The 51,439-nt window shown below is 37.1% G+C and overlaps 2 protein-coding genes across 2 annotated transcripts; one reads left to right on the top strand and one right to left on the bottom strand.

The window, feature by feature from the left end:
- The first annotated feature begins 12,143 nt into the window (after nucleotides 1-12,143).
- On the top strand, nucleotides 12,144-19,814 carry LOC121376028 (lysozyme-like). The gene is made up of 5 exons (XM_041503791.1): nucleotides 12,144-12,167; nucleotides 16,113-16,194; nucleotides 16,946-16,983; nucleotides 18,592-18,706; nucleotides 19,331-19,814. The coding sequence occupies exons 2-5, from the start codon at nucleotides 16,137-16,139 to the stop codon at nucleotides 19,537-19,539; spliced, it is 420 nt and encodes a 139-aa protein (XP_041359725.1). The 5' UTR covers nucleotides 12,144-12,167; nucleotides 16,113-16,136; the 3' UTR covers nucleotides 19,540-19,814.
- A 7,282-nt stretch (nucleotides 19,815-27,096) lies between these two features.
- On the bottom strand, nucleotides 27,097-33,127 carry LOC121375562 (ER membrane protein complex subunit 7-like). Its single transcript, XM_041503070.1, has 4 exons — nucleotides 32,943-33,127; nucleotides 29,538-29,796; nucleotides 28,827-28,907; nucleotides 27,097-28,042 (listed from the first exon to the last, which is right to left on the bottom strand). Exons 1-4 carry the CDS (start codon nucleotides 33,119-33,121, stop codon nucleotides 27,902-27,904), a joined length of 660 nt encoding a protein of 219 aa, XP_041359004.1. The 5' UTR covers nucleotides 33,122-33,127; the 3' UTR covers nucleotides 27,097-27,901.
- Between the last annotated feature and the right edge of the window lie 18,312 nt (nucleotides 33,128-51,439).

The following is a 51,439-nucleotide window of genomic DNA, read 5'->3' as shown; positions in this document are numbered from 1 at the left end:
TAGTTTTTAAACTCTGCGATATAGAGAATAATACATGAGTGGCCGTTAGATACCATTTATCTCACAACGAGTTGTTTTAAATGTATCTACCGAACGAAAGCGAGTTAGATACGTTTTTAAACAACGAGTTGTAAGAGAAATGGTATCTAACAGACACGAATGTATTATTCTATTTCTTACATATCCTCGAAAACCAGGTTTTAAGCAAATTTTAACATCTTTTTCGACTAAATGTTATTTACAGCTCTTTCACTTGTAGCTAACTTACGCGTCACAGACACATGATTGTCCGGATAACTTATACGTTACAGTGTTATCGATTTCGATCGTGCTGGGTGTTTTTTTTATTGGATGTATGGCATTGGGTGACCTGGTCATCACCTAGAAGCAGCCAGTCGTATGTCTTGAAATTGTTAAAACACATACATGTGTAAACAAGTATGTGTTATCTAAAATAACGAATGATTTTCTCACCAACGGGTGTGTAAGAAATATTTTTTTACTATTAGAGCCGTTTTTTGACAACTGAAATCAGTCATTACTGAGACTTTATTGTTTAGATAATCCATTTGCGTACATACGAAGTGTTTCTGGTCATCCTAGAATTTTTAATATCACAAAATGCATGTTTCTGCTTCTTCTTCTTTTTAAACGCACATGCGTCTGAGAAGAAACGGTTATGGAATCAGTTTTTATAGTTTGGTTGTATAACTTCAAAATTAACATATTGTCGGAAAAAGTAAAAGAAAATTAATTCTAGATTTTTCTTTATCAGCACAGCCCATAGTATTCCAGAATTATTTTTTTTTACAGCAATTTATTTATGTTAATGAAAATTGGCAAGAAGTTACACAAATAATTACCCTTTACTGCTGTCTGTGGAAGGACTTGATGTGATGATATTATCATGATCAAACCCAAGATGGCTGCCATTTTGGCGGGAAAACCAAACATAGTGTTTGGTGGTCAGCTCAAATCATTATAACTCATCAAAAGCAACTGAAGCTAATTGTAATGAACTTTTAAACATGATAAAGATATACACACAATTTCTTCTCAATATATTTAGGCATTATACACTAAAAATTATGACTAAAATATGTTGTTAGTTTTGTTTGTTAAACAACAACTCTAGAGCACATTGATTTTTTAATCGTCAGCTATTGGATGCTAAACCTTTGATAATTCCGACATACTATATTAGAGAGGAAACCCGCTACATTTTTCCATTAGGAGCAAGGGATCTTTTATATAAATAAAGATAAAGATTTGGCTTGTTCCACCCCATTAGATAGTGTGTCTCCACTTAGATGTCGTTCCTACGAACCTGCAGACGTAGCACAGTGGTAAAGCGCTCGCTTGATGCACGGTCGGTTTGGGATCGATCCCCGTCGGTGGGCCCATTGGGCTATTTCTCGCTCCAGCCAGTGCACCACGACTGGTACATCAAAGGCCGTGGTATGTGTTAACCTGTCTATGGGATGGTGCATATAAAAGATCCTTTGCTGCTAATCGAAAAGAGTAACCCATGAAGTGGCGACAGCGGGTTTCCTCTCTCAATATCTGTGTGGTCCTTAACCATATGTCCGACGCCATATAACCGTAAATAAAATGTGTTGAGTGCGTCTTTAAATAAAACATTTCCTTACTTCTTCATTATTTTGGTGCAGATTTCCGATATTCAGTTAAACAAATAAATTTCGGAATCAAACATAGATTGCATGTCACTAAAATCAACAGAAGTTACAAACTTTTTGTAAAACGTGACCAGTCTTTGAAGCTTCTTAGTTAGTTATATATGAAATAAATTCAACATGGCTGCCAATATAACCAACAAACTCTAACGAAAATAAAGAAAAAACAGCTTCTGGCTGTCTAGATGATATTGTTATATATAAATCACATAAACCTCTGTTTCGTTGCATAGAGATATTTGTTTACTCTGGTTCGAAGAAACATTACATAGAAATTAAAGATGGCAACCATGAACCTATTGAAATAGGAAATACAATATCTCGGCTTCTAACTGGGAAACATTCGTGATATTAGTGGCTGTTTTTTATATGACAAGATTAATATAGGATTGGTCTGCAATGTTTTAAACAGTCAAATTTACATTAAAAGAATTACATTACTTAGAATTAACAGAAGCATTGTTTTATGGCATTTTAAAAATAATTATGCCTAACCCTATGCTTTGTGGGATGGGGATTGCTTTTATCTTTATTTCAAAGAATATTATATAAAAGTAACTGTCACAATTATGCTTTCTTTGATTCATTTGATACAAAATTGGAACCAACATGCCATGACAGTGTGAATAGAATTTATTTAGTAATGGAAATATTATCTTGATTTTTAAAGGATAAATAATGGAAGTATAACAGTCCACTCTAAAAAAAAAAACATTCAGCACACTTGAATTGATTAAGATCAACTGACTTCCCACTACATTCACAAAATACCTAGTGTTGCTATAGTATATGTTTTAAGACAGTTTAACCAGTCTAGTACATATACGAGAAATTTTAGGTTTTTTTTTTTTATCTATAAGGTCTTGTTAATAAGGTAAGAAAATTGGGTTTTTTCATTCAGAATCTGGTGAGAATGATTTATTAAACTAATAATTAATAGTAAATATAATAATTTAAACTTAGGTTGGAGGAGATTCATCAACGTCAGGCCCACATTAATTTATAATAATTTTTTTTAGAGAACTATTGATAATAACCAATTTTGTTACTTGGCAAAATGAAGTTTACTAAATAAAGTATAAGATGCAGAATAGCATTCCAATGCAATAAATATCAGTCATAAAAATTAATGACGTATTAAAGAAATTTAGATATTTCTTTGACACACTGTATGTATTAATTTGTTGCATTGCCAGAAAAACAGTGTGCATTTATATTATATTAAAGGCATATTTGTTCGTTTTATTAATTTTAACTTGATTTTCGTGCTTATATCCAATTAAGGTTCAAGCACGTGTCCTGGACACACGGCTTGGCTATTTGGGCTGTTTCTGAAGAACAGTGGGTTAATAATTATATGTTAGAGAAAGGTCGGTGTAGTGGCCTTACACTCCTTTTTAAGCGGTTAAAACCCTGGGCAGGCGCCATTATCAGGATGCGAACTCTGTACCCAGCCTTCAGATCGATGACTCAAACACTACATCACTAAAGCCTGTATGTCATATAGCATGTGAAATGACAGATACTGAGAATGAAATGGCAACCACAGCAGGTAGTAGGTAGAGTACACGACATATTTGTTTTACTAAAAAGCTAAAACATGTTTTTAATGTTATTTTGTGCTACAGTTGAAATTAAAACTTTTGCAATTTGTGATGGGTCTTTCACTATATATATATATATATATATATATATATATATATATATATATATATATATATATATATATAGGGACTACTACTGTTAAATGCATGTGGGAAGGTAGAAACGAGCCAAATCGTCTATGAGCACTAGTAGCAGAATGTATACACTGAACAAAATCCACAGTATAAATGTGTCTGACGTACCCGACTGAACCACGACGATGGACGTCACCAGGAGGGCAAGAACTCTCAACATAGCTGGTAGCTGAAGCAAAACAATCTGGAATAAAACAACACGTTCTGGAGTAAAACAACACGTTCTGGAATAAAACAATAGGTTATTGTATAAAACAAGATGTTCTGAAATAAAACAACACGTTCTAGAATAAAACAACAGGTTCTGGAGCAAAACAAGATGTTCTGGAATAAAACAACACACGTCCTGATATAAAACACACGTTCTTGAATAAAGCAACACGTTCTGGAATAAAACAACATGTTCTGGAATAAAACAACAGGTTCTGGAATAAAACAACATGTTCTGGAATAAAACAACAGGTTCTGGAGCAAAACAAGATGTTCTGGAATAAAACAACACACGTCCTGATATAAAACACACGTTCTTGAATAAAACAACACGTTCTGGAATAAAACAACACGTTCTGGAATAAAACAACACACGTCCTGATATAAAACACACGTTCTTGAATAAAGCCACACGTTCTGGAATAAAACAACATGTTCTGGAGTAAAACAACACGTTCTGGAATAAAACAATAGGTTATTGTATAAAACAAGATGTTCTGAAATAAAACAACACGTTCTAGAATAAAACAACAGGTTCTGGAGCAAAACAAGATGTTCTGGAATAAAACAACACACGTCCTGATATAAAACACACGTTCTTGAATAAAACAACACGTTCTGGAATAAAACAACATGTTCTGGAGTAAAACAACACGTTCTGGAATAAAACAACAGGTTCTGGATAAAACAAGATGTTCTGAAATAAAACAACACGTTCTAGAATAAAACAACAGGTTCTGGAGCAAAACAAGATGTTCTGGAATAAAACAACACACGTCCTGATATAAAACACACGTTCTTGAATAAAGCCACACGTTCTGGAATAAAACAACATGTTCTGGAGTAAAACAACACGTTCTGGAATAAAACAATAGGTTATTGTATAAAACAAGATGTTCTGAAATAAAACAACACGTTCTGGAATAAAACAACACACGTCCTGATATAAAACACACGTTCTTGAATAAAGCCACACGTTCTGGAATAAAACAACAGGTTCTGGAATAAAACAACACGTTCTGCAGCAAAACAACACAATCTGGAATAAAACAACACGTTCTGCAGCAAAACAACACGTTCTGGAATAAAACAACAGGTTTTGGAATAAAACAACAGGTTCTGGAATAAAAAAAAACATCCTCTTTACACTACCATAACTAGAGATTAATAAACTAGTTACCAGTTATTATCAAATTTATGTCCCTAGTGAAATAATTTTCAGTTGTCACAGGCTTTACATATATACATGTATAGAAACGATGTAAACCATTTTACGCACTGTTCTAACTATTGCTATAACTTTGTAATTTAACGTAAATTAAAATCGTCAATTAAAAATAAATTAATATTAAATAAAAGTTTATTATCATTGGTTAGAATTGCATTTCTGCGTTTGAAATAAAACGTCTGATATTATTATAGTTTAATAATCGTACATACTTACGTCTTACTTATGCAACTGTCACGGGGATCCTATAATACCCGTAACTGAATGAAACACGATTGTCCAAACATCTCTCCTAACTGTATATCTATTAGATCTCTCTGTAACAGGCAGTTATACCCGCTGTGGCTCGTCTCTAGGTATGATCAGAGATGCGATCTTATATAAAGTATATATTATTATAGCACGTTTAGTTCACTAGAAAACACAACAAAACACAATACACTTTGGAATCTGTATTAACCTACGCTGACAAATGTACTGCCGCAGTAGTTAATTAATAACAACAATAATAACAACCCAGAACTGATCACTTAATTAGTTAATCTCTAGGTGTCTAGTTTACACAATATGCTAATCACTTCACCGTGACACAACACCCACACGTGTGATAATTGAGAAACGCTTCCAGGGGAACTTAATTAATAAAGGAATTACCACTCTATTCCTAACTGGTTAATTTTTAATTAACCCTTAACTACTCATTCAATAACTTTGTAATACAGACTTAATACTGGTACCTATCACCATAAAGACAATAACCTACAGTTTACCTATGTCCTCTAGGATGACTGGTTAAGCTTTTTATAATTATTTAGGACAGTGAGCCTACAGATTACTGCGTCAGATGACCGGAGCACCGTCTAAATAATATTGGTATAATACAGTATTAAAATATTTAAGTCACATCAATCACATCAAGGTTATACAACAGAGCAGAAATGATATTTACCAAGTCCTAACGGACGAACGTTCCCTGGAAGCCTTCCTGTGTTTCTCCTCGATATATCTAAAATCCTAGCTATTTATTCAAAACTCTCAGAGACAGCGAATATCGCCTGGGGGCACAACGCGGTACCTCACCTATCATCTGATATTTCCACCTCTCCCAGAGTTGGTATATTTTTCTCTGATCGTCAGACTGGCTGTCGCCATTCCGCGAGCAATCCCCTGGTCATAAACAGCACTAGCGGAGTTATTACGTAACTATTGGCCACATGGCCTCCACACCTGCGCTAGGTGTGTAATAGAAAAGCTCGACGACCGTCGCGCAAAGGTATCACGTAACAAGTTGCCCACCTTGGCTAAGTGCACTGGAACTGCACACGGCCTCTAAAACAATTAATATCGCCACAGGCGAAAAGAAATTAAGAGCATGTACCGTCACAGCAACCAATTCCCGTCGAATGGGCAAAGAACAGCAACTATATAGCCCGAAGGCGTGACAATTCAATTAGTTCTCATCCGCTTTAGGTGCGACTAATTTTGAAAACGTCAGCTTTTCCCCAACTTCACGGGTCATGAAGCTGGTGCATTCGAAACTGTAAAAAATCATTTATTTGGATTATCCGTATATTACAGGATATGACAGTTCTGTTAAGCTGTATTAGCCAGTGCACCACAATTGGTATATCAAAGGCCGTGGTATGTACTACCCTGTCTGTGGGATGGTGCATATAAAACATTCCTTGCTGCTAATCGAAAAGAGTAGCCCATGAAGTGGCGACAGCGGATTTCCTCTCTCAATATCTGTGTGGTCCTTAACCATATGTTTGACGCCATATAACCGTAAATAAAATGTGTCGAGTGCGTCGTTAAATAAAACATTGTTTTCTTTTTTTTCCTAAAGCTGTATCCTAACAAGACGCGAGCGACGCGAGCGATTCGAGCGATGCGAGCGATTATTTTAGAAATAATTCTTTCAATCGTAGTATCCTAACCGCACGCGTACGGCAGGACGGATAAATGTGTTGAGTGCGTCGTTAAAACATTTCCTTCCTTCTAATAGCCGATGATTAATAAATCAATGTGTTCTAGTGGTGTCGTTAAACAAAACAAACTTATATGTTTAGGATACCAGTGTGTACGTATGTAATATGTTTGCAGCTGTATGTTCATCAGTCATTGCTGATTTTCCTCCTAATATGTATATTTTCGTAGGTATGAAATTATTGGAAAATAAAATCCGATTTGGACTATTACAAACATTAGGACGACACCAAACACCTTATTTATACGAATACTGATATTCTAAACAGGACGATATCTTTAATGTGCAATTTTAGTCATCAAAAAGGGGATTTTAGTCGTAACAAATTTTAAAGTGGCAGTCCGTTTAAGATATTGTGCAGTTGAAGTTTGTTTTTTGTTTTTGTTAACGACACCACTAGAGCACTTTGATTTATTAATCATCGGCTATTGGTTGTCAAACATTTGGTCATTTTGACATTTTGTCCATTAGTAGCAAGGGATCTTTTATATGCACCATCCCACAGACAGGATACGAAAAATAGACCAATGACCCCACCGATGGGGATCGATACAGGCCTAGTAACTTGTGCCTAATTCATTTGTTCTTTTTCTTAAAAAGCAATCGATCCCAAACCGACCGCGCATCAAGCGTGCGCGCACGTGTGTATGTGTGTGTGTGTGTGTGTGTGTGTGTGTGTATCGTTTCTGTACCATTAAGAAAGAAAGAAATGTTTTATTTAACGACGCACTCAACACATTTTATTTACGGTTATATGGCGTCAGACATATGGTTAAGGACCACACAGATTTTGAGAGGAAACCCGCTGTCGCCATTACATGGGCTACTCTTCCGATCAGCAGCAAGGGATCTTTTATTTGCGCTTCCCACAGGCAGGATAGCACAAACCATGGCCTTTGCTGAACCAGTTATGGATCACTGGTCGATGCAAGTGGTTTACACCTACCCAGTGAGTCTTGCGGAAACTCAGGGTTTGGAGTCGGTATCTCGATTAAAAATCCTATGCCTCGACTGGGATCCGAACCCAGTACCTACCAGCCTGTAGACCGATGGCCTGCCACGACGCCACCGAGGCCGGTGTACCATTAAGAAGCTACTACAAATCTACTGTACGTAAAGAAATCGATGGTCGATTAACCATGTACAGACGTCCTTTTCAAGGTTTTCTACGACCTTTTCGCAGGACAGCAAACTAAGAGAAACTTGCATACGTAATAGTCCATAAACTTGTAATGGGGGAACATAGAAAGGTAATGTCATCCTAAAATAAAGACTATGGGCTGCGTTAGAAGAATATGTGGACTGCTAGACCATTGTTTTCATAGGTTCTCAATGGAATAGACTTTCTCTACCATTTACTTTTGTATCATGCACCATTTTAAAAGTACTATACTGTCCTATCTGTGGAAAACTGCATATAAAAGATATCTTGCTGTAAAAACATGTCAGAATGAAAAATATTTAATATTCAGTAGTCAATTATTAACAAATCAATGTGCTCTAGTGGTATCGTTAAACAAATCAAACCTGTTTTTCATTTTAAATGTAAACCTTTTATCAAAGAAAAAATATAACTATCAAAAGTCGATACAATAAACTAGTTTCGACACATTTTCAATGTCCTTTTATGCATACGTTTTCCAATACATGTATTCAACGTGGAACATTTTTATAAATCACCCGATATAATATTGTAGCAACAAAAAATTATTTTCATAATATAAAATAATATTTAGCTTGTGAACGTAACTCGTGTGTAAGGTAGAACACATTGATCACACCTCGCACTTGTCACCTCTTACTTTGACGTCGATATGATAACGGAGAGGTGTAATGTAACGTATCTCGTTACATGCGTTTTTACTTTACACGTGGGTGGAAAAAAACATCTGCGAACAAACAAAATAATATTGCCTTTGGGTTTTATATATACCGTAATTCTGGATCAGGTAACAGGAAGCCACAATCATCATATCCGATCATTTTCATAAACGGTTAAATGAATGAATGAATGGATGAATGAATGGATGAATGGATGAATGAATGAATGAATGAATGAATGAATGAATGAGTGAGTGAATGAATGGATGGATGTTTAACGACATCCCAGCACGAACAATACATCGGCCACTGGATGTCAAACTATGGTAAATGCAAACATAATGTCATCTAAACGGTTAAAAGTAAAACAAGAATGTTAACCTTTCCATACGTACAAAATCCAGGCATTTCGGATGTCATGAAATATTTAGAGCCGAATTTACAAAACCTGGGGTGTTTTTCTCAAATACAGATGTGTAAGCATTGTTAAAATTAAATTCTGTTTTGTTTAACGAAACCACTATAGCACATTGATTATTAGTCATCGGCTATTGGATGTCAAACACTTTTGACATATAGTCTTAGAGAGTAAACCCGCTACATTGTTCCATTAGTAGCAAGGGATCTTTTATATGAACCATCCTACAGACAGGATAGCACATGCCACGGCCTTTGATATACCAGTCGTTGTGCACTGGCTGGAACGAGAAATAGCCCGATGGGCCCATCAAAGGGGATCGATCCTAGACCTACCGCGCATCAGGCGAGCGCTTTACCATTGGACAACGTCAACCCCCCCCCCCCCCCCCACCCCCCCCCCCCCCCCCCCCCCCCGTAATCCGTGTGCGTATACATATACGTAATCCGCCAAGAAAGGAAGAAATGTTTTATTTAAAGTCGCAGACCATGGTTTCTACCCGTGAAAATTTATACTAATGCTAGGTGAAGACTGTCAACTGTCACAACGACGTTGGCCAACTCGATGGTTGCCTTGTATTTTCCAAACTCCTGACTTACGATGGGTGCGCTCAGATTATAACAAACAATCGGTCGTAGAAGTTGTATACGATAAGAATGGAGTTGTAAGAGTGCTCAGACTAGCAACTGGACAGTCGTAGAAGTCGAGAAATCGGCGAGTTGGCCAGCTCCGTCGTGACAGTTGGTAGTCAAATCCCTCATAAGTTTGGTTAATCTACAAACCTGTAATACCTTTAGATAAAGTTACAATAGAGTGGAACAAGTATCTGTGACGCTGAAACGTGGAAATACCCTCAAAATAGACTAGAGTTCGTCTCCATAACCGTTACTTCGCAGAGGAATGTGTGGGTTTGTTTTAATGTGAAAAATGGATTTCATGGTATTAAAAGCACCAATATGATGAGAAACACTTCGGATGTAAGGAAATGGATAATCAAATCTAAGTAATATCCGATTTCAATCAGAAAAAGAAACAGCTCTAATAGTACAAACACGCCGTCGTGTTTAAAAACAAGGGATGGTGACTTTAACGACGCACTCTACACACTTGGACATATGGTTAAGGACCACACAGATAATGAGAGAGGAAACCCGCTGCCGCCACTCCATGTGCTACTCTTTCCAAGATATATTTTATATGCAGCATCCCACAGACAGGATAGTACATACTATAGCCTTTGTTACACCAGTTATGGAGCACTGGCTGGAACGATAAATAGCCCAATTGGCCCACCGACGGGAAGAGAAAGAAAGAAAGAAATGTTTTATTTAACGACGCACTCAACACATTTTATTTACGGTTATATGGCGTCAGACATATGGTTAAGGACCACACAGATTTTGAGAGGAAACCCGCTGTCGCCACTACGTGGGCTACTCTTTCCGATTAGCAGCAAGGGATCTTTTATTTGCGCTTCCCACAGGCAGGATAGCACAAACCATGGCCTTTGTTGAACCAGTTATGGATCACTGGTCGGTGCAAGTTGTTTACACCTACCCATTGAGCCTTGCGGAGCACTCACTCAGGGTTTTGAGTCGGTATCTGGATTAAAATTTCAATGCCTCGACTGGGATCCGAACCCAGTACCTACCAGCCTGTAGACCGATGACCTAACCACGATGCCACCGAGGCCGGTCCGACGGGAATAGATCGACCGCAAATCAGGCGAGAGTTTTACCGCTGGGCTATCAGCGTACGTCCCGCCCCTACGTAATCCGCAACAATCACTTTCTAAACATATAGCTAGGTTGATACCGGCCTCGGTGGCGTCGTGGCAGGCCATCGGTCTACAGGCTGGTAGGTACTGGGTTCGGATCCCAGTCGAGGCATGGGATTTTTAATCGAGATACCGACTCCAAACCCTGAGTGAGTGCTCCGCAAGGCTCAATGGGTAGGTGTAAACCACTTGCACCGACCAGTGATCCATAACTGGTTCAACAAAGGCCATGGTTTGTGCTATCCTGCCTGTGGGAAGCGCAAATAAAAGATCCCTTGCTGCCTGTCGTAAAAAGAGTAGCCTATGTGGCGACAGCGGGTTTCCTCTAAAAACAGTGTCAGAATGACCATATGTTTGACGTCCAATAGCCGATGATAAGATAAAAAATCAATGTGCTCTAGCGGCGTCGTTAAATAAAACAAACTTTACTTTTTATAGCTAGGTTGAGTAGATTCCATATATGCGTCCCCGTACTTTCATGCAATATGGTTTATACGTATATGCATTCTGTTTGCTGGTAAACGCTACAAAAACAGACTTTGTAAGTTCAAGCCTTAATGTTTAGAGGTTTGATAATACTAGTAACAAGAATCTCTTTTCAATAGCTCAATTTTAACAATCGAAAAAGAACATACGACAATGGGGGTACTTCGACAATAAATGAAAGAATGTCTCATTCCCACGGATAAAACATCACATACCAAGGCCTTTACAATACCAGTCACGGGCACTGGCTGGGGCGGGAACCCGTAAAGAGTCCACGTAAGAGGTTCGATCCCACAACTCAAACCACAACAAAAAAACAAAACATGACAAAAGTTAATAATTAATGAACAAAAAATAAAATAATAATAATAATAATAAAAAATAATAATAATTTTAAAAATTTAAATTAAAAACAGAAAAATGTAGCTGAGTTATACATCCCCAGTGATCTATTTGCTTACACTGGGTGGAGCTGGCACTAGGATTTGAACCCAGAACCTATCAGCCTGAAACAGATTAACCTAACACGAAGACCGATAGCAAAAAAAAAAAAAAAACCCCTTTTTCTATTTCACACATACACGCGAGGATGAAAAGTGTTCACACCTGTTTCACCGGCACTGATGGACACATCGCTTATGCAAGGTGTACTGTGATATCTAACACATATATGTATATGTTTTTTTCACACAGTGTGAAAACATATGTATATATGGATGATTTTGTTTTTTTTTAAACCCAAGAACAACTATATAACACCCAAAATCACTGCACTGGAACATTTGTTTGTCTAACAGCTGCTCTGCGGTAAGTTGATCTTCTATTTTTCTTGCTTTGTATTTTCATACATAAAAGCTTATAGCTGGGATATGTAATTATATATGACACGTGGGGCAGTGAAAGGAACTTATTAGAAACTTTATCACGAAACTGGTTGTAGTCAGAGAAATGCAAACGTCATAAACGTATCACGATGTATACATTTTTAATTAATTGGCACTCAGGTGTATTATTCGTTTCGCCAAAATGCCATGCCAGTTTATTAAATGAAATAACTTGATATGGCTTGAGGCAAAATGAATAAATACAACAGATTCTGCACATACTAATTTATACGAAAAGCGTCGAGCGTGGGTGCTTATGCTTCAGGACAATGCGCCCGACGGGAGATAAAAACGTTCGTGGCCTTATGCTATTACTACCAACTGTCACGACGGAGTCGGCTAACTCTTTGATCTCACGGCTTCTACGACTGTCCTATCTGAGCGCTATTACATATCGATTCTCATCGTACGACCGCTTAGTTGAGCGTAACCGTCGGAAGTCAGGAGTGTGTATGTGTGTGTGTGTGTGTGGGGGGGGGGGGGGGGGGGGGGGGTTACAACGCAACCATCGAGTTGGTCAAATGTGACGTGACAGCTGATAGTTTAACCCTATAATAATATATACTCTTCAAAAAAAGTAGGGGAACTCTAATAAGAATTTACAATTGCCAAAATTGTAAGGTATAATAGCTGTGGGGAATGGTTATATAATAATAGTGAATTAATTAGGCAAACATTACAACCGGTAGTTCAGTATTACAGTAGATTTTATGACCGTCAAAGATCTTGAAGGACGATTTGGGTCAGAAGTGAAATTTGAAAGTTGACGATTTTTTTTATCAGTAAATCGCAAATTCAAACGATAAAAATGACTAAAAACAAAACAATAACAACTGTATGATCAACAGAATGAAAAACATTGACAGAAATAGTGTTCCACAGTGATTACTGGACCTTCCTGGAAATGGTCAAAATCGAGAATGACACCCCACGCACGCGTACGGGGCAACTGCGTGATGCATGCGCAAACTATGGAACGTGTTTCGGTGTGTTGATAAACAGACCTGAACGTTCGTTACTAGGATGTCTGTGGTCAAAACGTATGTTCGGTCTAACAGTTGATATTAACATTAATATTTCAGGTTCCCCTACTTTTTTTTGAAGAGCATATATTGCTTTTTATGAACTCAGTTATAAGTTTGAACTCAGTTATAAACACTACCATCTCTTGGAACTAAGAATATTACTTTACAGAGTAGTAACTGTACGTTTCCGAGAAATCTACTTTAAAATTCGATAGGGTTAGAAAAAACAAGCACAATGTAGAAAAACGAGAAATGATAGGTAAACCAGTATCTACATAAAAATGGGATGTCTCCTTATGCTGAATTTAACTGTGGCAGGATAGTACACTGTATGACCCATGTGATCAGGTTGTCCTAAAGATGCCTCATCTCAAACCCAAGTTTAGGCTGTCTACCGCATGGTTATGGCTGATTGACGAGAATTAAAACAACACCGAGTAAACATATTGCTAATTCTACTGGGATCCAGTTTTGTTCAGTACAGTCAATCTTAACTGATACCAAGCATTTGTTCAGGCGGGAGTTTCGGGAGTCGAAGCCCACCCATCCCCGCTCAAGCGATCTTTTTTTTTTCTTTAAAAACAAAATATATTTAATATAGCATGTGTCAACCACCCCAAGAAACGTCGCTCGCCACAATTTAGACCTAAATTAGCCCGAAAACTAAAAAGAGAGTGACATTTGGACAGTTATCAACACTCTCTTACCGTTAGAGACCAATCTATATAAATTCTGGGCAATCGCTGCCTACAAAAATCAAAATCAAAGATTCCCACTCTAATATAACAACAATCCTATGTTTGACGTTAAATACCTTTACATCGACCATTTTCGAGCTCCCTAATAAAACAAAATCACATAGTAATCATTAATAGACACACGATAGGAAGAAACATGAAGGTAAAAGAGTGTTGATAACTGTCCAAATGTTCGTCTAGCTCTTTTGCCGCCAGATTACTCGGGCTTGACCTAAATATAATTATTCATGTATACGCGCCCGGATACACTCCACATGAACAAGCTTTCAGCAAGATTGGTACCCAGAATGTTAACGCAGACCAAAAGCTGACTAGAATGGACATTTCCAGAGACCTTTTGTCATGTTATCAGCAGAATCTGGCAAACTTTCTCAAGGCATTTGTAGCCCAGGATGAGACATGGGTGCACCACTTTGACCCAGAGTCAAAACTTCAGAGCAAGCAGAGGAAACATGATGCACTACCTCATCAAAGAATTTCAAGCTGCGAAGCAGGTGTCATCAGTTTTCTGGAACAGTAAGGTGGCAGTCGTGATTATCAGCAGTGAAGTCATACTACCAATGGCCACTGAATTTCATAGGTTGAGAGAGAGAATATCAAAAAATATTTCGAGAAAAGGTTCGAGCAGGTGTGTTTCTGCTTCAGGCAATACACCTGTGCACAACTGACAATTGGCTGTCTATAGCTGAAGACTTCTATATCTTTCCTAAACTAAAAAAACACAAGCAAAACTTGCGTGGACCAGTATTTGCCAATGGTGATTAAGTTATTGATGTCGATGAGAGCTTTTTTGGAAGACCAAGAGAAAATGTTTTACAGAAAGGGACTACATATATATAATCATGGCCGTAACTAGAAAGGAGTGGGGGGGAGGGGGCGGAGTTGGAACTGCCATTTCTGTCAGCTGGAGAAGATCATGGCATGGCTGAGTTCAGCAAGACCGAGTAGAAAAAAAAAAAAACAAAAAAAAAAAAAGTTAGCTGAACTGGTTTATGCGCTTCACGTTAAACCAAATGACCACACCGGGAACCAATCTAATTAAAATTAGCTCCACTATTACGTGTAGATCTAACAGCAGCCCGTTGGAGCTCATGTCCAGTTGACCTTTCATTCGACCAATCAAAACCTTACTTGCAAAATCATGCCAGTGATTTGAAAATAATTTGAAAACATTCGGGATTATGCCGGGGGTATACGAAATGATTCGTGTGAATTACGAAGTATGCCGGAAACTAATTGCAATATAAAATGTTATATAAAATTCGTTTCAAGACGAAATAAAACCCCTGGTGGTATAGCCATAAAATCTGTTTATACTAGTATACAATCCAAAGTTTATTACTGCACTTTTCCCCCTGTTTTTTCAATGTTGAAATAGACCATCAAGTTCGCCTATTGCATAAATAGTCTCGCCCGATATTTTTAGAATTTGTATGCTCCCGAATAACGCTATAAAAGGCGAAGTGTAATTGGTCGATATTTAAATTGTTATTTATAGATGAAATGTCACCTGGACATGGGAGTCCACGCAATGCTGTTAGATCTACTGGCTAGACCCAGTAGAGCTAATTTTAATCAGATTGACCGGGGACCAGTCTACTAGTTCGTAAACGCAATCGTCGCGGCCATAATCGTACGAAAGAGGGCAACGCCCCCTCCCCCATCCCAAGGTTGAAGCAAATCCTCAAATGTGTGCAATAACGACAGACATATTGGGGCAAAATAAGCTGGCATGAAACCATTTCACCATGAATTTCCATCATTCTACTCACAATATTAGTTATAATCCATATTAAAATGTGTAGTTGATCGTTTGCAACCTTATTTAGCTGTTCGACAGTAATGTAAATATGAATATATGTTGTTATCCAGATTCGGCCCTTTTCGTTTAATTCTGGCAAAAAAAGGAAGAAAAACCCACCCCACCCCCTAAAAAAATGGGAGCCCTTATGCCAATGCACGCAACAGATATTATCGTGCCCCAGTTCTCATTTTTAGTACCCCTCAAGGTATTTTAGACTGGGTACAATGTTAATAATAAATATAATTTGTTTTATGTTGTCAAAATTAAATTGTATTCTACAGGTATTCTCGTTGCAAAGGTTGAAGATGTTTTTGTTCCGTTTATCCATCCTCTCAGCACTAGTGATGGTGCACGTGACTGCTAGTAAGTTATAAGTAACCATGGTGAAATACAAGACTAAAGTTCTAGAGGTGAAAATAAGGGGCAGACAGTCACCCACCACATCGAAAACATATTTTTTTTTTAAACTTAATTTAACTTAGGAGTGCCTTTGTTTTGTATAAATGATCTAAAACACTATTGGTGGCCAGAAAACAAACTTCACTGCAACAATACAATAGGGATAACATTTTCCTTCTCAAAATTGGAAGCTCCTTCACCCACCACAATCTACATTCCGACCTTACGTTCCTCAATTGATGTTGTATTTTGTTTTCATTTCCACTGGATAATCAAGACTGTCTTACCTACGTCCTTTGGTAACTTTATTGCATCATAAATGTCCTGGCATGGTGCTTATAAAACTTTTAGAGTCTAGACTCAAGACTCTAATACTCTATTGGGACAATAATGTCATGACAACGCAATACAAATAACATGCGTGTGACTAATCTCGATTGAGATTCAAAACTTCTACTGGCGTCAGTAGAAGTTTTGAATCTCAATCGAGATTAGCGTGTGACGTCATTAAAGATTTATAAGCATGGGGCCTGGGCTTCGTTCCACAAAGCGACCTTAGCGCAAAGATCACCTTAAGTGCATAAGGTTGTTAGGGTTAAGATCGCTTCGTGGAACGGGCCCTGGTAATCACAGTAAATAAACGAATACTATAGGTGCTTTTAATTTCCGACTGCAGTAAAGTCAAAGCTAAATAACACGTCTATTTATATTCCAGGAGGCCTTGACGATGATTGTTTGACATGCATATGTGGGGTAAGTTTATGGATATCTCCACCCGTCAAGAAAGTGCAGTGGGGTTAGCGGAGTGGGGTTAATTCTATGACAACGAGACACAAATAAAATGCGAAACAATCCAAAGGTTATTTCGTGTCTAATATATGGCTGTTTTGACACTTGGTCCAGAAAGTGAGAGACAATATTCGCTGCAACCACATAAGCTACCCCTATTACGAAAACATTTGTTTTTGTTTAACGACACCACTAGAACACATTGCTTTATTAATAATCGGCAATTGGATGTCAAACATTCTTTAATTGCGACATATGGTGCACTGGCTGGAACGACAAATAGCCGTATGGGCCCACAGACGGGGATCGATCCCAAATCGACCGCGCATCGAGCGAGTGCTTTACCACTGGTCTACGTCCCGCACCTTCCTATTAAGAAGCATCATCATCATCATCCCATAAGCAAGGCAGTACATACCGCGTCCTTTGAATGAAATATCTGTCTAACAATGACAGTTATCGGTCAGTGTTGAAGGAACACACACATGCACACACACGCACGCACATACATACAAACACCTGGGGTGTAGCCAGGGAGGAAAAAAAACGCCGAGGAAAACCCAGACCTGTAAAATAAATATCAGTGTCATGAGAAAAATAAAATACATCTGGGAAAATTCCAGTAGTCATGCTGGCTACGCCATTGCACACACACACACACACACACACACACACACACACACACACACACACACACAAACAAACAAACACACACACAGCTAGTTTGCTAAAGTTGTGGGCCCAGTTCAAAGCATAGTTAAATTAACCCTGGGCTAGTGTGACATATCCCCATTTAATTATTATGCAGAAATACAAAAAGAAACTTCAGATTTGATGGTTTATGGATACCTTTGCTTGTTCAAAATCAACGTTCGACATAATATTTTCAGTTACTATTTGTATTGTTTTAGTTCTTGGCATTGAATATTTCTGTTAATACATAATCGTTTGAATAAATGGCCCCTGGTTTTATTTCAAGGCGTGGCGGGACGTAGCCCAGTGGTAAATCGCTCGCATGGTGCGCTCTCGGTCTGGGATCGATTCTGTCGGTGGACCATTGGGCTATTTATCAATCCAGCTAGTGCACCACGACTGGTATATCAAAGGCTGTGCTATCCTGTCTGTGGGATGGTGCATATAAAAGGTCCCTTACTACTAACAGAAACAAATATAGCGAGTTTCCATTCTAAGTCTATATATAACAACTTACCAAATGTTTGACATCCAATAGCCGATGGGGGCGGGACGTAGTCCAGTAGTAAAGTGTTCGCTTGATTCGCGGTCGGTCTAGGATCGATTTCCGTTGGTGGACCCACTGGGCTATTTCTCGTCCCAGCCAGTGCTCCACAGCTGGTGCTAATCGAAAAGAGTAGCCCATGAAGTGGCGACAGTGGGTTTTCTCCCTCAATATCTGTGTGGTCCTTAACCATATGTCTGACGCCATATAACCGCAAATAAAAATGTGTTGAGTGCGTCGTTAAATAAAACATTTCTTTCCAATAGCTGATGATTAATACATCAATGGGTTCTAGTCATGTTGTTAAACAAAACAACCTTTAACTTTATTTCAAGGCCGTCAGTGGTTGCCAGGGCAACACCTGCCGAGAAGACGAGCGCGGCATTCGTGTTTGTGGGCAATATGAAATCACGTACCCGTACTGGATCGACTGTGGCAGGCTAGGAGCCAGTAAGTTTCCATATCAATTTATTGCAATTAAACTTCTGTTTTTACCTCAGATCTTTTCCAGGCATTTCCAAATGATTTTGCAAATGATTATCCGATAATCCCTGTCGTTCATCAGGGGAGGATTCCGGGGTTATCCCGGTGTAAACGAAATACCCACCTTCGCGGCGACCTGCACCCGATCAACATTGCTAACCCGCTTATATTTAGTACACGTACTATTAATAGTATTTCAGCCGACCTGTTGTCTTATCTCTTCATAATATAATCCTGAATCCTCATTCAAGTCTTCCACATGTGTCACCATAAAGAACATCTTCGCAAACCAAGGTACCATTCCGTATAACTACTGCATAAGGAATGGTACCATGACTTGCGAAGATGCATAAAAGGGTTAATCTCTCCACCTCCCTTCCAATTGGGTTATCTCTCCCCAGCCATCTATTTCTCTCTCTGTCTTCCCCTGTCCACCCCTAGACTCTATGTCTGATTCTCTCGGAAAATATCTTTGTATGTGCGTGCGTTATTCATTTTTAATGTTTCCATTACCAATTCAAACTGCGATGGTTATGAAAAAGAAGAAGTGAAAAACCTAATTATTATGAACTTCAATATCTGTGTTTGCAGGTTGGGAGGAATGTGCTAATGACGCGTGCTGTGCCAAGGTGTGCGTCATGCAGTACTTGAAAAGGTACGGCAAATTCTGCACAAAAGGCCGCAAGCCCACGTGTGAGGACTACGCGAAAATACACAAAGGTGGACTGTTTGGATGCAGAGACACCACCACGCCAAACGCATTCTGGAGTTCGGTGCAGACCTGCCTCCCTGACGCATAGTGGAGACTTGCCTTCCTGACGACTAGATATTAAAAAGAAAACCATTTTCACTTAATAACAACTTCATTAACAGTTCTTCATAAATGAAAAATTCAGCGACTGTCAAATGCATTAAGACCAACTTTACTGTCTCGAAATCGAGCATATCTATTCTTTTTCAATTTAGCGCAACCTTTTTTTTTTCAATAACAGGAATACTAATCTAGTTCGAATGTGTTGCCCGTTTCAAAACATTAACTTTGTGTGTAATGAAAGCAAATAAAAACTTATTAGTGCAGTGTTTTCATTTGTGTTCACAGCAAGACTAATTTAAATAATAACGTATAAATCTACGGGATGATATCTTTAAGAGTTTCAGCGTGATCATTATACATGTATCTTGACTTCTAAAGATGAATAAGGGGTTCATCTTCGCCACATCTCCCTCCCCTTCATGTCCCATCTCTGTATGTCTGTCGATTTCTCTCTCTCTCTCTCTCTCTCTCTCTCTCTCTCTCTCTCTCTCTCTCTCTCTCTCTCTCTCTCTCTCTCTCTCTCTCTCTCTCTCTCTCTCTCTCTCTCATATATTGATGATCGTTACAAAATATGCTAGAGCGCTCTTCCGGGGTGCGATGGTTGCTACAGATAATTTACAGGATCGCTGGATTCAGGATTTCCCCCATCGCAACCAGTCAGTACTAATAATGCCCATGACTGATACAGCAGTAGCGTATTATGTACTGCAGGGCCGTAGCTAAGTGGTGGGTGGTGTGGGTGCAAAAATATTATAGAAACTTCTCTTCTTAACCGTTTAAAGAGTTTTAGACTATTAACTACTCGGTTGCCCCACCACCACCACCCCCCTCACCCCCCACCCCCAACAAAAAATCCTAGCTACGGCCCTGTACTGTAGTGTCTATATGAGAAAAGTTAGTTTGTTTTTAACGACATTGATTTATTAATCGTCGGCTATTGGATACCAAACAGTTGTTACCTGTGACATATAGTGTTAGAGAGGAAAAACGCTACATTGTTCCATTAGTAGCAGGGATCTTTTATATACACTATCCCATAGATAGAATAGCACATACTACGGACTTTGATATACCAGTCGTGGTGCACTAGCAGGAACGAGAAATAGCCCATGCAGATTGTTGCCCATGACAAAATACACACACACACACACACACACACACACACCTTCATTTGCAAGTTTTATACCGATCCAATAACATTTCTCTTAATGTAATTTTGTTTAAAATAAAAAAGCTCCGTTAGTCGGAAACTTGTTACAATAACGGTAAATACCAGACAATCTATGTGCAAAAAAAATGTGCTAGATGTATTTGTATTAATAAATTTAAAAAAAAACATTCGGAGTCGGTCCTTAAAGGGACGTTTGCTGCATTGTAAGATGCATATTAAATTTTAAAAAAAATTGCTTAGAATATCAGTGTCTGTATGTCAATGTTTCTGGTCGTCTTAATATTTGTATGAACCCCAAACTGGATTTTGTCTTCAAATAATTTCGTACGTACGAAAAAATCGCTTTTAGGAAATAAAACGAAATTTAACTTAGTACAAATATTAGAACGATCAGAAACACGTTTAATATACAGTCACTAATATTTTATGCAGAAAAATATATTTGATATGTAATTACAATCTGTTAGTCGATAACATCTTAAAAAGTGCAGCAAACTCAGGAATGTCCCTTTAAGATACCGTATATATGAGGTAATAATTTCCTTTTAACGTATTGTATAAGACGTTACTACACTCACGTCATATACACCCTTATCGTGGGTAGTGGAAGGGAATACGATTATTTGTACCAACAGGCCCGTAAGCGAAGGGAGGGGGGTGCGAGGGGTGCGTATGCACCCCCCCCCCCCCCCATAGTCCGTCCGTGGATGTGTAAAAAAACAAGTCCGACGATGTGACAAATTTACTTCCCAGAATGCAGGAAAATGAATATAAATTTCTGCGTACATGGTTATTTTGTCATTTGGTTGATAGTACATGGGACACATTAAGGCAATACTTTTCTTAACGTGCACGGCGAGTTACTTCCCTTTACGTAGTAAAAAACACACTTACTACGTCCGTCCGGACCAGTTGATAGACACAAAACCGTCTGTTAGCAACAAAGACATACAAAACCCTGAATCTGGAAACCAACATTTATTCATATTTAGCATTACCGCCAAACCGGTTGCAAACGAATCGCAAAGCATTTTTATATGGACTACAACTCAGGCCCGTAGGACAGATTTTCAAAGTGGGAAGGGGCTCAATTTTATGGTTGTTCTATCATCAGGTTTCCATATTAGCATTATAAGACATTTTAAAGTCCAAAAATAAAAACTGGCGGACCTGCGACTACTTAATATTGTGGGTAGAATGATGAAAAAACATGGAAAAAAGGTTTCAAGCCAGCTTATTTGTCCGAATATCTCTAGTTTTACCCCGCATTTTAGGATTTACTTCAGCACTGAGGCGGCAGTTGCCTCTTCGCGCACGCTTATGGTTAGCGATAAAGCAGCAAAAGACATTTTCCCAGCAGACAGGACAGTAATTTACACACGACTCTACTGAGACAGTGAGAGCGATTGATCCTGTCCCCCATCACACGCCAGGCTAGTGCTAACACTGAGCGACATACTGGCTGGACAAATCATGGGGAAGTCTTTATTAGCACACTTGCTATACTACCAGAGTGGCTTGGCCTTTAAACGAAGCATGTGGCAGTAATTCGTGGAAAAAGACCATATACGTTGCCAAAACGGCCTTTGAATCCACCTCACTGTGGTTTTACACAATTATATAAATAATATTTTCATACAGTTCCCTTTTGTGACACACAATATTCGATGTGTATGTTTGTGCTGGGGTGTCGTTAAACATTCATTCATTTAAATCCACACTGTACAGTGATATGTGCTTGAATGTATTAATGACTGTCAATCAGATTCTATATGGTAATGTTGTAGTTTGATTAAATCCATACATCAATCAAATCAAACCGGCACATGTGCAGAGGGTGCAGAGGGTGTGTGTGTGTGTGCGTGTGTGTGTGTGTGTGTAGGAATTAAGGGTCAACACCCCTTGCTCCAAGTGAATCTTCTTTTAAAAAAAGATTCCAAGGAAGCATTACATGAACCTCCTAGAAACTTCACTGATCCCCCCCCCCCCCTAGAAACTTCTCTCGCTGCAGTATAGACAACATTTTCCTACACATATGCCTGTTTATCACAAATAAATTTATTTAATAAAAAGATTGTTTTGAATACTGCTCATTTGAAACCATATCTATGTAGACAAATAACAAAACCACATGGAATAATCCAAATATGTATACAATATATTACATTACAACATACAGAATTATATAAAAGTATATTCAAGAGAATCATGTGCAGAAAAACATAAATTATTTCAACAAACATTCCAACAAGAACACAAGACTAAAATTTGCTGCAACAAGAAATGTAACTCAACTTTGTTAAAACCCCAAACTCGTCAATTTAAAAACAGAGTTACCGATTTGATAATAGGGTCTACCACTTGGAATCAATACCAGGTCAATAGGCTGGTTCAAACACACTTAATCTTAGCAAGTAAAGAATGATCCTGATTATATAACTTGGAACTACATGTACCAAATGAATTTAATTTCCTTAAGAAACTGACGTCTTACAACACTCTTCGGGCTGATGCATCAATAAAGTGGATGTGAAGACTACCTACGAGTCAAAATTATGCTTGATGTCCAATATTCGCTAATTAATAAATCAATATGATCTAGTGGTGTTGTTAAAACAAAGCAAACTTTAACTGTGTGATTTGATAATGGCCATGAGATAAATGATTTTAGTATTAAAAAATCGTATTATTTTAATAATTAATTAGTAACTGACAAAGCCAATACAACAGTAGCATTTCTTGCTTTTAAGTATTGACACCTTCTACTTAATTTATCGTTGAATTAAAGGTGTGATTGCAACAAATGTAGGTTTTGGTCATTCCCTATCATGGAGAAACAAAACACTCCAGCACTATACACCATCATACCATCATTTCTTTTCAGAATACAAATACAATGTATATGTACTTTTAACCATGACATGTTCAATTTTAAATTATATTAATCTAGTGATTTTTGCTGATAGTGAAAGTATTTCATTCAGCTGGCAATCTGTTTACATATTAAAAGACTTACATTTACTTAAAATGTGGTTCCGTCCATTTATATAAACATATTTCTACTACCAAGTGAATTTTACTTTCTTAAATTTAATTGCTCAATATTCTTTTCGATTTATCAATACTTGAACATATCATCCATAGTAAACTAGATATTACAATTTTAATATTAAACAGCTGCAGCATAGATCAACAAGTCTGTTATTCACCCAAATAATAGTAAATAAGATATTTTTATGTATGTTATAGAAGCTTAATATTGGGCAGTTACAGCAAATATCAACCATTCAGTCATAGACACAAATAATACAATCAGTGAAAAAGATTTTTTTTTTTTACAGTGTGCTCATCAATAATGATTAATAACAATGATATTGCACAATGATTTCAAATGACTTCATATATACAGGTACACCAATGCATGCCAAATATCTCACATCTACGTCAAATGAAAACATGTTCCAAAACCAGAGAAATCAAATAAAACGGTTTTAAAAAATAACTAGCATCTTACACGAACATAGAAAATGTTTTGTTATAATACACTTCTTTTAATACACTCAACATATTTTCAGTTTAATCACAAAGAGAAACCAGCACACTATATAATATAACAGGGCTCGAAACAGGAAGTAAAATATGGCCTGCTGTTATTATTTTTTAAATAATAGCAGGTCAAAAGAAATTCTGTCCTGGACCAGACCACTGGCTATCCAGAGACCTGGCCCGTGACAGACATCACCGAAACCATAGTGGTATAGGGGCATCAGTGTTCTCGCTGGGTGGAAATTAAAGGAGGGCGGCCGCTCGGCACTACACCCTTCAAAAAACAAAAGCAAAAAAAAAACGAAAAGAAAAAGGGGGGGGGGGGGGGGGGGAGTAGTTTGGTTACCATATTGTTGTGTGTTGGGGCATGTTAATGTACTCTGTCTCTCTCAAAAGAAATATGTCCGGCAAGAACAGAAGATTGTCAGCAAGAAATATGAAGCCACTGTTTGGGAATAGGTGTGAAACTGTATAACCTCTGATCTATTTTAGAGCATTATCGAATTAAAACATAACAGAATCTTGAGCTAAATAGCAGTAGTAGAGGAGAATAGTAGGTGGTTATAAGTGCCTCTTAACAATGCCAGAAAGTGAATGACAGGTGTGTGGCACAGATAGCCACAAGAGACAAGCACCTGTCGCGGTTGGAGAGACAAGGACTGGGATGTGGAGGTGGACAGCAAAAGAAGTTGAAAGATAAAGGAGTTGCCAGATTGGGAGGAAACGAAGTGGAATCCAAAGGAGTAAAAGGAAAGGGGGCAGTGGGAAAATAAAATAATCTCGAGCTAAATAGATGAGATGAGTGTACAATGTACATACATCCGTCTCTTGAAGGTTTTAAGCAGGTCAATTTCAATTTCACACGATAGGTCTAAAAATATGGGCCTAATTCACTAAACTCTCGTAACTCTGTGATCTCGCAGTGCAATGCTAAAAGACTTACAAAGAGGATGCTTTGTTGTCTAGCAGAGCCTAAGAGACTTTTGTGAATTGGGCCCCTGGTCTGCTTTTCAAAGGCCTCTATTTCGAGCCCTGTGTTGGAATATCTGTTTACATTAAAACATGAATCATGTGATTCCTGCTTGCACACCAATCACTAATAAATAACATCCATAGAAACTGCTGATGTCATGCTTGTATCTTGTTTCAGAAGTAACAAAACTGGTATCACTGTGATCTTAACGTATTTTCAAAATTGCATGGAAAAGGTGTGCAAGTACACAAGTAAAATAAACAATTTTAAAATATTTTGTTCGCTAACTTTAAAATCGCATGAAGCACCCGAGTCAGGCCTGGTGCTTATAAAACTTTAAGAGTCTAGACTCAAGATTCTAATAAAGAGTCTGAGATAGTAATGTCATGACAACGCCATACAAATTGTATGTGTGTGACGTCATTAGAGATTGAGTCTGGACTCTAAAGCAAGGGACCAGGTTACCCTAACATCACAACTATCATCATCTTGGCAACATGTCAAGTCTCATAAGCATAAGTCACTCTGATAACACAAAGTATCATAACCAACAGACAAGCACTGTAACTACCACACAAGTCACCCCAACATGTCAAATATTGTAACAGCTGCACAGTTGTAACCATGATAATATCCAATGACAACCAGTCAGATGCAACAATTACTCTCAAGAAACACAAGTAATTCTGAAACAGCCCCCAAAAATTACAATCACCAAACTGAATTTCAAGTGTGCCCATTTTGGAGAAAAAAAAAGATGAAGTGAAACATCTAAACTATAAATAAGAGGTTGATTTTTCAGTTTTTCAAATCAAATCCAGTTTACTTTGTAAACATTATTTAACACCAAAACAAATCTGATAAAAAGCTGCAAATTACCTCTGTGTAAGCACTGATGCTTGCATCTGGAAGATACCCTTTACTCTTTTTGCTTTTATTAATTTTGCTCGTTTCATTGCTTTATTTTATTTACTCTTTTTTTGAGGGGGGGGGGGGGGGGGGGGGGGGGGGGGGGGGGGGGGGTAGAGGGGCTTGCTTTTAACAGTAGTTACCAGTATATAAAGTTATATAATTTAAATAAATACAATTACTTTCTTTTTGGATTTTTTAAACATTAAATCTTGTTTTTGTGAAACCACAACCTTGGTCATTACCAGTTTTGGTTGTCATACCTCAATTTCTTTGCTAATAACATTTTGTTTGTACATACGGTTATTTACAGGTCCAAGGGCTACAATCTAATTAAAATTAGCTCCACTATTACATGTGGATCTAACAGCAGCCAGTTGGAGCTCATGTCCACCAATCAAAACCTTACTTGCAGAATCATGCCAGTGATTTAAAAAATAATTTGAAAACATTCCAAATTATCCTGAGGGTATACTACATGTTTCGTGTGAATTACAAATGCCTTAAAACATGTTTTATTTTATAAAATAAATAATTTGTAATGTAAAACTGAAGACTGATTTAGGTTGTTTTTTTAATAAATAAATAATTTTTAATGTAAATTTGAAGACTGATAACTCATCCTGTACGTATTGGTATGGTTCACTGTACTGCGGCCACTAAAATAGACTCGCCCGATATTTGTAGAATTTGTATGCTCCCAAATATCATTATAAAAGGCGAAGTGTGATTGGTCAATATTTAAATTATTATTTACAGACAAAATGTTACCTGGACATTGGAGACTACGCAGTGTTGTTAGCAATCTGATTAAAATTAGTTCTACTGGTCTAAATAAGGCATTCGTAATTCACATGAAACATATCGTATACCCTCAGGATAATTCGAAATGTTTTCAAATTATTTTCAAATCACTGGCATGATTCTACAAGTAAGGTTTTGATTGGTGGACATGAGCTTCAACTGGTTGCTGTTACATCCACATGTAATAGTGGAGCTAATTTTAATTAGATTGCAAGGGCTAGTTCTGGGCAAGCAGAAAGTTTTGCCATATTACTTACTGAACTTCAAAAACGGTAAAAAGTCACAATTATTATTCTACAAAATATTAATAATTACATGAAATTATTAATTTGCCAACTGTTTTTAAAATTAACAACTGGTGACTTTGGTGAATACCCGAGCTACATGTAGACTTGGTCGGAGTGGACTAATGTTATAACCTTAATGATCGAAAATACATATCAAGCAGTGTTCAAAGCAAGTCACAATATGCATTTGTTTGAGGCCAGTTGGATTAGAAAATAAATATCCAATTACATTTTATATTTTTTTTTAAAGGAAAAAGCATATTTCTGGCAACATGTTAATGTTTTATGGGAAGCATTTTTGTTTTCAAATTTCCCTTTTATTTATCAACTGTGAATGAGAATTGAAATTCTGTGTGTTTTTTCTAAAATGCCACCCATGTTACAAGTTGTGTTTAAAATAAGCTAAAAACAAGCAGCTTTTCTTCACTGCTTTGCATTGTATTCAACACATTTTTCACAACAAATAGCATTTCTGTTGGCTTTCAATACTTATTTTCAAAAACCTTTTTCTTTAAAAACCATAACATATTTATTATTTAACCTGTCAAGAACCTTTACTTTAAAAACTGTAAACTGATTTGGGCTGAAAAGTAAAATTAGTGTTCGTAGAGTTACTAGAAGCACACCATTAAGATGTTTTTTTAAATAGATTTGAACATTATGTTTTTTTCCTGGAACTCGGTTTGCTCTTTATGGACTTTTTGGCCGACCCCCCGCCTCCAAAGATGTTTGTAAACATCTCGGACATGTCCGGCATGTTCGGCTTCGTACTGAATGCACTCATCTGGGACTGCATCTCCTGTTAAAAACATAGTAAAAACATTGTTTAATACACGAATTCTGTCGAACAAAATGACTCTCCTACCATAAGCTAATTAGTGAATAAAGAAATCATTTAGGCTGTAATATTCATAATTAATCTAGTTTAAAAAATAAAATAAAAAACCCCCAAATTCTGGTTTTAAACATGCAAGAATTTTGTTTTAGCCACATTTCAAATACATGTATGGCAATTATTAAAATATTTTAAAATTCTGGGAAGTTGTTTAATGAATTATATTTGTGTAACCAGTAAGTAACCAAATCAAAACAATTGTATTCAACTCGCATCTACAGCGATAAAAATAAGCCACCGGACAAGTACATATAGAAATTTATTTGTCTGCCAATATTTTCACTTGTCCAAATAAGTGGTTTGTTTTATTCAAGTGCAAGGACAACAGTTTTGACAGCTTAAAATGAAACTGCACTAAACATTTTCACTTGTCGACTGGACAACCATTGCCATAACATTTTGCCTGTCCTAGCAGATTTTCACTTGTTGAGACAAATGGACAAGTGCTTATTTCGAACACTGATCCCTAAAATGTAATGAAACATATAAGCTGATGATAACTTACATGTATAATAGAGAAAACACACTCATACAGGGTACTGTTAATTCACATGGTAGTAGAAGTTGTGTTTGGCATTAATGATGTTACTAAAATGTCACATGACTGCTGTTTTAAAAGCACAAAAACAAGTTAAATGAGAATTTATTTTAACAGGTACATATACAAGTAATAATAAAATTCTCAAACCTTTTGTGTCTCAGGGTCAGCAGCGTTCATCATTTTGGGTAAAACCATGATCAGAAGTAATGGCAACACCATTGTCAACACCTACAAGTAGAGCAGTGCAACAATTTAACAAGTGCTATGTACATACAGCTATAATATAGCTTCAACAATTCTGAGAACCAAACAAAACCCTTAGTGACCATCTGCCTCATATTCTTAGGCCTGTGATTTGTTTGCACCACATTACATAATTTTATTGTCACGTTTTCAACCTAAAATCTTTGCAGTTTCTAATTTACACAATCAGCTAAAATCTTGCTTAAAGCAATGAGAAAAAAAAAATCCCTTGGAAAAAAACTCAACAACAATGTTAATTGGGTTAAAGCACAAAGTAACATTACAGGACTAGCTCTGGGTTAGCAGAAAATTTCGCCAATTTATCTATTAAACTTACAGAAACCCAGTTATTTTGTACCAAAATATCAATTAATACTTGAAATTATTTCGCCAAATTAAAATAAAATTTGAAGATTGTTTTTAAAATTTGCAATTGTCGAATTTGGCAAGTGCCAGAGGTAGCCCTGAACATAATGCTTGAGTCACTATTACTAATTATTTTAATATTAAAGTGGAATCCCCCACACAGCTGGAAAATGGATATAATAATAGGCACCAGCTAGACAGTAAAGAATGTTTTTCTTTTTTTTACTGAAAGCAGGTTCAAATTGTTACCATTGGGTTAAAGAGGAAATCTTGAACCCTCCATTGTTCTCGTGGCTGGAAGTATGTAGCTTTGCCTCGGTCGCGGATCTCTAAAGGATACGGCAAAGTTTTCACCAAATTTGGCTGTAAATGGTTGACACGTCTTGCACGGATCTTTCCCTTGGACGTGATGTCAACCCTGGCAGATTCGAACAAGTACGATGGATTTGTGACATCAACAATAAATGATCCTGATGGCAAACCATGAATGACAAATGATCCATCATTCCTAAAATAAAAATAAAGAAATGCAATATTACTGTGCATGTAACAAATTACAGGTATCATGGGTGCAGAAAGTGCTTGCCTGCTCGCCAAATGCGAATAACAATTCTGACTGATGAGTAAAAAAAAAAAGCAACTACCAGTCCGATTGACGATCAGTCTTTCTGGCAGACTAATTTAAAAAACAAAAAAAATTTGCACCAAAACCGAGACTCCACATCAGTAATGCCAGAATTCTAAATCATTCAAACAAACGGTTCAAAACAATTACGAAATTCACAACAATATTATACCACATTGACAACAGATGACTTCGGAGATCGGAACTGCACAAGCGCAACATTCCGGACACTGCATCTTGTTTAGGTTCAAATTATGTTGCAGGTGTGTTTTGAATAGATTGTTCTGTTAAATACTTTTGGGATGTCAGTTGAATTTTGTCATTTATCTATCTGATAGAAATGTGAAAAACTTTGTCTTTACCAGAATATTTCAAATTTTATTGATTTATCAGTCAACGTGTGGTATGCACTTTTCTGTCCGTGGGAAACTACATATAAAAGATCCCTTGCTGCTAATGGAAAAAGTTTGACATCCAATAGCCGATGATTAATTAATCAATATGTTCTAGTGGTGTCGTTAAGCACAACAAACTTTATTTAATAAACTATTGCTATTGTCAATGTCTTTACTGTTATCTTGGACACGATCAGAATACTTGTAAATCATTATAGTCCTTTATCCCCCCACTCCACCCACCACTGGCTATTGGGCTTGAACAATGTACTTATTTGTTGAATATATTGATGACAAATAGCTTGTGCATTAAAAAAAATTATACTGATCGGCAAGTCCTTTATTCAATGGTGACACACCGACGAACAGCCCCTAGAGGAAACACTGTTAAGTAGGGTTTTTTTTTACGTCACCTCTATAAACAAATAGTGAACAAATTCAAAAATCCATACTATATAGAACTTAAATTGTACTTTTATTATTAGTATCCAGGGGACAATATTCACATGGTTTTTACCTAGGTAACCAATTGTTCGGTTACGTGAAATTTTATATTTGTGTATTCTGTGGGTTACCCAATCAGTTACCTCAAAGTTATGTTGAAATTGTATTTTAAATACATAAATTTTAGCTTCCACATAAAGTTTTAATAAAATACAAAAGAAAACATTTTATAAAACAGTTTCTTTAATGCTTGCTAAAGTTAACAATATTGTAAAAGGACTAAATATCAGCCCCAGTACTGAAACAAAATAGATACACCTCCCAGATTCCTTTTCTCATTTGGCGGTGAAGTTACTTTCACTTTATCAATGGTACTTCTGTACTACAGTGATGTTCCAAATGACTGGTCGCAAGTTACAACTATTGCATTATAACGTTGTCTATACTGGTTTGCTGTGCATCAAGTATCTAAAAAATTAGTCTAAACACTAATGACTTAATCCAAATCGTGTTGTTTTAGAGGACAACTGAGGGGTCGCCTGTTTTTCCATGGATCAGCTGGGTTCACCTCTCTCCTTCTGACAGGCTTGGCACCCAAAACGTAATACTAAATTAACCATCGCTGGATTTTTTGCGCCACTCCCCTAGTGGCACCAGCAATTAAACTCTTATAACCCTTTGGCGTCACTCTTCAAGTGACACCTGTTTGGGAAGTTATAATAACTTCCTAAACAACTAGTAGGCTGCCAGGATTGGACTGAACTGCGGTTGGACACGGTGGGGGGTGGGGGTGCTGGGATGCCGGGAGTTAGGGTATTCTTTGGGGTACAGGCGTAGGCGGTTCGGCCTTAGGTTTTGTTTAGGGCCGGCCTCCCCTCCCTACCGACCCTCACCTGGTCACACCAATGTTTAAAATATGATTGGCAGCCCCTTTCCTCTTAACCTCACATGACCTTAATGAATATTGTTTAATAATTATTATTAATTTTAGACCAGCCCATCTAAATTTGCACTGAAATTATATTATATTAATAATTTATATAGGTTAGGAATGTTAATATTTTTCTTTAAGGGCGCAGCCAAAACTTATTAACCCCAATTTTCCCCTTTTTTATATTTTTGGCATTAATATTCATAATTTCTAAATTGACCCTATTTGTTAGGTTATCCCTGTCCCAAGTCAAACCCCCGATCATATTGGAGGCTGGACTCGGGATAGGCGTGTTTAAAACCCTAGTGGTATATGGACACGTTAAACCAGTTACTACTTTAAGTAAGTAATTAAACACTAAAACCTAGTCAAATCATAGGGTCTCGAAATTACAATACTCGTGAACAGAACGAAAGTTCGCATGAAATAGTGTGCCCTGAATATCATATGTTGACCTTTTAATCTGTTTCTTTCATTTTTGTATATAAATTGGCTAATTATATAATCATGTCTAGTGCTGCTACGATAAACCAGTATATCGCGATAACTGATCAGCTCGATACAAACCACAATACAGTTTTGCGTATCGCGATTTTTACATGCTATTTTTTCCATGTATCTTTTTTTTAATTGCTGATGACAGTAAATGTAACAATCATGTCAAGCGTAGTCAGCTTACTTGTTGGCATACGAAGTGATAGGTCGATTATACTTGGTTCTAACTTCTAAACACAAGGTGTTAAAAGTCAAATAAAAATAACAAGTTAACAATAATTACAAATAAATGTTTTGTTACTTACACATTATTATACATTATTCATTTATGTTGGAATACGGCTATGGCTATCATCTTCAAAGTAATAAACCAACAAATAAGAATCGCACTTCGCTGTTTTTCCATTTTCGCGGTTTCTTATATATCGCAATACAGTTTTGACCGTATCGTTGCACCCCTAATCATGTCCGATTCTATAGACTTAAATTTGGGTTGGCAGAATATGTAGTTTGCCAGACCAAATGTCCGTCAGTAATTTCTACCAATATCGACCCGAGATAGCAGCCCTATGCCACTCAGTTTGTATAGACTTTTTGGTCTATTCCACCCCGTCTTTTCAATACATTCATTCCATTATTACATTTAAACAAAACAAATCACGACGGGGGAAACTGAAGAAACTCTTTCCTAAAAAGACATCTCCTCCAAATAATAAGTAAATAAAACAAACATGAAAATGTGACGAATATCACAAAGGGCTCACTTTAAATGACCAACATACTGCCCTCCATCAACAAGAATTTTAGTGTTTGAAATCCAATTCTTATCACGCGCCGTAGTAATTTCAACCTTCCCTTCTATTTTGAAATTCCCCGAATCTACTAGTTCTGACCCCGAGACAAAATTATGCCCACAAAACAATAAAATGATAAACTTCAACATTTTCTGTTCAAAACGGAAACGGAAATATAACATGGTATGATGTAAAAATTGTCTCTCGCACTTCCGCTGTAGCGTAAGAAATACACGATTTGTGAGAACCGATTGCCTCGGGTGTGCTAGAAATTGGTATTTCCGAATTGTCGACTCGTTAGTACAACTAGTTTTAGTTTGTGTACATTTGTATGTTCCAGTTACCTCAACATAATCAGCAACAATGTATTTCACTGACAAATTTGCTATAGGCTACCTCCAATAAAATTTTATAATATTTTGCTATTTATGAAATCGAATAGTTGAAATGTTTTGTAAATTATGAATGCGTCATTTTCCCCCAACTGAAATGGTGCGAAAAAGTATCTAATTTAAAATTGGTGCATGGCACATATTTAAGTTGTTAGTTCATCAAGCTAGATTAACGTTGACTGGAAATCGAAGTGTACGTTGACTTGTCCTTGCACTTCGACTTGCAGTCAACGTATGAACTATTAAGGTGTATGCTTTATATGTATTACCAAAAAGGAGTGCAGAAAACAAAAATCGTGGCCATTTTTCTTTTAAATTTAGAAGTTGAAGGTCGCTCGGGTTTTTCTCGTTCTAACCAGTGCATCACAACTGGTCAAAGACCGTGGTATGTGCTTTCCTGTCTGTAGGAAAGTGCATATAAAAGATCCCATGCTGCTAATGGAGAAAATGTAGCAGGTTCCCTATGATGATTAAGTGTCAGAATTACCAAATGTTTGAAATCCAATAGCCGATGATTAATTAATCAATGTGCCCTAGAGGTGTCGTTAAACAAAACAAACACTTTAACTTCATCACTGTTTTGACAGTGATTCATGGCAACAGATATCATCACAGTTGTATGAATTCCAATGAGCCCTGTCCTCCGCTAATTTTGTTGTAGTAAAGTTGTCTGGAATCATTGGTCTCTTTGAACGGAGCAGGAAGGATGTATTGTCTAATAAAGGGTGTTGGGAGAGGTTCTCGTCCTATAGACAAGGCCATAGATAGTGAATTCCTGAAATCAACCACCATTTTGTCCATGAGCAGAGATACGTTTTCGATCATGGGTAACTGTTTTGTCATTTAGATTTAGTGCAAGTTATATATTTAATTCAAGGTGAAACAAATAATAAAAAATACTCACAAGTGGGAGGCACGTGCCTCCTCCCGGCCACCTGGTTCCTACGGGCCTGATATATATATGCTTCCTTATAAATTTATGAAAATGCTATGTATTGCAATATATTTATTCGTCACTATAATTATGTATTATTATTACGAAGGGGTTATCCAAATAAAGCAAGATCGTACGCTGGCCGGTGGAGGGGGGGGGGGGGGGTAGGAGGGTCGGACGACCCTCGCGCTGAAGTTAAACACATTGTATTTACAGTGCTATATTAGGATATCCAAGGAAAATGTACATAAATTCGACCCCGCCCCATTTGTGTAAACCACGCTGTGTGTGTGTGTGTGTGTGTGTGTGTGTGTGTGTGTGTGTGTTGTGTGTGAGAGAGAGAGAGAGAGAAAAGAGAGAGAGAGAGAGAGAGAGAGAGAGAGAGAGAGAGAGAGAGAGAGAGAGAGAGAGAGAGTGTGTGTGTGTGTGTGTGTGTGTGTGTGTGTCTGTCAGAATCTGCATATAGCTTTTACAAACAACAAAGTGTTAGGTTTTAATATTTTATTGTCATAAAATATTATAAACATAACAAACGTCAAAGTTAGGTTCTTAACACTTTTATTGTCATAAAACTGTATAAATTAACTAACTCTAAATATAAGCTACTAATTGTAATTCAAACTTAGTATCCAAGCTGCAAGTTATAACTAAGTCCTGTCTATTCTTCTGTTTCCTCAGTCTGGTTATAAAAAAGAAATGTTTTATTTAACGACGCACTCAACACATTTTATTTACGGTTATATGGCGTCAGACATATGGTTAAGGACCACACAGATATTGAGAGAGGAAACCCGCTGTCGTCACTTTATGGGCTACTCTTTTCGATTAGCAGCAAGGGATCTTTTATATGCACCATCCGACACACAGGGTAGTACATACCACGGCCTTTGATATACAAGTCGTGACAGTCTGGTTATGGTAGCTTGTGTTTCTATTGTTTTTGCATCTCTGAAGCTGATTGTGTCTCAATAATATTATATAGGTTTCTTACTTCTTACTGGTTGTTCCAGCTTGTTTTTAATAAAAGTCTTTATTTACAGTTCAAACATTCAAATTGTTTCATTATTATTATTATTATTATTATTATAATAATAATAATAATAATAATAATAATAATAATAATATATAATAAATATTATTATTATTATAATAATAATAATAATAATAATAATAATAATAATAATAATAATAATAATAATTATTATTATTATTATTATTATTATTTTTATATGTTCCTAACTTTCTGGAAGAGCCCGATCAAAATTTGACGCCAACTAATTACATGTATTTAAATAGACAATAAACCAATTTTAAACTGGAGGCAGTTACTAAATTATAATTAAGTCCCAACTTTATTTTATTAAAAATTCTGAGTTTTTTGTAAAGCAATTAAATTAATTATATTGACCACATAAAACCCCTTACCCCCTCCCCCCCCCTTCCTGTCCCGACATTGGCCACTGGCGATTTCAGAAGGCAAACCCAGGATGGGCGTGCCTGAACCTATTTTTGGATATGGGCACGTTAAAAGAGTTCCCATACCCATTCTGCTGCTGTTTGTGACACGATTCATTGGTACATAATCTTCAACGTGTTTTCTTGGAAGTTATTGCACAGTTTTCGTACACTAGTTTTGCACCAAGGTTACCTTTCCCCCAAAGATAAAGTATGGACTCCATTATATATTACGTTCTGTGTCTTTATTGTTATTTATATTATTTGTAGTATACTAATATTACAAAAGAGGGAGTATGAACTTGAATATTCCCGTATATTAAACGATATGTATTTATGTTATTTGTGGTGATATACGCACATCATGTTATGTTGTTATAGTAATATTTTATAAAAATATTAACTGAATGTTATGCTGTATTTATTTAATTATGTATACCGGTAACACTAGTAAATATATTATTATATGATTGTAGACTGGTGGAATTTACCATTTGAGATATATTGTGAATATACGAATACTTAGAAGTACATATAAATTATATACATAATGATTATTAATATTGTATATGAATATAGTTGTTGTATTTATAGGGTTTTAAAATAGTCCTGATCATTATATCCATGTTTGGTTTAAACAATATTTCTTTATGTTTATATATGAATAGATGAGATTTATCAACAGGCGTAGCAAAAAATAACTGTCAACATGGGCACGTTGAGACAAATACAAGATGTGCATTACATTTTAGTATTGGAAAAAATAAAACTATTGTATTTTTAACCTGTCAAAATATAAATATTTGTATATAAATTAGAACCAGAGAAACAAGAACAAAGGAGAAGGTGAAGGGTTTTATCAGTCAAAACGTTTCTTTTCAGAAGTGAAATGTTGGATTGCTTTGAAGATGAGTCGACAATTACTATTACCTGTGGATCTAACAGCACCCCGTTGGAGCTCATGTCCACTTGACCTTTCATTCGATCAATCAAAACACGAAATGATTCTGGTGAATTACGATGTAACCAAATACCGACTTTTTTGGCCATAAGTACATACGTAACTTATTTGAAAATGTTAACTCTATCCGCAATGCGAATTGAGTTGAAATAGTGCAACCTTAACGAATGGGGGAGGGGGGAATGTTTCTCGTCTAAGGGAAACAACTCTGATCTACCTTCGGACAAATATACCTGAATTTATGAAAAATTGAAAACCGCGTTATTGTAACATTGTTTATTTAGAAAATTAAAACATATATAACATTTGTCACCCACAATTCTGCTGTTTATTCACCCATTTCACTAGTCTGACACTAAAACGTAAAGGAAAAAAATACCTGATGCAGGTATCTTTTTATTCATCGATTATGAAAATCGTGGTACGTATAAATACTATAATAGTATAAATTTAAATTTATTCGTATCGCAGGCTCAGGTGTTTGTGTGTGTGTGTGTGTGTGTGTGTGTGTGTGTGTGTGTGTGCGCGCGCGTTCCCACACGTTGGTGGGTAGTAGTTCATTAACTTTGCAAGTGCAAGTATTGTCATGCACTTGCACAAGTTAATCTAGTTTTAGCCCGTAAAAAGTAGACACTAAGTTTAGTTAATTTGCAAACCTGTAACTCATTTGTATAAAGGGGGACCAGACAACTCGGACCAGGGGACAACTCGGCCCATACATCTCGACCACGGGCCGAGTTGTCCGAGACAACTCGGCCCCGTTATTAGACTGATAGACTGCTGTGACACATTATATGTGTGTTAAACTTAAGTATGATAGTTGGCCATGTCGTAGTGTTGAAGTAATGTACTATAGTAATAACAATGCATAATACTGATAGATACCGCAAACTATATGGTCACCATTAAGAATGACAATTGTGTATGTCGTAGGCACATATCGTAGTGTCTGATGGGTTTCTAGAAGTATTGTACTATAGAAATAACGCAAAAGACATCATTCGCCAAATTCCCACATTTATTACATTAAATACATATGCACATACCAGCAGAACACATATACATAAATAGTTATAATAAAGAAATAAAACACCAATCACCAAAAGAACATAGAAATAAAATGTCCAATAAAAGATAAAAGTCAGTGTGCAACAGGGGCGTACAGCTTTCCACAGGCAGACAGGAATCTCGAAGTGGACACTTCACCATCTGTGTAGCGTCCCCACAGTTCGAATATTTTCCCCTGCAGATTCCTGAAAGCCTTCCTCTGTCGGCCTTGTACTGGTATGAAGTTCTCTGCGATTTGTAATTACATGTATAGACATTGACATATATTATTACAGGTGCGGTGTTGCCATCATGAACAAATGTCGCAGCGTAATGCGTGTTGTCTGGGTCGGACATCATTAGAACAAAACGCACACGGATAAGTCGGCATTTTGTTAGAAAGTGATAAGTCCAATAATTCGGACAGTTATATACATTATTTGCTGAAAATGTCATCATGCTCACCAATTGGAATTACTTCTTAAAAGCAGGAAGTCAGGAGGCTATATCCGCGAGTGTTGTTACAATGATAAATAACTTGCATGTTTTTTCTGGGATCATCTCCAATGTTTAGGTCACCGACTGTAGAACAAAAACAAATTATTCGAACAGCGGAAACTATCTTCAAAGATAAATGGATAAACAATTTATTAATTTAACAAAAAACAAAAAAACACATTCTTTTATTTCTGTGAGAATACTTTAATTTAAAAAACAACACTTGTTCAACAATATTGTTCAACAATAGACAAGATTGTCCATGTGCCGAGTTGTCTCTGGACTCCGGGCCGAGTTCTCTCGCGGTGTGCCGGGTTGTCTCAGAACTCTGGGCCGAGCTGTCTCGATGTGGGCCGAGTTGTCTCAGAACTCTGGGCCGAGCTGTCTCGACGTGGGCCGAGTTGTCCTCTGGGCCGAGTTGTCCTCCGGGCCGAGTTGTCCTCCGGGCCGAGTTGTCTGGCATTCATATAAAGTTATGATGTTAAAACCAGGAAATATCCTTAAAAATAGACTAGAACTCTAATCAATAAACCTCTATTTCTCAGATGCACATGCATTTTTTAAAATATGAAAAATGCATTTTTGAAGTGTTCACCAGGATAACCAGAAACACTTTGGTGCTATGGAAATTTATAGGTAATCTAAAGAATAAAGTATAAGTAATTATGTTTGATTTCAGTGATCATAAAATTGATAAATGGTTCTATTAGTGAAAAATATGCTGCAGTGTTTAACAACTAGGGTCTGTCCGTTTTAAACTTTTTAATAGTTGGAATCGTATTATATCTTATATCTTATATCCAAGGCCTGACCTCAGTAAACGAAGCACATGTCGATGAGTTATGACTGCATGTACCCTAAAGACTTTGTCATGAATACAAGTAACATGCAGTGTTATTGTTAATTCTGTTATTGACTGACTTCATTATATATATTGAAAGAAAGAAAGAAAGAAATGTTTTATTTAACGATGCACTCAACACATTTTATTTATGGTTGTATGGCGTCAGACATATGGTTAAGGACCACACAGATTTTGAGAGGAAACCCGCTGTTGCCACTATATGGGCTACTCTTCCGATTAGCAGCAGGGGATCTTTTATTTGCACTTCCCACAGGCAGGATAGCACAAACCATGGCCTTTGTTGAACCAGTTGTGGATCACTGGTCGGTGCAAGTGGTTTACACCTACCCATTGAGCCTTGTCGAGCACTCACTCAGGGTTTGGAGTCGGTATCTGGATTAAAAATCCCATGCCTCGATTGGGATCCGAACCCAGTACCTACCAGCCTGTAGACCGATGGCCTACCACGACGCCACCGAGACCGGTTATATATATTGAAATAATATCAAGGTGTAGGATCAATCAATGTCGGTGGGCCCATTGGGCTATTTCTCATTCCAGCCAGTGCACCATGACTGGTATATCAAAGGCTGTGGTATATGCTACCCTGTCTGTGGGATGGTGCATATAAAAAGATCCCATGCTGCTAATCGAAAAAAGTAACCCATGAAGTGGTGACAGCTGGTTTTCTCTCAATATTGTGTGGTCTGATGTCATATAACCGAAAATAAAATGTGTTGAGTACGTCGTTAAATAAAACATTTTTTCTTCAGTTCCGTAGCTGTTCTATAAGCTGTATTGCAATCACATGTACCATACACAAACACCAAAAAATAACAGGTGGCCAATTGCTATGAAATAATGTACCGTAACATTTATGACTTAACATCAACCTACTGACAAAGTAGCAGAACTTGGAAATTGTTGGTAACTGGTAAGTATGAAATTTTTAAAGTGTGAAATGACTGACAGACAAAACTGAAATGACGGTATGCGGTCAAAACGGCCCCATGATGAAATGGCCCTGAACATGTAACTCAAAACGGTCAAAGAAAAAAGTTAAAAGGGCCAAAGAAAATGGTCAAAACGGCCAAAGAAAAAAGTCAAAACGGCCAAAAGAAATGGTCAAAACGGCCAATAGGTACTATCACATTAAATTAATTCCCATTAGTAATAATTAGTAATCAATATAGCCTATATCACAGGCAGTTCAAAAATATGTATAAAAACAACGGAATCACTGGTAACAATTTATTAGCCTATACACAACGCAATTTACTAAGACCACTAATTAAGACCACCAATTAACATTTTATTTAACAACACTGATAGACCGACCCGGCCGTGCCCCCCGGACGAGTTCCATGTGACGCTACTCATCGGGGTGTCGTGCGTGCCCGCCCTGTAATTCATTATTTTAATAATTCAATCACAGAAAGGGAAGGGGGGAGGGGGTAGTGGACCATCTTGGGTTTCCGGGTGAGTGCGTATCGTCTGAACGAGTTCCTAGTGGCGCTGCTTACCCGGGGGCCACAACGGGCCTGTCCCCCAATTTACTAATATAATTAAGACCACCAATTGACCTTGTATTTGAAAAGACCGATATACCGATCTTTGATACCGTCGGCAGGTAACAGCAATTAGCCTTTTAACTTCTACAGTGAGTGTATCGAGTTTGTATAAAATCTGCTTTACAAACATTTCATGATACCATTCGTGTTTTTATTAGGTAATCGGTTAGGTATTTGGAGTGTTTACTTAAGGCTCAGGCGGTTTTGTTAATTGAAAGAGTGCTCTTCCTTAAATATCAATAAAATACTGGTTTAAAGGGACACACCCTAGTTACGGCTAGTTGTTAACCATTACGTCATTGTTTTTCGCTATTAAACCCATTTTTTCACAAATAAAATTGCACTTTACTTACCGTTTATTATTTAGAATATACATTTCCATTCACCTGAAGTGTTTTTTGGTAATCCTGGTAATCCTGGTGTTTGTAATACCACAAAATGCATTTTTCGTATTTCTGAAAAACGGACGCACGTTTGAGAAAAAAACGTTGAGCAGACAAGGTCTAATCTATTTTTAGACGGGATATTTCCATTTCAATGTCACAGACGTTGGTATACCACGTGACCGTTATCATTTTGGTTCGGTTTGTTTTCTCGTGCACGGTTCGCGCAATCAACATCTGATTTGTTGTTGTTCATTTGTGAGATTTTTCTTCACAGTTCGTGAACATTTTCAGTAACAATAAAGTTCAGACAAGTAAGTATCTCAATACAAAACGTTACAAATCCTTAAAACCAATAATTTTGCTAAGTCTTACGATATCTGGAGAGGGGATACAACCAGGACAGAACAGTTGGAACATGTCCAGGAGAGGTGAAAAGAAGGCACCCCAAGTCTGTGAAATTTGTCGTGACGTAGGCATTGTTGTGCTTCGAGCGACATCTACCGGTGACATCAGAATACAAACTTTCAAAATTATTTCAAGCAATTGGGACATGGGGATTCCCATGGTATTTATCGATATAAAACCTGCTTTTTCACTCCATTTGATAAAAACGTGATCTAAGTGTGTTACAGGTTTGTAGATTAACCAAATTATAATTTATTTTCGCTGGATGGAACTAGGGTGTGTGGCTTTAATGCAACCATAGTTTGTAATAAATAGTTTTTATTGTAAATGTATTTGTTAGCGTTCCCTCTCATTTTTGGGGTTTGGGCTTTGAGGTAGGGTTGGGGTGGGACTCCCTTTGCTTGGTGCAGTCTCTTGTATAATGGCTCGGGCGATGTGTTTGAAATGGTTATAATAATAACTATTCATGTTTCTCCAAAACTTACCTGTACTTAAAATCTACATATTAACACAGATGTACTAGTACACTAACCACATATGTAGATTTTAAACTCTTTGTTTATTCAAACATAAATAAGACGCAGATAATATCCGTGTAGTGAGACCGTACTATAAAAACTGTCTTTGCACAGTTATCTTTCTCGACACTTATGTAGATGAAATACATTTTTAAAGTATTATATCTAAGGCTGTCTTGACTTTTTTCAAGGGCCGTTTTGACTTTTGTTAAGGGCCGTTTTGAATTTTTCACTTTGGCCGTTTTGACTTTTTTAGGGCCGTTTTGACCAATTATTTTTAAGACCGTTTAGTACTGGGGCCGTTATGACTACGATCCGAAATGACTGACAGACAAGGCTGAACTAATGATTATAGTCTATACTAAATAATTCTGACTGTACTTTTTTTTTAATATATATGTTTTTCATGTTAGTGATTTCCCTAGAAATTAGGCAAGGCATGGTAGACCAAACACTTTTGGGGCATTTTCATCATTTTCGGGGCACTTGTCTTTTATTAAAAATACACAAAAATTAATTGAAATAAACATTAATGTAATTTATGTGCTTGCTTTAATAAATGAGCATATTTTATTCATTAATAATACCTTTTTTGGTGTTTTATAAAGGCAATTTTAGAATTAATTGCTGAAAAAGGCTTGTTTAATCTCAGAGCAGCATGGTGCTGATTAAGGCAAGATGGTGCTAGACTACTGAGGCATGGTGCTGCACCATGCTAAAACTAGCTAGGGAAAGCACTAATTATTTTAGGATCCAATAACGAGCTAATCTCGGCATACAAAGTTCAAAACTATATGTACATGTGTATATAGCTCCCCTTTATATTTCGGTGAACTGTTAAAAAATGCACCCAGATCCTTCATATAGAAACTGCGCAACCGGTTCCTTTTGATTTAATCCTGAGGAACATTCAAAATTCCATAGCACCAAAACTACCCTTCGCCTGCTACCGACTCTGGTCGGGCTGCTGGTGCTCCCTTGCACCTGCCAGTGCAGGCGGTCCCCTCTCAAACCCACCCCAACCCTTTTCCTGTTCTGGACAGAGGAGCCGACCTCAGCCAGCACCTGTGCCCATGACAGGCATGCACTACAACAGCTTGCTCAGAATGTGCACATAAAACCCTATGACCTGACCTGACCTGACCTGACACTTTATACAGTATTTTTTAAAGCTATTCATATAAGTAAGGTAGACATAGAATGAAGTAACAAAAAACTATTATAAATATAAAAATCATGTTAATTTTTTAGTAACTTACTGTAACAGATGCAACAATGTTTTTAACTGCAAAAAATATGATTAAATTTGTATTTGAATATACAGACATTAACATGTCACAATATTCTTATAATTTGTAAATTCCCACCAAAATGAAATATGAGTTTGTGCCAAAAGTGTTTATACAATATATGTTGAAATTATAACTCCCAGGGCTCGAACATAAGAATTTTTGTTACTTATATTGATCCAGCCTATACATGTATGTACAGCATCTTTGAACCAGGGCGGGACGTAGACCAGTGATGAAGTGTTTGCTTGATGCACGGTCTGTCTGAGATCGATCCCTGTCGGTGGACCCATTTAGGCTATTTTTCGTTCCAACCAGTGTTCCAAAACTGGTGTAACAAAGGTCGTGGTATGTACTATCCTGTCTGTGGGATAGTGCATATAAAAGATCCCTTGCTGCTAATCGAAAAGAGTAGCCTATGAAGTGGCGACAGCAGGTTTCCTCTCTCTAATCTGTGTGGTCCTTAACCATATGTCTGATGCCATATAAACGTAAATAAAATGTGTTGAGTGCATCATTAAATAAAACATTTCCTAGCGTCTTCCTTTCAACCAATAACGTTTGCGACAAATAAACACAAAATTACAAACCAAAAATTGTCACATCCAAGTGACAGCAACATAATTTTAAAAAGTTTGTTTTGTTTAATTACACCACTGGAGCACATTGATTAATTAATCAGCTAAATTGGATATCAAACTTTTGGTAATTCTAACACACAGTCATCAGAGGAAACATGCTACATTTTTTCTAATGCAGCAAGGGATCTTTTACATGCACTTTCCCACAGACAGGAAAGCACATACCACAGCCTTTGACAAGTTGTGGTTGACTGGTTGGAACGAGAAAAAACCCAACCAGTTGAATGGATCCATTGAGGATTGAACTGCAAGCACTCAACCGACTGAGCTAAGTTTAATCCTGCCCAGTAATAATATTTATCCAGCAGCAAAAAGCCCAAACAGCCATTGGTAAAGACCCTGACCTACATGTAGGTCAATTCATGTCACAGTTATGACAATTGCCATCTTTGTTGCGATTAATTTCAAGCCCTGAATCCATTTGTATGCATATGTGATTTTGTATGAATAATAATTGATACTTGTAGCTGTGCATGTCTGCTTGTATGATCAATATACTCATTAATTAATAAACTTGTGTGTACACACGTATGTCGCTCTGATCTAACAACATACTACAGATCTGTACATGTAGTAAATAAATTAAGGCCTAGTCAGAACTTGTAAATTGAGTTGTAAGCCAACAAATAATTGCATGTGTTTATCTACATGTTCGGGTGGGACGTAGCCCATTGGTAAAGCTCTCGCTTGATGTACCATCGGTCTGGGACCCAGTGGGTTATTTTTTGTTCAGGCCAGTGTACTACTACTGGAATATCGAAGGCCGTGGTACATGCTGTCCTGTCTGTGGGATGGGGAATATAAAAGATCCATTGCTACTAATGAAAAATATTAGTGGGTTTTCTCTCTTAAGCTATGTCATATGTCAGAATTACAAAACATTTGACATCCAATAGCCGATGATTGATAAATCAATGTGCTCTAGTGATGTCGTTAAACAAAACAAACTTGAATTTTATCTACATATTCAGCAAATCTGATTGAAGCTGGAATCACGCTTTCCCCATCATACACAATATATAATATTTATTTCTAATTCAAAATACAGAACTACAGGTTTTATAAATTATAGAATCATTTATCTCTTCCCTGTCCTATAAACATGTATAATATTATTTTTCTCATTCATAATACATGTTCAAAGAGACCTGCAGTTTTGATAAACTTGTGTATATAGCCAATATGGTCATTTGTCTTATATTAAGTCACAAGTTTCACCGGCCTTAATTACAGAGACATTCCTGACTTTGCTGCATTGTTAGATGTTTCCGACTAATAAAATATTTCTACTATTAAACTTACGTATTAAATAAAAGTTTCTTGTTTAGAATATCAGTATCTGTATATTCAATGAGTTTCTGGTCGTCTTAATATTTGTAAGAAGCTCAAACTGGATTTCGTCTTCAAATAATTTCGTACGTACAATATATATTTTTTTTAGGAAATAAAATGAAATTTAACCTCGTACAAACATTAGAACAATTAGAAACACATTTAATATACAGCCACTAATATTTTATGCAGAAAAATATATTTGATATGTAATTGCAATCATTAAAAAGTCTCTATTAGTCGATAGCATCTAAAAAATTGCAGCAAACTCAGGAATGTCCCTTTAAAATTCACATGTATATAACATATGTTTTATAATTATTATTCAGTTAATCAGTCCATCAGTTTTACCATTTCATGGCTGGGTAATTCCATTGCTGACACATCATCTTTTGTTCCTGTCTTATTTAGATCTGGTAACACATGGCTATCTAACATGGTGTCATCAATGGCCATTATATATATCTAGCATTAAAGTTTGTTTTCTGTATATGGTGGTACATTTATGTTTAAACCAAAAAATCCAACATTTGATAAATGTTTTCAGTCTTTAGCATGTCATATTTACCAGTAAGTACTCAGTGCTTCTAGAATTTTTATAAAATCCACTAGCCATGGGAACAGTGATTAAAATATTTTACTAGCCACGATTAAAAATTTACTTAACTGTTGATACAATTTTACTAATAGTAATAATTGGATATGTCACCTAAAGAGGGAAATAAAGCTTAAAATCACAAAGATGTGGGGGTGGGGGCAGGATATTAATATTTACAAAATAGACTTTAATGTATCATTTGACAACTTTTTTCACTAGCCGTTGGGAATGGCAGTAGTAGTTATTTACTAGCCCAACATTGAATATCACTAGCCATGGGAGTGGGGCTACCATAATTTAGAAGCCCTATCTGGCATGGCAGTAGTAGTTATTTACTAGCCCAACATTGAATATCACTAGCCATGGGAGTGGGGCTACCATAATTTAGAAGCCCTATCTGGCATGGCAGTAGTAGTTATTTACTAGCCCAACATTGAATATCACTAGCCATGGGAGTGGGGCTACCATAATCTAGAAGCCCTGTCTGGCATGGCAGTAGTAGTTATTTACTAGCCCAACATTGAATATCACTAGCCATGGGAGTGGGGCTACCATAATCTAGAAGCCCTGTCTGGCATGGCAGTAGTAGTTATTTACTAGCCCAACATTGAATATCACTAGCCATGGGAGTGGGGCTACCATAATCTAGAAGCCCTGTCTGGCATGGCAGTAGTAGTTATTTACTAGCCCAACATTGAATATCACTAGCCATGGGAGTGGGGCTACCATAATTTAGAAGCCCTATCTGGCATGGCAATAGTAGTTATTTACTAGCCCAACATTGAATATCACTAGCCATGGGAGTGGGGCTACCATAATCTAGAAGCCCTGTCTGGCATGGCAGTAGTAGTTATTTACTAGCCCAACATTGAATATCACTAGCCATGGGAGTGGGGCTACCATAATTTAGAAGCCCTATCTGGCATGGCAATAGTAGTTATTTACTAGCCCAACATTGAATATCACTAGCCATGGGAGTGGGGCTACCATAATCTAGAAGCCCTGTCTGGCATGGCAGTAGTAGTTATTTACTAGCCCAACATTGAATATCACTAGCCATGGGAGTGGGGCTACCATAATTTAGAAGCCCTATCTGGCATGGCAATAGTAGTTATTTACTAGCCCAACATTGAATATCACTAGCCATGGGAGTGGGGCTACCATAATCTAGAAGCCCTGTCTGGCATGGCAGTAGTAGTTATTTACTAGCCCAACATTGAATATCACTAGCCATGGGAGTGGGGCTACCATAATTTAGAAGCCCTGGTACTAAATACTGCAAAAATAACAGATGGTCACTGGAGAGGCTGAGTTGTGGTTTTTGCCGGCCTCGGTGGTGTCGTGGTTTTTGCCGGCCTCGGTGGTGTCGTGGTTTTTGCCGGCCTCGCGGTGCTGGTGTCGTGGTTAAGCCACTGGACATACGGTTGGTAGGTACTGGATTCACTACACCCTCTTTTCTCTCACTAACCACTAACAACTAACAACTAACCCACTATCCTGGACAGACAGCCCAAATAGCTGAGGTGTTTTCCTAGGACAGTGTGCTTGAACCTTAATTGACAGGGTTTCTGCCAGAGGGTAAAACGGGTATGGTGCCATACTTAATTTTTTTAAATTTACCTTTTGACAAAATTAATGATTTTAATGGTTTTTCTTAACCCTAACCCTAAATGCAACTCATATTCTTTCTTTTCTTTTTTTTTCTTTTTTTTGGGGGGTGGGGGGGGGGGATGCATACCCCCTGTTGACTGTGGTTGCATTCAATATGATAGCACCATACCCAAAAATTTCTTTCTGGCAGAAACATTGATTGGATATAAGCATGGAAATAAGTTGAAATAATTAAACGAAAATGTGGTTTTCCCAATATTTACTAAGGAGTGTGACTTCATTGGAAGTTTATTGTTTTGGCTATACCAAAGGATTTATCTGCTGACAAAAGCTGTGAGCTGCAGTACATGTTTCTGTTACAGGCGAGGTGGGTAATTCCTCTTTAATCAGTACTGGAGACAACTGTTTGGATGTTAAATAACAGGAAGTCCCATGGTTGCAGACACTGTAACTTCATTAACTTCATTCAAACTATGGTACACCAACAGTGAGATGTTTTCCAAGCAGACATTGGCAAAATGGGACATTTAATTGTTTTATATATGTTATATTATTTTATCAGTCACAGACCATAGTTTCAACCTGTGAAAATGGTAGATTGCCTCATTTTCAAATGAACGTATTGTCAAGATTCAGAAAGTGATGTGAATTTAATGGTAGATAATATTGCCCCTTTTTTCAAATGAACGTATTGTCAAGATTCAGAAAATGATGTGAATGGTAGATTTCCCCTTTTTTCAAATGAATATATTCTCAAGATTCAGAAAGTGATGTGAATGGTATAGATTGCCCCTTTTTCAAATGAATGTCAATATATATTTACATGTATATGTACTCTTGTATGACCCCAGCTCACTTGGAATTATTGAAAAACTAGATTGATGAGATCAGTTAGTATTAATGGTGTGTAAGCTGGTCGTAAAACAAGACGTATGTGCACGCGATTCAATGAAAAGCATTTAATTTGAGGGCTGGAGTCGTGACTGGTGACAGGGCGGATGAATCATTCAAACAGGGCCTATGGCTGTCTACTGAATGTCTTTGCTGGCCTAATCTTTGACCAGTTATTGATTTTCACTGCAAACTGTTGCTTAGTTATCTGATTCCATGAGAAGACCATCTAACAAATTGGATAGATCACCCGGTAATGTGCCTATTACCATTTGTATAATGGTGTTCGCGTGTCTCAGGAGACCACTTCGAGTTACATGTATAGCCCTATCCACCAGTCTCCAAAGCGGATCTCTCGTGTTGGTTTCTCTGGCTTTCCATCACACAAAGACACAGTTTAAAAGTGGGTTTTTTCTGCATTTGATTCGTATTGCTGTGATTGTAACTTTTAAACTATATAGTTTTTGTCAGGTATGTCTTTTCATATTCCTTCTTCACTTTTCTTCTTTGTGTAATAATAACTTTAAAACTATTTTTGTTTTGTCAGGTATAATTCTTTCCATATTTCTTCTTTCACTTTTGCTCTTTGTTTAATAATAAATATTATTTCTTCTTTCAGTTTTACTCTTTGTGTAACAGTATATCTACATGTATACTGGATACTTATATAAATTTAGCAATTATGCCAAACTCTTAATATACTTTTATAAATACATGTATGGTACTTATAACAAGCTGCTATATTTATATAAATCTGCATGGCTATTAAATCACACCTGAAGTAAAATGTTGAAGACAACTTCAGCATTGTTTCAACTCAATCCATAACTGGTTCATCAAAGGCCATGGTTTGTGCTATCCTGCCTGTGGGAAGCGCAAATAAAAGATCCCTTGCTGCTAATCATAAAGAGTAGCCCATGTAGTGGCGACAGCGGGTTTCCTCTCAAAATCTGTGTGGTCCTAAACCATATGTCTGACGCCATATAACCGTAAATAAAATGTGTTGAGTGCATCGTTAAATAAAACATTTCTTTCTTTCTTTTTGTTTCAACTCGAGTAACAGTATAATTTCAGTACTTAACATAAATATGTAGCATTAAAGGGACATTCATGAGTTTGCTACACTTTTTAAGATGCTATTGGCTAACAGAGACTTTTTAACGGTTGTAATTTCATATCAAATATATTTTTCTGCATAAAATATTAGTGGCTGTATATTAAACGTGTTTCTGATTGTTCTTATGTTTGTACTATATGTTAAATTTCATCTTATTTCTTAAAATATAGTTTTTTCGTATGTACGAAATTATTTGAAGACAAAATCCAGTTTGTGCTTCTTACAAATATTAAGACGACCAGAAACACATTGAATATACAGACACTGATATTTTAAACAAGAAAATATATTTAATATGCAAGTTTAATCGTAGAAATATTTTATTAGTCGGAAACATCTTACTATGTTAGCAAACTCAGGAATGACTCCCTTTAAAGAAGCTTTAGATATCAAACATAATGCAGAATAGCAACATCCTGTTACAATTATTTTAAAATGTTTGTTTTAAGATGTAAAGATAATACCTTCCATTACATGTATATCTTTTATTTGCGCTTCCCACAGGCAGGATAGCACAAACCATGGCCTTTGTTGAACCAGTTATGGATCACTGGTCGGTGCAAGTGGTTTACACCTACCCATTGAACTCAGGGTTTGGAGTCGGTATCTGGATTAAAAATCCCATGCCTCGACTGGGATCCGAACCCAGTACCTACCAGCCTGTAGACCGATGGCCTACCACGATGCCACCGAGGCCGGTAGTTTGGGATAGATCCCCGTCAGTGAGTGCTATTTCTCATTCCAGCCAGTGCACCATGACTGGTACATCAAAGACCGTGGTATGTACTATATCTTGTCTATGGGATGGTGCATATAAAAGATCCCTTGCTGCTAATCGAAAAGAGTAGCCCATGAAGTGGGGACAGCAGGTTTCCTACCTCAATATTTGTGTGGTATGTCCTTAACCATATGTCCAATGTCACATAACCATAAATGAAATGTGTTGAGTGCGTCTTTAAATAAAACATTTCCTTCCTTCCTTCCATGTATACCAGCTATGAAACACCCAGTGATATGGACTTGTAAGCAAGCTTCCAATTCCACTATAGATGGCAAATATCCAAATCACACTTGCATGCACAGGTACACTTGCATGTACAGGTACATCTTGCAACCATGCAGTCATACATGTTGCCTTACTTAATATTCCACAGTATAGAAGTGATATTATACCCGCAGGCTGTTTTCATGAATAGCTACACATTGACCTTTATTTGCAAACCCCTCAGAGAGGGAAGAACTTCTGATGTCATTTACATGTAGCATAGGAACAGAAACATGCAGATTCCTTCACTGTAGCACGATCATTGCTTTTAGTTTTTATTGATTACATATATCTGTATCATTTTATAGCATGTCTGGATTTCAACAATATGTTGTACTAATATGCACGTGAGGGTGAGATCAAGATATATAAAGACAAGAAAACAGAAGAAAAAAGTTTGTTTTATTTAACGACACCACTAGAGTTCATTGATTTATTAGATGTCAAACATGGAAATTCTGACATATAGTCTTAGAGGAGAAACCCGCTACATTTTTCCATTAGCAGCAAAGGATCTTTTATATGCACTATCCCACAGAGGAAACCCACTGTCACCACTTCATGGGCTACTCTTTTTCGATTAGCAACAAGGGATCTTTTATATGCACTATCCCACAGAGGAAACCCACTGTCACCACTTCATGGGCTACTCTTTTTCGATTAGCAACAAGGGATCTTTTATATGCACTATCCCACAGAGGAAACCCACTGCCACCACTTCATGGGCTACTCTTTTTCGATTAGCAGCAAAGGATCTTTTATATGCACTATCCCACAGAGGAAACCCACTGTCACCACTTCATGGGCTACTCTTTTTCGATTAGCAACAAGGGATCTTTTATATGCACCATCCCACAGACAGGATAGTATATACCACAGCCTTTGTTACACCAGTTGTGGAGCACTGGCTGGAATGAGAAATAGCCCAATAG

The sequence above is a fragment of the Gigantopelta aegis genome, chromosome 6 (assembly GCF_016097555.1).
Source record: "Gigantopelta aegis isolate Gae_Host chromosome 6, Gae_host_genome, whole genome shotgun sequence".
NCBI classification, from domain to species: Eukaryota; Metazoa; Mollusca; class Gastropoda; order Neomphalida; family Peltospiridae; genus Gigantopelta; species Gigantopelta aegis.
Note: the sequence above shows the minus strand (reverse complement) of the source record. Positions and strands in the feature narration are given on the sequence as shown.

Bases quoted from the DNA above. Each gene is read 5' to 3' on its own strand.
- LOC121376028 (XM_041503791.1), top strand. From the start codon at position 16,137: ATGTTTTTGTTCCGTTTATCCATCCTCTCAGCACTAGTGATGGTGCAC. The intron at 16,984-18,591 runs GTAAGTTTATGG...CTTTATTTCAAG, and splicing joins GTTTGACATGCATATGTGGG to GCCGTCAGTGGTTGCCAGGG. The intron at 18,707-19,330 runs GTAAGTTTCCAT...CTGTGTTTGCAG, and splicing joins CTGTGGCAGGCTAGGAGCCA to GTTGGGAGGAATGTGCTAAT.
- LOC121375562 (XM_041503070.1), bottom strand. From the start codon at position 33,121: ATGTTGAAGTTTATCATTTTATTGTTTTGTGGGCATAATTTTGTCTCG. The intron at 29,797-32,942 runs GTGAGCCCTTTG...TTTTTATTTTAG, and splicing joins CAGTATGTTGGTCATTTAAA to GAATGATGGATCATTTGTCA. The intron at 28,908-29,537 runs GTAACAATTTGA...CTCTACTTGTAG, and splicing joins ATTTCCTCTTTAACCCAATG to GTGTTGACAATGGTGTTGCC.